The sequence below is a fragment of the Tenebrio molitor genome, chromosome 7 (genome assembly GCF_963966145.1).
Source record: "Tenebrio molitor chromosome 7, icTenMoli1.1, whole genome shotgun sequence".
In the NCBI taxonomy this organism is placed as follows: Eukaryota; Metazoa; Arthropoda; class Insecta; order Coleoptera; family Tenebrionidae; genus Tenebrio; species Tenebrio molitor.
The window spans coordinates 837,737-902,696 of NC_091052.1; the positions used below are offsets into that span (position 1 = coordinate 837,737).

At 34.7% G+C, this 64,960-nt stretch overlaps 5 protein-coding genes across 5 annotated transcripts; 1 reads left to right on the forward strand and 4 right to left on the reverse strand.

Annotated features, from left to right (window-relative positions):
• Positions 1 to 22,325: 22,325 nt before the first annotated feature.
• LOC138134750 (nuclear receptor-binding factor 2) lies at positions 22,326 to 24,842 on the forward strand. Its single transcript, XM_069053224.1, has 3 exons — positions 22,326 to 22,485; positions 22,561 to 23,167; positions 23,219 to 24,842. The coding sequence occupies exons 1-3, from the start codon at positions 22,462 to 22,464 to the stop codon at positions 23,428 to 23,430; spliced, it is 843 nt and encodes a 280-aa protein (XP_068909325.1). The 5' UTR covers positions 22,326 to 22,461; the 3' UTR covers positions 23,431 to 24,842.
• A 263-nt stretch (positions 24,843 to 25,105) lies between these two features.
• On the reverse strand, positions 25,106 to 26,811 carry LOC138134751 (transmembrane protein 127-like). The gene is made up of 4 exons (XM_069053225.1): positions 26,651 to 26,811; positions 26,363 to 26,600; positions 26,148 to 26,315; positions 25,106 to 25,884 (listed from the first exon to the last, which is right to left on the reverse strand). The coding sequence occupies exons 2-4, from the start codon at positions 26,583 to 26,585 to the stop codon at positions 25,577 to 25,579; spliced, it is 699 nt and encodes a 232-aa protein (XP_068909326.1). The 5' UTR covers positions 26,586 to 26,600; positions 26,651 to 26,811; the 3' UTR covers positions 25,106 to 25,576.
• Positions 26,812 to 29,861: 3,050 nt separating this feature from the next.
• On the reverse strand, positions 29,862 to 31,278 carry LOC138135060 (endocuticle structural glycoprotein SgAbd-8-like). The gene is made up of 3 exons (XM_069053696.1): positions 31,174 to 31,278; positions 30,829 to 31,118; positions 29,862 to 30,245 (listed from the first exon to the last, which is right to left on the reverse strand). The coding sequence occupies exons 1-3, from the start codon at positions 31,180 to 31,182 to the stop codon at positions 29,909 to 29,911; spliced, it is 636 nt and encodes a 211-aa protein (XP_068909797.1). The 5' UTR covers positions 31,183 to 31,278; the 3' UTR covers positions 29,862 to 29,908.
• Positions 31,279 to 37,333: 6,055 nt separating this feature from the next.
• On the reverse strand, positions 37,334 to 38,126 carry LOC138135311 (endocuticle structural glycoprotein SgAbd-2-like). The gene is made up of 3 exons (XM_069054006.1): positions 38,018 to 38,126; positions 37,760 to 37,965; positions 37,334 to 37,708 (listed from the first exon to the last, which is right to left on the reverse strand). Exons 1-3 carry the CDS (start codon positions 38,024 to 38,026, stop codon positions 37,405 to 37,407), a joined length of 519 nt encoding a protein of 172 aa, XP_068910107.1. The 5' UTR covers positions 38,027 to 38,126; the 3' UTR covers positions 37,334 to 37,404.
• Positions 38,127 to 41,112: 2,986 nt separating this feature from the next.
• LOC138134989 (pupal cuticle protein 36a-like) lies at positions 41,113 to 46,240 on the reverse strand. The gene is made up of 5 exons (XM_069053616.1): positions 46,082 to 46,240; positions 45,781 to 46,031; positions 45,324 to 45,729; positions 41,639 to 41,799; positions 41,113 to 41,528 (listed from the first exon to the last, which is right to left on the reverse strand). Exons 1-5 carry the CDS (start codon positions 46,088 to 46,090, stop codon positions 41,198 to 41,200), a joined length of 1,158 nt encoding a protein of 385 aa, XP_068909717.1. The 5' UTR covers positions 46,091 to 46,240; the 3' UTR covers positions 41,113 to 41,197.
• Between the last annotated feature and the right edge of the window lie 18,720 nt (positions 46,241 to 64,960).

The window sequence follows — 64,960 nt, forward strand, 5'->3', positions numbered from 1 at the left end:
TAGCATTTTTATATTCGCATTAGTTGCTGGAAGGCAATTTAAATTCGAACAATTTTTTTAGAAGAAACCCTGGCGCTAAAGCGTGCTTTTAATTGTCAAGCGACCAATGTTCATATTAAAATTAAAATCTTTCCTACAAGAGTTGAGCTCTCGTGATCTTGCTGTTAATACATAATAACTAAATAACCCAAAAAATAATTTCCAAAAATCAACAACCCAGATTGATAGAACTAACAAGGAAAAGTATGTCAATACCATCTGTGCATATTTACTTGCGCCTTCTAGACATATTCAGTTCTAAATATATCCATTTGTTTTTCCATAGTTCAACTAAAGCTGGTCAGAGCTTGCACAAACTAGTTCGGTAAAATTTAAATCCGGATGCAGAGTTGCTTCTACAATATTTAAACAGTAATAAAGCTCAAGCTGGTGGTTAGTAGTACTGTAAACATAAACGGAGATGACACGATGACATTTCTAACTTACAAAACGGCTGCTTGTAGAGAATTCTTTAACACTGGAAGCCCTGCAAAAACGGCTTATCTTTTCCTCCCACTCATCTTTCTTTTCGTAATATTTGCCATGACAAACACAATTTCTTTTTACAAATGATTATTTAATATTGAAACTGAGTAGTAAAGAACATTAGGACCAAAAAAGGAGAAGTAGTTCATCTGTAATACTCAGAATCAGAGACAGCAAAAAGGTATATCACAGAAATTTTGCAATTGGTTAGGCCGTATCTCCCACTCTACCTGATATGATTTGTTAGCAGGATAACGCCCAACCTCATACCGCTCCCCGAAGTACATCTACAAACGTCTAGCATAGATATTCTTGACTGGCCGGTGAAGTCTCCAGATTTATCACCAACAGAGCATGTATGGGACACCCTTCAGCATTTACCCCAGCCGCCAACAACGCTAGGCCTGAGACAGCAAGAAGACATAGACCATCTAATATGATCAATTCCTGGAAATGTGTTTTAGTAAACGCGGTAGACCGACTTCTGCTAAAATCTTCTGATGTAATGTTTTTGAAATTTCATGATTCTCATTCAAAAATATGCTTCAGTTGTTCAATCAATGGGAAAATATTGTACAGAATATAACATGTAAAGAGTTATTTTTGTTACTTAATTACACCCATAAATACAAAAAAAAAAAAAATATATAGTGCCGTATAATTATCTGATTTTTTTTTGCCAGTTGACCTAATTTGATGAAAATTCCATAAAATTAGTAGTAATTGAGTAATTGGTATTGTACAAAAAATAATTATATAAAATTAATCAGTAAAATATCAGAATACATATTATCAAAAAGAGACAACTTATTTGTTGTGTTTTTATATAAAATTCAGAAAAGTATAATGATAATGGTAACATTACAAAAACTGATGGGAGTTGAAAATTATATGTGTAAATGTTTACATTATCGAATAAAGCGATCAATTTTTATACATTGTTTAAATTAATTTTCGTTTAGAGCTAATACATTGGTTTAGCCAAAACCAAAGGACCAAGCATTGATGACTACGCTGACAAAGTGATTATTTTCCTAGAATTTTGAAGTGGAAACATGAACGGGTGCGAACACGTCCCTGTGACGTAAACGTTCTCTCGTCTGAATTATTGTAGTTGTAGCTACAAGGTATCTGGTAGTTTACGGTAAATGGTCAGAATGTTATTAGAAATAACTACAAGTTAATTATAAGGCGAAACGTCCCATCCATATAAATTACAACATTAGGGTGTATTTCTAGATCATATCTTCTCACCTCCAGTCAAACATGCGTAAAACTATTAAGGTGGATCGGTAATAAGATTAACATAACCGGGCAATAAGTTATCATCGGCATTCTCGCGATGATTCGTAAATCTTGACGAAATCGACAACTAACCAATTTAATTTTTTAAAGTGAATTATTGCAGGAAAATAATAGTGGGTAAAGTGATTGATAGGGGACTGTTTTCGGGCTTTAATCTGATGACGGACCACTTTGACTGAAGAGGAATGCCGTTTACACGATGATTACACGGACTACTGACTATGTTTATATAATAGAAGAGGCGAGATTGATAAAAAAAAAGAACTAACGGCGGCAACGTGATGAAAAGCAGGAATCCAAAACAGAATGATGATAATGATGATATCCCTATCAAAATATTTGGATTATTATAATTGGTAATGTTAAATCGATGTAGCTATTAGTTTCTTGTTAAAATTCTTGAAGCGCCGTCCACACAACCGGGAACCGAAGAGATTTTCAACAATTCAAGAATTTTAATTGGTCGCATTTTGTGAATTTTTTGTAACATCGCCCGGCAAAGGATCCCGGCTATATGGTCCAGGCTTGTTTCGAACCGTGAAATTGTCATTTAGGTCCTTAAAATTTAATTGGTCGACATATCTAACTCATCAGTAGTTCGGGTTTACTTTAATTTCAAAAGACCAGTTTTTGCAACCAACTCCCTCCATGAAGACGATGTTATCCTTCAGCAAAAGACACTGTCCCTTCACGAGTTTAACGACACCATCCACGGTTGTTTGTTCTTGGTATTAAAAACATTTATACCTTAATAAAGATCTTATCAATTACGATCTTTGTGCAGTTAGTGTAATTATTTTTAGATGTTGCGAATCTTGTGGCACGTGGTCGGCAAAAAACGTTTTTAATTGGCTTAACAGCGACTAAAATAAAAAAGATGCGAAGAAGCAGATGTTTCCGTGTCGACAGAGTGAAGAATACAATTTTTTCATTCATCATTTTCGATCCTTTGAATTATTTATTTGTTTTGACAGAAGCAGCAAACATCCTAATTAGCTTACCGAATATTATTGATCGTAAACACGTCAGATTTTGAGCAAGGGTTCATGTCCTTGTTTTAAAAATACACACTTCTATTCAACAATGTTTGCTCGAAGGCCATCTAGGACTTACGTAACTTCATTCATGTTTTGCTTTTAGTCGATTTTTTTGGGATTTCCTGTATTTTTTCCGATGCCAATTTATTAATGAACCCGATTAGGATAAAGATCTAACAAATTATGGCATCTATAGGTTTTAAGAGCACAACAGGTGGTCAATAATTAGAATTGCGCGATATCTCAAACACTTTTCAAGGATTATTATGTTAATGCGAGTGTTATTAATACAACGTTACTAATCGTATTTGTAAATTATACATTTAGCTGTCATTATATTCAAATCTGAGGAAGAGAAAGGTGGGTTAGGACGTGAAACAGAATTTTTGTCTATTGTCGACTGTCCTTTTTCGACAGCCATTTGCACCAGGATTCGAAAGCGTTCTCAGAGATGTCACTTACGGTTGAATTTGAATTAATGGTTCCTGCGATGGAGGTGTGCATGTTTGTCTTTTGTATACAAAGGGAAATACAAAAGCAAAACTTTCACTAGCAACTATAACATCTTCTTGGTGATTAATAGTCAGAAATTCACAATTAATTATCTAAAAATTAAAGAATCAGCGAAACGCATTTACAACAATCAGCGAGCTGATAAAAGAACTCTTCTTCGTAGAGGCGGTGAACACGGTAAGCAAATTATTTTTTCCTCCATATCCAATTTATCAAACCCACAACTACGAATAATAGATATGAAGACATTAGCAGGAAACTCATTAGTATTTAACCATCCATTATTCATTCTCGTTAGTGGTTGTTGTCAAAGCTCCGGTCCGCCCCTTGTATATTCCACAAATCTGATGACTCCTTTTTTATAATTCCACCAATACGGGGATTATTGTCCGGTACGAAGACATTGACAACTGTAAATGCGACAGTTGTTGGGAGTGTCCAAAGACACGGCTGGCTTTACAATACGGCTCAATAAATTACGGCCCTCGGTGCAAATCATGATCAGATCTATAATTGCCTGCTCTATAAATTACAGACGAATTTATTGTTGCCGCCAAGGCCGCGGTTTAATTAAAAACAGAACTCTCGGCGGGCTTCTTTAAACTTTTTTTATCCTTTTTAGCTAATGGATTTGACTGTGCACAGGCGACTCACTTTCATCCGTTCCGATCAATCGAACATCTTTATTATCGCCATCGTAGATAAGATTTTATCTGGCTGGATAAAGAATAATTCAAAAATAATTGACTAAATTCGTAATAATTCATTCATTACGAGGCAGATCGCTTCCAAACAATGCAGCCAGGAAGTCTTGTGGTGAACAATAAAATGAAAAAACACAAGTTGGATGGCTGTAGGTTGATTTAAATTTATTTCTAAAGCTAGGGGCTATGCGATCCAAAAACGGACCAGGTTGTCGACAGGTGTCTACTGATGGAAAAACAAAAAATGGGTTTTTGTAAAAATTTGTTTTTGTTTTTCGTAGGCGGCCCGAAATAAATTGAGATCAATAGCAGCATGTTTTCAAAATTTGGCAACAATTAATGACCTTTAATTAATAAATTATTGGTTTTATTGGGGTTAATTAACTTCCAGAGTGTCAATCAAGAATCACCGTAGAACTTGGTATGTTAACGCTCGACAAAAGTACAAAATAATAAAATTCTGTATCAGGTTCGGCACTTCTCCGTACTCCTAATCGTCCCTTACAATTATTCGATGGTTTTTCAATTTTTAACAACGAATATTGAACATCATGCCGCAATAAAATAATTCATTAAGAAATTCTTCATTGAGTTAATCTGCTTCTTCGTGCAAAAGTGGACAGCTTTCCTCAAATATGGTCGTGACAGCATTAAGAGTAATCCTACCAATGGCTGACCGTCGTCGGCTTTGACTAAAGACATCATCACTGAACCACATTATTATGTGTATGTTACTGTGTATTAAAAAACAAAAAATAAAATATTGGTATCTCACCCAAATAAACTGGACATGACTCAGATTCCAAGATGGCGCAATCTTTCTTGGCTTTTGAACAATGTGGATTAATGCAGAATTCGACGTACTTCTTTCTAGTGAAAAATGTTTGCTTATTTTCCAAACTAAAAAATCCTAATTGAAAAGGAGGCGTCTTTTAGAGATGAGAAAGTAACTGTGGCATGGAAAATTTTCTACGGGCTTCAAAAAACGTCCTATAAAGATAAAATCGGCCCACTACAAGACTTTTGAATCAAATGCATGCGTTTTAAGAGATACTGAAAAATAATCTAAATTAATGTTGACTTTTCGGTGCTTTTGGATAAGAAGAAGAAGAAGAAGTGTACCAGACCATTAGGTTTTCACAAGTTTTAGAATATACTAAATCTTTATCTCTACGCCAATGTACTATCAAATTTGTAACTGAATAACCCATTCTATACTCCGTTTCTGAGTTCGATGCCGGTAAGTCGTAAAACCGGGTTGTCAATAATAATCACAGATTAATACACGCACATGCAAATTTCTTTTATTCCGAAGATACTTGCGCTCGGCTCACGTTAACAAATTGGCCATCCTCGTTCTGAAAGCTGTGTGCGGGCGTAAGAGTGAGAAAACATGATGTTTGGAAGATGCCAGGTAAAGGATGATATGTACTTTTGAGCAGGAAATCCAAAAAGTTGAGTTGTAACATTTTAATACCAGTAGAATGGCCTGCTTATAATTAATTATTCATGAAAGGTTTTGGACGCACTGGAATCTGTTAGCGCTTCGGTCGTTTTATGGCTTAGCGGCATCGTGCTCAGAAACAGAGTAGGTATATCAACTTATTCATATTTAATCAATCGAATAAAAAAATAAAGGACGTGCAATGGTAAATATTTAAGTTTATGATACAGTATTTGTACCATTGATTTACCATTTAAGAAATATTACCTGAAATAAATTACCTACTGGATAACTAGGAGGCCCTATTAATTCGTATAAAGCTGTGTTTCTGAAAAACTTTTAATCACTTGTCTCTAAGGGGTTATTTTACGTAACTTTTCTTGTAATCGATTGGAATTTTAATTAAAACTTATTTTTCTTTTCCCACCACGTAAGACGTTGGCCTTTTCGAATTTATTTTTTTATTAAATAATACCAATTATATTTTTTTCATCAAATTTTACGTTTAAATATCATTTTCCTCAGGATAAAAACACCAATTTTTACATGTTCTTTGAAAATAGCTGATGCGGCCAACACATCAATTTTTGTTTCCTCATTAAATTATTTTTTGTTATTAAATTCAATCCCTTGACCAAATATAAAAGTCGACGACAGCAACAAAAAAGTTGACTACACTGGACCACATTATTGTTGCCTAAAGAACTTTAACTTTAACACGAGTACATTTTTTGTTAAAAGAACAGCAAAACCTTGAATCGTGTTTTAGAAAGCGTTTTTCCAAAAAAATCAGTTGGTCTAAGCGTTTTAATTTCTTAATAAAATAAAGTAGAAACATTATTGTATCGACCATAGGTATAACAAAAACGATAATTTCCAATTTTTTTGGAATTTAACCACGTCGCTCGTAAAGTCGTAAAATTTCCCAAAAAAAGAGGAAAAGGAACAATGTAAGGTAAGATTTTAATTTGGCGGTGTTTGATTAGACAATCGGTAGCGTGGGTGCATCTCGGTGCATTATGCGCTTGTTGATTTAGGGGCAAAAATGGTCGTCTGCGAATGCGATGACGGTACCAAGGTGTGTCACTTTTTATGCAGACGCTCTGTATAAGCCCGTCTCCGGTAAAAACGTACTGACAACTTTGTAGCGTCCTCGCCGTTGATTTATTCCACTATTGAGTGAGCAATTTACGATGGAGCCAATGGCGAAATGATGCAATTATTTCCTGTGATTTTTGTTGGCGATATATAGAATATCGTCCGTTCGCTAATGCATCTTTGGCCCGAAGGCGCGCAGTATCGTCTTCGAGTTTTGCGGCCCACACTCGGTGAATCAGCGTTCAGGTGTGATCGGTTCATTAATAAAAACACAAGCCGTTGATTAAGGTTTACTATAATAGGAAGACGAAGGTGCGGTGCAACGGAAGAAACTAGCGACTGACCTAAAATATACACACGTATGTAAATGTAATAACAAAGGTTGCGCAAGGAAACCAAGGAGGGGACCATACTGCAACACGAACTGATGAATGAACACATGTTCATGAATGAATGATAAAGTAAGTGAACTCGTGCCGAGAGATAACGTATGATCGACCAGGGTCAGGCGGGCGTGGAGCTGTCAAGGGTCGGGGCAGCGTGGGCGCCACAAGAATGGACCCGAAGGAGTGTCAATATGCCGGAGCAGATTTCATCTGGTGCAGATGGCGGCGCTGCGACCGGATTTTTCGCCAATTTTCACACTTCACACTTTCACACTCCTCGAACGACGTGTAATTGCCGTCACTTGTTGCCTAGAACAAACACGTATTACATTCACTTTTCCTGTTTGATTTGTTGATTAAAATTATTGTGCATACACTTAGAAAACGAGCACACATTCATCACTTTCGGACGTGGGAATCTGTGAAGACTGGATAACTTACGCCGATAACATCGAGAAACACTCATTATTTCCTTACCAGATGTTTTCAATTGGTTCAAATCGGATCGACGGTTATCCAAATATCCAGAAAGATGCTCCGAAGACGACACTCGTGCCAAATGATACCGATTAGTGTCATTTCTGGGACTACGTGGAATAATATGAAAAAACGAGAAAAAATATGGCCAAGAGGTTAGTTACTCTTCAAAATCTTCAAAATGGATCACAGAAAATGGAGAAAGTCACGAATGACCCAAAAAGATACTAAATCCAATTCAATAATTCTGACTATCCCAGATAAGGAAAAAATCTGTAAAAATTTATTGGACCAAAGAAGTAAATGGAAAAAATCTGAGCTTTCAGTTCAATGATTTTAACAGTATTGAACAGAAAGGAAAAAAACTATACAACAGAAAGGAAAAACTATACAACAAAAAAACAGAACATTAGGCAATAGAAGTTGCAGAAATTTTCGAAAATAATCATGGATGATAACACTAAATGGACAAAGGTAGATAGATCACAAAATGACACAACAACAAAACGTGCTAAACTTAAAAAGAAAAATTTTCACTCTTTTATAATCTTTACATGCGGAGTAGGGTAGCTATTTTCTTTGCTTATAACAACCACATTTTACTTTTAGGATACCATGTAGGTATTTTGATTAAGTTAATAACCTTTTTTCAACAAATTTACACTTTGAAATATATTCTGTAAACATACCGATGTTTGTAAGATAAGGTTAACAAGCGTTGTGTGAAAATACTGACACAATTATTCATAATATATGTTATTCTTTTTTGTAAAAGACGGTTCGCTGAAACAAAAATAAATCTTAATTTTAAGTTTTGTAGCTACTCTCGTGCAGAGAGATGGCTTCATAATTGCATCATTTATTGTAATTTGAATTATATTAATGTTGTGACGTGACGTGACGTCTGACATTTGTAATTAATTAAAGGAAATACGGAAAAAGACAATTCCGTTATAACCTAAAATATTGATTGAATATGTAAGAGGAAAATTGGAAATAAAATGGGTTTTAATATTAAAGGGAATTGCGTGGGGTACCAATAAAATTTCCAATGGAATAAGGCAAAACAACAAATCGAGCTGAGTTCTGTTAGAACTACGAAAAAGGTTGATGAAAAATACGAATTGTAGGAAACGGGCTATTTGCAAAACAAACACAATTAGTATTAAGCATTTTTTCCGTTATTAAAGTCAATTATTAAAAAAATTAAAACAGATTAGCGGAACCCGTGATTTGGAGGTATGAAGCAACCGGGTTGCTGTTTTACAACATTTTAATTATTATCCACGTACGGGTGGGCGTCGATTTGCATAATTCCCAGTAAATTACAGCTTGCGTACTCAAATTCTTTTTAAACAGCATAATCGAGTTCTAAATATTTAATTAAATATCCAGAGATCTAATTATGGTTATTTTTGTTTGTATAGTTCCCTATCGCAATTAGTTCCAACCATCCATTAACGGATTTAAACACGGCTACCACGTTACAAAAATTAGACAGAAAATCTGAATAATTCCGGACCGTTTGAAAAATATGCTAATATATTCGACAGGTATAGCTATAATCTTATTATAAGTGCTGTCGCTGTATTTTAATGCGTTCAGACATGAATGGGCTTGAAGAGCGTTGAGCAAGCCGAGAGTAAAATTGTGCAAGAATTCGCCGTATATGGCAACAGATGAATGAACTAGAAGGGTGACAGAACGGGTGCGGAGATTTGTGAATGGCTTACGTAACGCAATGACATCGAAGTCCGGAGCGCCCGGAGCGCTAGAATCTCGATCCGCCATCGAGGACACGTGCTTGATGGAGCGCTTCCTGTACGATTCCTCAACACGAAAATTTTCATCGGCATAAATTTTCATTACTCATTCGAAATCTGGCTTCTAAACGAGCAATTAGCCGCTAATTACGTCACTTGAAGTGGCGCGGTTTCAGAAGTTTATACGATTAAATAAGGCAAATGTGAAGTAACGACCTTAATAAATATAAACCTACGCGTTGATTTTTCGCTCGTTTTTAACGTTGTTTTCGTTGAGGAATGAGTGTTAATTTATTGGATTATTATTGGTGGATTAGAATTGAGGAACATGGATGCAATTGCGACTGCCATGCCTGCTGTTTATTACCTTGGATTAACGTCAGCGGCTATTTTAATTATCCGTGGATTAGCTCTAAAGCAATAATGAAGAGATCTGTTCGAAAAAATGCATCCATAAAACCTGTTGATTGAATTATAAGGCGATTGCCAATGGTGCCTGCCGTCTTCAGGGTCGCAAAAATAACAGCCGACAGACGACAACCTCACCATTTCGAAAGACGATTCGCCAACATCACGTTTGCCACATTAGTAAACAAAAATTTCGTGTTTCGAGATCATTGCCGTGTCCGAAGCGCTGATCAGTGATTGTTAAGACAGACTTGAAGATACACAGAATTTGACAAAATATTTGCCAGATTGATGAATAATACTGGGAAATTCACGAAAAATAAAAGACTATTTACTCAAGAATAAAAAAAAATTCACTAACAAAGTAAATATGCGTATAATGTGCCATCAAAATGTTCCCTCGTCATCACAGGTTCTCACGTTTTAAAACTAATTTAAACGAGAATCTCATATAACAAATATTGAATTCAATAGAAAGGACATTTAAATCAATAATAAAAACACTCCATCACTAAAAATTAGGAAATTAAATAAGCTGGTACCTGGTAGATCAACCTGGTGAAATATTATAATTGCAACTCATCCTTAAGTAATTAATTGTAAATGAGAGCAAGATTTCTTTAAGATAACTGATGTTAGTGCATTATTAAAAAACTTGAATTAATCAATCTCGTGAGGATAATTTTGTGTCACGAGCTGAAGGCGAGTGACGTAATTCCGCGTGAGTAATAGCCAGCAAGAAGAATACTACGACTATAAAGAAAAATTGATAAATAAGTTTCATTATTACACGAACAATTTTACAATTATTACTTTGTATATTTGATACCATATAGTATTAAAATTTGCGATTGGACTTCATAAACTTGCTATGATATTTGTTGCGAGTTTTGAAATTATTATGCAACCGGCCGTGGGTAATGAACCCTGTAATCTAATAAAAAAACACTTTAATATGTAATTACATACAATATTATACAATAGGAGTACAAAAAGAATATTTCAATTCCGCATAGCACTTTAGAGAAAAATAATAATCTAACTAACATATGATTGTCAATACCAATATAATTTGAGATCTGTTACGTTGTTAAGCTCTCTCTCGGGCAGGTCCTGCAGGATTCGACAGAAAGAAATATATTCTGACAAAAGTTAAAAAAAAAACAGATATGTATGAAAACATCGTCTCATCATTTAAGTCTTTGGTTATAGAATTTTATTCTTTGTCCACCAGTTTAGTCATATACGTAGTAAATACCCATCATGCAGATTTATATGACATTTGCTTTTCGACTAAAAGGATTTTTCTTTGATGTAAAAACCAAGTTGAAAGTTTTAAGAAAGAATTTTGTCAGCAAACCACTTCTACTTTAAATTTGTGTCATTTGACATCTGCAGCTTCGTTAAACGATGTAAAAATACCTCGGTCTTATTTTTAACAGAAAAAAAATTAATCGTACGTTAGTGTAAATGTAACATATTTATCTTCTCTTAGTGAGCAGTTGACAGTAATTACCCTAGTCATAAATATGCAGAGTGATGATAAAGTAACGCACAAAATTCAACATTGCAAGTATTTTATTAGAAGCAGAAGATAATCCCCATCTCTACCTGACAAATTGCATTGAAGAACAATCCGGGTCACTTGACGTCACATTGTCAAAAAAAAACCCTTATAAATACAATCACTTGATTCATTGGCTAAATGAGAACGATCCAGATAAAAATTTGGAACTTTTGAGAAGGATTAGTGCAGCGATGTAATGAAAATCCAAGTATTTGTCAAATTCTATTTTCTAACGAAGAAACTTTTTAGGTAAATGGTACCGTGAATCGTCATAATTCATAATCGTCTCTATTGATTACTAGAACATCCATATTTTTTACAAATAATTTTTCCAAATCCAAAGCGGGGGCACATTGACTGGCTTCCTCGATCACCAGATTTGACACCAGTGATTTTTCTCCTGTGTCTTTATTTGCGTCTTGGACAGGGTCAGTTAGAATTTGAACATTTACTGTAAGCAGTTTATTAACAATTTCAAATAAAAGGAATATCTTTTACATATTGGACCAAACTTAGGCAAATTGAAAGAAAAATTAATTAGGTTCTTATTTTAAGACTTTTCATAATATCAAACTGCTTCTTCGTGATATTTTAAAATACTTATCAAAAAAAATTCTTTTACATTATGCAATTTAAAGTTTTGTACATTACTTTATTACCACTCATATTAAAAAAAAATAGAATTTACAGGAAAAATCTTAACAATTCAGTCTTTTGTAATTATGCATTGAGATGTAAAAGAAAAATGTTAAAGAATGCGTCGAAGATGATTTACCGGAAGTCCATGGTTATCTTAGTTTCTTAACTGATCAACCAAAAATTTCTAAGAATTTATTGGCGGTATTAATTATGATGTTGTTCAGTTAATATAATAACATATTAAAAACGTTGCAAACATTCTATTTCAGCAAAAGAATGTTCGGTTTAAATTCATTTTCTTGGCAACCACAATAAAAAAAATCTTCCAGTGTACAAAACATTACACATGTTACTTTGTGGTATTTTATATCATTCCGGTGTAAGAACGCAGTTCAAGATTTTTGATGAGATAGGAATTTTTCTAATTTGAACCAATTTGTCTCATGTGCTTATTGGTAGTTTAAATTGAATTTCATCTTAGAAATGCCATGCATTCAACCCTTGTAATTTTTATTAATACAGAGGATTCGCAATCTCTCAGAAAATTCTACTAAATATTTATTTTATTTTATCTCTTTCTGCAACGGAAGAGACTGGTCTAATAACTATGATTGTACATCAGGAAAATAAACATAAAAAAATAAGTAAATAAAATATAGAAAATACTATAAAAAAAATAGAAATCGAACAACTTAGTTAATTATAATGGTCGGATCGTATAGATCAAAAAGACATTATTTTTGGAAACGTTTCAACAGAACTCTTAAGAATCTCTTTTTTTAATAGGATATTAGAAACATTATTTTTCACGATATTTTTAGAGTCACTTTAGAATAACACTGATACTGTAATAGTCAACTTTTTGTACTGTGAAGCAGGATAAAAAACGCAAATAGTATGTACAGATGAATTTTCTGGTGCTGAGCCCTGATTTTATGGTTGTTGCGTTTAGTCGGTTTGCTTCACATATTTTCAACGATTCGATCATGTTTCATAACGTAGTGTGTTCCATTTTTTGTGTAATAAAATAAAATTTATGACCTGGAAGCGCATTCGTAGATAAATGTTGAGCTATGATTCAACGATCTCAAGATGCTCAGCCGTTGCAATAATTAATCACTGATATCGGCAGGAGGGAGGCAAAAAATCATAATTATACCGCAATGATTAATACTTGAAAACATTTAAAGAAAAAACCTCTTGAACAACACAAGAAAAAGCAAAACCGGCAAGTCCCGCATTATCTAACGATCTCCACCATTTTGATCAAACAATTAACGGTCAAAAAACTAGTCTTGAAAATTCAGGTGTGTACGAATCACAAGCCATCAATGAATGTAAGCGAACGAAAAAAATCCTCATGAATACGTTTGCTCGCGTGCTGTACCCATAAAAAATGCAAAATTCTGGTTTGGGTTTGGCTCGAGATAGCGATTAAGTTGGCAAAATCGCCACAGCGAAGGCCATCTATTTTATTATTTAAATAAAGGAGAAAAAAATTCGACGATGAATGTTTCCGGTCGGTTATGGCAGATACTGAAGTAACAAAAAATTAGAGAGGTATGAATGACATCATTGGAAGAGACCAGACTGACTAGTTCTAAACCGCAGCGTTAAGACACCTATTTTAGACTTGGATTAATTCTGTTGCTAATTTATTGACATGTCTTCGAGTAATTCTGCGAAGAAAAAAAACACAATTGCTTAAAATGGTCATCGTTTGCAGCAATTTGATGACTTATGGTTAAGGTTTCGTAATTGATGCGAAAGGTGAAGGTTTTTCCCCCATTACAATAATTTTATTCGCAAATTAATTACAGAGGAGCAAATATTTGCATAAAAAGTCGACAAGCGTCAACCTACATGCCAGCTTTTGCCAACTTCGATAAAGCTCCAACTTCTTCGTCTCTTTATCAAATGTCAATTAAATTCCGACTCCTTTTTAACATGTAAATCACTTGACATTTAAACATTCAAATAAAGCATAACACAGGGTTGGTTTGGCATCCCACTTTGCACGAGGACGCTAAATCCCGTACACCAATGTTGTTTATCCCTTCATACAAAATTTTAGCGCAGATGTTAAACTCTCGAATAAACACTACATAACGGTGATGTCGATGTAGATAAAAGAATCGGTAATGTCATCGTGGTTCAGATGGTTTTAAATGCACGACTAGGAGAATATGAATAATCAGTTTTTAAAATATTTCAAACGCGTCGTAGGTCTTAGAAATAAAAGTCATGTCTTAAGTTAAATGACAACGCCTCTGACGAAATCGGGTTACGCCATAAATTCGATTTTTCAATCTTACCGAAATAAGATAATAAATAAGCAACTCCCACTTCGAATCTCCAATTAGTGAATTAACCTGAACGGACTAAAATCAAATTAAAAGTTGCATCGCCAAATATGGCGAATCGGAATTAATTCCTTAATTATGTGGTTCCAGAAGTGAAGGAACAGACCCAAAACAACTCTGACTTGATGCCCGTCGGACGTCCAGCGTTTAGTGAATTCTGCTCGTGCCCACATGAACCCATCCTGTAATTTGTGCGATCCATTATCATATTTTTAGGCTTCCGAACTGGCTTAGGATGTATAATTTCAACAGGTGTTCACTGGAGCTGAAAGTATCGTTTAGGGGTATCAGGGGTGAGATTTATTTTTATTTCGACCCACGCACTAACTGACCTTATCTAAAACAGGCTCTCCCCTCAAGCTAGCACTTGTGCCATACTCACTATTTTATTTTTATTCGCCACACCTACAACGAACCCCTCCATGTGTCTTTCCATTCATAAAACCCACTCAACGACCTTATTTCCTAAAACTTTTACTAGATGCCGGAGATTATACATGTTCCTCAATAACGAATTGTTGGTCTTTTGGTTAATTTATTCACTGGTCTCGGTGACGAACAGGTTTCGTTATTCGTGAACTTGGTAATTAGAAATGATCAATGACGGAACCACACACTGCAACTTTTTCAATGGGAACGAGTGCAGATGGAAAGTTGGAAAATTATCGCTTGGCTTGAAGCAACGCAATCAAACGAAATTATCAATTTTAGTTACACTTTCTACGACATAAACATAGTCTGGAAACAACAAAGACCGCTCATTTATCGACCTGTAATTGCGATTTATTACCCGAGAGCTGTTCGTACTGGAGCTTGCAAAAATTCCTGAAAGCTTGCAACTAAGCTCAGCCCTAAATGCTTCTATTTTGGGAGATCGATCGATTTCTTTAAAACCGAAATGTGAACGTGGAAAAGCGCCTGAACCTTGAAGGTTCCCCCTTCCAGAATGAAGAGATATAAATAAAGCACCTGCCTGTACAAACAAAAATGGGAATTTAATCGAATTCCACTTTCGAAAGCAATTTGTGTCGAGATTAAGAACCAACAATCACTTAATTCCTCCATGTAAATCGGCAAGCAGGATTCGGCAGTTTATTGCTCAAGTCGGCCCCTCCAGTGGCGGCTCGTGACGGTAATATTCGAAAATTTGTTGGCTCATGTGTTACGTATCCATTTTGAATCCATCTGCACCGACTCGACGACTTAACGGTTTCTAAAAAAACAAGAAAGCGTCTAGTAAAAGCTGTCGGTAGACTTGACAATAATAGAACGAGGTAAAGTGGTCGTAAAGCTAAATTACTTATTTATCGAGGCGAGATAGGTATTCTGCTGCAATCTGTTCAAGTAGCGATAGTCGCTTTTATTTATTTAAGCGCGAACAGTTACATAACAGTTGTTTTAATGTTTAATTGCGGCAGCGTTCACCGTAATTCACAATTAATTTAATCGACGATAATTTCTGGTTAGCAAAGATCAGGATTGAAAGTATCAGATGGAGCCAGAGAAAAATTTACGGCGCATCAGCGTTATCATCCAATTAGAAGCAAGACATCCGGTCTCGACAAAGCTAATTACAAATTAGGAGCTTTCTCGTGAGGCTTTTGTCTCCGGAGATGAGGGGAAAAATTCTTCGATTAATCGAGCACGTTAAAGCGTGCAGGTTTTACATTCATAATAATAATATCCGTTTTAATATTCGTGTTTTTGTCTGTTTTGGACGTGGGCGAGATCAGGCGCCAGTTACACTGACGTAACTTTCATCAAGTCGGCACGCGCTGACTCTCCTGCGGTCAACAGGTTCAACAATTTCAGGTATTGGAAGGACAGAGGCGGATCCTTTGAGGGAAATTCGGGGCCCGAATCTAGATCCGTAAATCTGTACTCAAATCGGGACCATCAAAAGCTTTTTACATATTTTTCAAAACAGAATTTTAAAAGCCAATTACACATGTTTTTTGTTCACCAAATGCTACATCGGATCCTAATCTGTTTTTCTTGCTTTTTTCTTTTCGTAATGTGTTGCATTTGTTACCAGATGCCTGACATTTCTCAGATGACCTTTATTACAAAGCCCACACAAAATATTTCCTTTGCCCCTAACCTTCTTATTTTCAGTGATACTTTTGTACATGATATTTTCAAAAATAAACTTGTAATGTACAACTTTACCGAGAAGATATAATGTCAAAAGTCGGTTTTCTTTAGAAATCCCCATTCTGTTTCATATCCTAATACGTATCTCTCAAGATTTTTTTGGGGTCTTTTTTTAACTTTAAAATAAAAAAAAGTCAAGTCAACTAGGAACCAAATTATGCGTCTTTTCTTAAATTTAATTTTGTCTCTGTTACGAAGAACTTCAAGAACATTTTCCCGCCGAAGCAGCCGACCATTCTTATGACGGCGTTTATCAAGTTGTATGGAAAACTGTTGAATTATTCAGAGAAAATGGAAGTGTTGAAAGAAAAACCGGTAAGGGAGAATTGAAGGGGAAACAATTGAACACATAATTTCTTCTTGCACCGTTTTGGCTCAAAGCGAATATAAGAAACGTCATAATATATTCGCCAAAATTATACACATGAATTTAGCTGTTAAATTCAATTTATTAAAGAATACACAACCACATTATAGTTATACACCAGAAAGTTGTTTGGAAAATGACAATTACAAATTATATTTTGATCGAACAGTTTTAACTGACATTCATATTAAGTATAACAGACCAGACATTATTGTTTTAAATAAACAACAAAAGCAAGCATATCTTTTAGATATAGCTGTTCCAAATTCACATAATATAACACAGACATATAACACAAAAATTAATAAAGATTTAGAGCTCTCCGTTGCTATGAGAAATCTTTGGTGTTTAGAAAAAAATCAGAGAAAACGGAAATGTTGAAAGAAAAACCGGTAACGGAGAATCAAACAAAAGAACAACCGAGGCAATAGAGGGAAATTCCAAGGATTAATATCATTAGACATGAAAGCATTAAGTTAAGACATACGCTTGTTTAACTGTTTTTGTGGCACTGTGTTTACTCTCGATGGGCTTATAATGCAAGCAAAATTGCTACTAATAAATAGTACATATTTCAAAAAATGACGTAGCATTTACCTATGAAAGTCTCTTAGAGCGTTTAGTAAAATAATGAACGGTTTAACAGGATCTCGTTATAAAGAAAAACGAGGAGATACGTCTTCTTCATTTTAAAATGAACATTTCATCGAAATTATTTCTGTTATAAAAGAACCTTTAACAATATTGAAAGAAAGAAGATTAGCCGTGAAATTCATTTAGCACGTCTGATATTCCTGAGTTGAAGTTTCTGTACAAGAAAGAAACCTTGAGAAATTGTAAACTTTTGTCCAATAGTTTTTTTTTTTTTTAATTTGTTGTGGCCAATGAAACTTGTATTAATCACCTTTTTTCAGAGTCAAAACATCAAATTTCGTTGCACTAAATATGCAATGAAAACATATGATACTAGGTACTTCGAAATCGCAACCACCACAACTGAAAAAGTAGGGCGATAGTTTTTTTTTTGGGGGGGGATTTTCATAATATGTAGTTATTTGTATATCAAGGTCAAAAAGTGCATCTTTTTCGTCCGAGTCCGAGTTTTCTGGCCGAGACGCAGCTGAGGCTTAACAGCCGAGGATAAAAGGCATTTTTTAGGCGACCGCACTAACTACAAAGCAAAAGACATTACTGGGAAAATTGCAAATTTATTTTGTATCTACTTTTTCAAATAGATAAATTTATTAATACATATTAACATTTTTTTTATAGTACATATTTGTTATCAGCTATCCAACAAAACTAGAAACTTACAAAGTTTTTGCAAACAATTACATATTTATATTTACATAATTTACGGTGACAGGACAACAGGTATCCGGGAAAAAATTATTCTAGATCATTTAGGAAAATAAAAATTTTTGTTAGGTAAATAAAAATAGTGTTAGTTTGTACCGAAATTGGTTAAAATTAATAAATACGAGTATTAATGTAATGTATCTACTATATTTTCTTGACGTCATTAGGTTTGCTTAGGAATTTAATAGTTTATGAATTAAAAAAAAATGTAGATATCTAATTAGTAGTGTCGTGAAAAACTTTGCATGGAGCTTGAGAAAAATATTGTAAACATTAAAAGACACTGCTTTATATATTGTTAAATGAATAATTTTCTGCAAAAAATCGGGTGATTTCTAAGGATCAAAGGAATTACAGATCATTAAAGAAAATTTTTAAGTGTTACTGGATTTTGATTAAAATCTCGCAGTTTGCCCTTTAAGATCATTTTACGAGCGGCTGACTTTAAAATTAACTTTCATCAGTTTGAAAAGATTCTCTTCTACGTCAAGTGGGAAAGTATTTACGTAAAGAGGAGTCAGATAAATTTACCAGAGTATTTAATGAAGTTTCGAAATTTTGTCTTCGTTTCTCTCTTCTCTGGAAATGTTAATTACAGTAAAACAAAATGAGAGAACTCTAGTTCTCTCCTGTTCAACGGAAAATCTGAAAGGAAAAATGGCACTAATTATATCCGTGTTTTCAGTTTGAGTGAATCTGTCGGATGTGCGTCCAGCTAAATGATTTTAATTGTTAATCAGAGTTGTTTACAAAATCGCGCTTGTTACAAATATAGTAAACAGTGACGTAACAATTCCTGTTGTTATTATTGGTGTTCACGAAGATACTGCGGTAACAGAAGGGGATAAACCGTGGGCGCTGCCCAACCTCTCACAGCCTTATTCTGCAAATCCTTACGTTTTAATTGATGCTTTTTTCTTCGGATTTCTTTGTTTATTGAGCATTTCCGTAAATGGCGATGCTCAATTTCCGTCGTCGGCTTCCATAATCAGGATAATATCGCGTGTAGCGTTTTCGAATGAGCGATTCACGTGGCGCCGTTTTGCAATCGTGCAATTTACAATGATTTGCACAAATTGCCTTTGTTTGAAAAAAAAAAGAAAAAGTCGCTTTAAAAAAAATCGACGCTTAATGGCGGAGAAAAACGATCACGTATATAGTGTGAGCAATAATTTGTGGATCCTTATATGGCGTTGTGAATCATAATAAATATATCTAGCACACCTTATACACCACAAAGTGCACTATAAAAACTCGCAGGTTCTGATTTTAAATTATAGAGTGGCTGTACATGAAAAGGGTCGGTCTTACCACAACTCATTCATATTATTGAGCTCTCAGCACGTGCTACATAACACTTCAATACTGGAAACAACTGCATATTTTCTGGGGAATGGGCTTGGTTTGATTTAGTAAAACGCCAGTCGGCCAGCTACAAATCTCTGTGGGAACTCGAGGGTTAACTCTTGGTGCCCTTCTTTCATCGGGAGAAAAATCTATTCTGCCGAGATATTTCACTAAACATCTCTATAAATTCTTGTAGCTCGAAGGCGTGACCGGGAAGAACTGGACAGGAAACAGAAAAATTATACACATGAATGTACGTGTGGCCATTAAATTAAACGGTTTGTTGGAAAAACAAACGGTCGTGTGACATCTAGTAATTATTTACTTACCTAGTACTTCATCAAAAATTTAAAGTGCATGAACTCGCAACTTGAATAAATAAAAAGAAAAAGGCTAAAAAAAGTCTATATTCTGTGACTAATTTATAACGCATTAACAGTTAAACCACGTTTTGGAGAAAACCTAAATCCAAAATGCCAGAAGAAATATTACTAATTCATAATTACAATATTTTCCAACATTTTACATTAGATATAATAAACTAAGTACAATAAATCGCTGTAGAGTGATAACGATTAAACAGTCAAGAACAAAAGCAATGCCAACCCACCTATCCTAGGTCATTCTACTTTTTAACATCTGTTGCAGATGTAGTTGCATCCGTTACCTTGAATTACCAATTAATATAAAATTCCCTAGAATTTGAAAATTTAATTTTTTTATTTAAAAATTAAAACAAGGGTGCAAATTCTAAAAAATAACATAAAAAACTCGTTTTATTAAGGCATTGGCGCACTCGTCCCGTAGAAAACTCCCCTACGGGTCGTTTTCTACACCTGGGGCTCGAGTGCCAAATCAACCCTTATAAAACTCGTTCTTTAATATACTATTTTCTCCAACCAAGTAATGGACCCATATCATGAAAGGCATGAAACTCATAGATATAATCTGTTTCAAAATCAAAAATCCACCAACAGTGCATTCTACCTCGAAAATACATCCGACAACGTCGCCGACTTTTGTTTTTAGTGTGTCTGTAACGTCTGTAAGTGTCAGAAAAAACGTGGGGTTATGTGAGAAAACTGTTGGACAGTCGTTTTGGTCGTAGTTCATAGTGTTTTTTTTATTCCCATTTTATTATTTCACTCAAAAAGTATGATATGGTAGCTAAAACCTTTTTGTACATACATAATATGTAATTATTTTGTGTTTCGTAAATAAACTCAACAGTTCAATATCAATTTTTGGCGGGAGGTTGAGCCAACCCAAAAAAATTAAACATTTTCTAGGGATTTCTTTTTTTCTGCCAACATAATTCAACAGGTGGTGGATTTTTGACTTTGAAATAGATTATAGGTAAACTCGGTGCAGGTTGCAAAGACACACTTGTCATTTCCAACAGCATATTTTTCATACTTCTGAACCAAATAAAGGCACAAAGGGACCAGAAAATCATAGTTTGGGTTGAATATTTTCCATATAAGTACAGTTTTAAAGTAATTTCAAATGACTAATGCCATAAAAGCGCTGTTGCAAATGACAAGTGTGTCTTTGCAACCTGTACCGAGTTTACATTTAAAATTTTAAAGCGAACGTTTTAATGAAATATGTGTGTAACCAAACAGACAGTTTTGGCTTTTGTTTTGTTTACATATTTAAATGTTTTCTTCAAATGAACGAAGGGTTGAACTGTTAGTCGCAAATAAACTTTTTTAGGCCAGGATTTAAAGTACTTTTAATCCTAGGAGGTAAAAGTGTTGCCTCAGTAACCCGTAACTTTTTTGTACAATTACAAAAACATCAACTTTAGTGACAAAAAACTGCATAAAAAGTAACCTCTTTTAAGACGGTTGGAGAAAAACATATTTTAGTTCATTTCTCGCTGCTTTTCTGAAGGTATTTATTTACCCGTGGATTTCCAAAAAAAAGTTAGGGTTTGTTAATGGTTGCTAGGTATTTTCTGCATCTCATTTACTTCATTTGTGATAAATACTTTTTTTATTTTAATTTTATGTTATATACATTTGATGCAAACAAGAAAATTTACGCTTCCTAATAAAATTCGACAGTCAGTTGTTTAGCATCACTACCGTCATCTGTTAAGAAGTTGAAGAATCGAATAGTAGAGGTTCTGTTGTAGCTAAACCAATGGAATCAATAGATGTCGCACAAACATCTCTCGTTAGATAATATTGACTTGAATCGTCTTGAATGTTTTTTACGTTCTCTACTTATGGATTTTTTTAATATTTTGTAGTCAATATCAAAGTTTTTGTAGCAAAATAAAAATTTGCTGTTGAGATGCATATTTAAGGGAAATCACTTTCTGAAAGTTAGGTTTTTTTTCGCATTTCGTTTATCTTGCAAGCTAAAAATGATCAAGACCGTTCGAGACAAAGTTTCAGTTTCAATAGAAACAATTTTCGTTTTTGAAATTCTGTAATATTGTGATAAAAAGAAGAGAATAAATTTCATATTTATTTTTTCAAAAAAGCATGAAATTAAAAACTTAAGTAACACGTATTATTTGTTTGAAAAATCAATTAAAAAAAAGTATACAAACAAGATGCTCTAAAAAGGAGTTTTTATAACAAAATTAAAAATTATATTTTACTGTCATCATGATTGACATTCAAAAATTAAACTTTAAGAATTAAAAATTTACTGTAGATACCTAAAAAAAAACGCGTCGTGTCCGAAAGATCGCAATTATATTGTTTTCAAGGTCTGTTATATTTCGGAATGTTTTATTGATAAAATAAAAAAAATTATCAGAATTTATGTTGTTTTCGTAACTTTACAAATGTTTTGTCTTGCAGGAAAAACAATAAGATAAAAATTGAGAAAAAATTGGCTTAGGTTACGGGCTACGGCGAACCGGTCACGTGATTTGACATTTTGACAGTTGACAGGGAGTTAATTTTATCAAAAACGCTTAGTTAAATGTTGTGCTTTTAGTACATTTTTGTGATAAATTTAGTTAGTAATTAACTTTAACAAATACAATGGAAAACTCTCCGTTGAATAAGGTAAAATCCACAGTTTATAGTGATCGATGTAGAACAATGTGGGTCATCGTACTTTATTTATGTTTACATCTTCAGGCTCACCAGCTGGATAGACGAGCGGAGGCTCTTTTAAAACAAAAGAAATTTGACGAAACGATGGAGTGCCATAATAACGCAATGAGATATTTATATGAGGCTTTACAGTTGACAGAAAATCCACGCTCGAAGGAGTCAATTCAGCTCCAAATTGACCACCATCACAAACAGGTTGAGGCTTTGAAAGTTAAAAAAACTCAATATGAAAATCTTCGTCGTTATCATGAATCTCTAAAAAATAGAGTAGTTAATTTTGATTGTATTTGTGAGAATGGTGAGAGCCTTCAACATGAAATTTATCGGACAATGGAAACACATGACTCTCTTATTGATATTTTAATGAAGCGAAATTATGATGAGGATTACCTCAAAAGTTTCACCTGTGATGATGAAAAATCCAGTAGTAGTACTGAAGTAGTTGACACAACAAAAGTTTCTGGGAAGAAGAGACAAGTAGATGATGCAACTTTATTAGAGGAGTTTAGAGGTTTGAGTGAGAGACTACGTGAATTTGTACAATTACTAGTTTTACAACTGGAAGACAAGGATCGCGAAATTAACAGACTAAAGGCAGAAATTTATAAATTAGAATGTGAAAAAAATAAAGGTGGTAATTCAAACTTTGTAGACAATTTTTTAACAAAACAAAATGTTTCAGATGGAGCCAAAAGTGGTAACACTTTAAAAGTGATAACAGACTCTTCAGGTGGAACTTCACCATATGTATTTTCTCCCTGTAGTGAACTAAGTCCTGAAGTGCAGGACATACGAGGTCTTCCAGCATTAGCTCCCTTAGAAATGCCTAACTTTGACTTTTCAAGCTTAATTAAAAACACAAAAAATTTAAATCTCAATGGTACAAACAATTGACGTCATAAAAGGTTTAAAGTCAGGTAAACCTTTAAGCACTCCAACAGCCTTCAAATCAGCAATCACATGGAGAAATCATCAGAACCAACAGTATTCTGTTGACTTCTCTTTTGAGAGCACAATATTAAATTATTACATAGATTTTTTTTATTGTAACGTTACTGTGTTCAAAAGGGAAGTCCATAATAATTATGAAACTGAAAACGTGGAAGCCATTTTTTACATCAAGCAGTTAGATTCGGAATTTCCTTTTTGATACCGAAAATTAGTAAATCGTAATTTTTTTACAGCGCTTTTAACGAAATTTTATTTTAGCTAGATTAGGTGATCTTAAAAGTTACACAACACATTTACCCTTAATGTAAAAAAACTTTTTTTTTTGTAACAGTTACATACAGTACTTCATAAAAAAGATTGATCCAATACCATGGTTGAAAGTGTTCTCTATAAATATGTCTTTATTTTGCACTGATTAGATATTTATCACTTTATTAAAGTACTTTAAGATTTTAAATATTTTCCTTAATTGACCGATGTACACCACTGCTCATAAAAGTATGAACACTTTATATTTTTTTGATTCGTTTCAATTTATGTATTTAATAATGACAGTTTCAGTAATTCTAAGTATTTTATTTATAATTTATGTTTCAATTGTATGTGTAGAAATTTTATTTCATTCTTACAGAGACCTTTAAATGTTAAAATTTGGCTAATTACTAATACATGACGTTGCTGCGCCAAATAGTCCTTGCATAATTTTGAAATATACTTTGCATTACTATCCTTCATGAACTTGAAACTTTTCATTGTTTTTTCTACCCTCACTGCAAGCCTGGAAAAGCAGTAACACTAGGTACATACTTTATTTTAATGTAATGGGAGAGAATTCTTTTGTTCTTCAAACGTCTTACACTAACTTCGACGTTGCTTTCATTGGTGATCAGGATTTTTTATGGTTGTATAATCTAGTTCTTGTGAAATATAACCCACTGCAGTCTCATATTTTTTTGCACGTTGGTGTTGTTTCCGAAAAAAGTGATCGTGTATTTGCTTACTAGCTGATTACATTTCATAATGCGCAACTTTAAAAAAATAACGAGATTGCATGGTTTATTGTTTAATAATTCGCAGTAACAGTTTATCAGGAAAAAGCGAATACTACGTTTCTTTGCAATTTTTAGTTTGGGATTAAGATACTAATGCAGGTATTAGACAGTTTCAGTCAATAAGAATCACATAAGATTTAATCGATTTACATAGTTGTTATAAACTTAGAAAATTGACTATTATGTACTACAATATTATTGTCAAGTATTTTAAAAATCTATATACAAAAGTTATTCAATTGTTCATGCTTTTTTGAGCGAGTGTATTTTTCCTTCCAATTTACCATAAAACTTAAAACAAGACATTTTATGAATTTTTTTTTTGTTTCGCTTCTTTTATTGATGAATAAAAAGATCGCATATTCCTTTTAAAATGCGTCTCTGATGTTATAAGTTTCGATTTACAGTGTTTTCATTATTCTTCATCTTGAGGGGAAAGTGAGAATGGTATTACAAGGAATTTAAAAGTACACAAACGAAAATGGAATTCGTCAGCAATACCAGTTATGCAGACGTTGAAGCAAAATGAATGGGAACTGTGTGATGGTGATTGATTTAGATACAGAAATATTTAAAAAATATATTGATGGATACATCAATTATTAAGCAAACAATAATTCAAATCAACATATTGAAATAAAAATTAAACAATTATTCATTAACTTTGAATAATAATAGTTACATAATACAAGTATTTTAAAATGTGATGGATTCACTACATGTTTACTGACGGTACTTTCACATAACACATACGCTAACGTCGTTTGTTGAGAAGTCAATACGCGAGTAAATCCTTTGGAGAAACAAAATACTAATATACATATATTAAAAAAAAAGCCAATATTTATTCGATAAACGTTTGAAAACATTTTGAGTATGCAATGTGTCAATTGAGGATAAAGCTTGATCTTTGGTGATTATGTACCATCTTAATTAAGCAGACTAGAAATACGGTCTATCACATATAAGTTTAGCAAAATATAGATTCTAATGATGTATAATTACTGTACTTTACTGTAGACTTGTACAATCAAATATCAAGGAGTATACGGAGGAGGAGGGACGTTGTAAGGCGGAGGTGGTGTAGGACTGTTAAACGTATCTAAACCATCATCAAAACCAATCAGACATCGATCGTCCTCCCTGTAATAGCCAACAGGATGATGTGCTACTATCAAATTATAAAATATTCCGACTAAAGCGACGCCGCCAGATGCGGCAAAGAGATAAAATCCATAACCATAGGAAACAGTTGTGTCTACTTTTAGAGACAACTTGGCCAGGGAGTCCTCCAGTAACAATACTATATAATATGATATACTTACAATGGCCATAATCCACAATACTGCAAAATATAAAATGATAAAAATACGACTGTAGAGTGGTGCCGGCCTGAGATATGACATTTGGCGGGGGGTGTGCGTAGACGGAAAACAGTCGGATGAGTCCATAAAATAGGGGTGTTCAACAGGTTAAAAATCAGCTGATTGTTACTGTGACCGCTATTCTCTGCTGTGAGCGGTTTTGCCACGCCATAGATATTCTGTCCGCGCAGATTTCCCCCACCAAATGTCACATCTCAAGCCGGCCTTACTCTAACTTAAAAACCTGTGCATGTTCCAGGTACAGCATATCTTCTTATCATCCTATATAAAATATTTTTTGGACCGATAATGTCAAGAAAAAACCCAGCTAGACTAAATATGATTGCCATGAAGCACAGTAATATTGTTGTTCTCATCATATTTACAATGGTCGAGTTAATAAAATTATAGTCTGGAACAATCTACCTGATTTTATATTGTGACTGGTTTGATTGTTACCTGAGTAATCAACATCTGCCCCTGAATATCCAAACCAAAAAAACTGGCCTAGAGTTAAATTAGGTATGGCGAGATCGCCCGAAATCGTAAACCAAGTCAAGTCCACAAGACTCATACTAATTAGTGTTATTGTTATCATATGGAATGTTGCCGAGACCAAATTGCGGTCATCATCTTTCGGGTGAAGTCTTTGCAATGCTGATGTTAGAAATGACCTTGGCATGGTGTCGAGTTTTAGCTGAAATAATACCGTCAAACGATGATGTCGATATTTTACTCTACGCTAACCTTGCAGTGACGAATAACCTCAAAACATCATTAAAATGCGATTGTTAATCCATTGCGTCAAAAAAATTAACGAAAAACGTAACACTTGTTCGAAAAACTGATGTTGATATTTATTTTGCAAATAAACGTCAAAACTTTAAGGTGACAAACAGGCATGTCGTGAGGATACAAAAATAACTAGAGGAAAATGCGGGAGATTTAAATTACTAAATTCAATAATAATAATTATCGAATTTAGTAATTTAACTTGAGGAATTATTCCTGGAGTTTTATACTCGTAATATGTACACCAATTTCGCTTAACACTTCAATTTTTTACATGTATAAGAAAGTTATTTGTTTTTTATTTTTTTATTAATGTTGTAAGATTTGTTACGTTTAACAAGTTTTTCAAGAAAAATCATTAGCAATAAAGTTGGGAAAATATAGAGACAGACAAAGTGAAAGTTTGGGTGGTCATAAACTTTTGTCGAGGACAGGAAAAATGTAAAAATTGCCCGAAAAAGTGATGAGCAATAACTATATACGATCAATAAAATATAATGGGTGTTTCACACTTCCTTTCCTTAATGAATAGGACATTTCCGTATGGAGTGAAAAAAGATTATTGACCCATAAGATTTGATCGTTTTTACATCATTTGAATTTGGGTCAGAGGTGATTTCTTCTCGTCGATAAAATGAAACCGGATTCGATATCTGCGAAAGATATTCTGCCAAATAAAGTATTTTCTACATGATTTGAAGTTTTTAGATGAGTTCTATTAGCACTTAAACTTTTCATCAAGTTGGGGTATAAAAAGCTTTATTATTTAAATTCGTTAGGACAGAACTTTGCTTTTTCCATTAGCATCGTTGCAACTATATTTTAAGACTGCTACTGTTTTATCGTCTATTAAATGGAAAACTTTTCATTCAGAAGGTGATTTTTAGCACCGCCAGATTTCTCGTCATAATTAACCGTAATGAAATATCGTCACACTTTGCACACTTCATTGGGGAGCTTGACCCTAGAAAATATTATCTCTTTTATTGAAAATTTAAGATAATTTTACAAATCCCAGGCTTAAAAGACTTTTTTTTTTATAAATGTCAGACAAATTAGAAAATCTTTTTCGCACAATTATAAATGCAAAAACTGAACTCAAGCGGAATTCTTCATAGTGATGCATTGTTGATGAATACCTAAACATGAAAAATTATTATAAAAAAAATACATACGTAGGTATTTTTCAGTGAAAATTTGAAAGTAAACATCTAACAAACCACATTCGAAAATTTTTTATTCAGCATTATAGTTCAGATGCTCGTTCAGATATTATAGTTAAAAAAATAAATTTTCTGTGACCTGGTTATAGAACTCGTCATCAGTAACAACATGTTTTTTTTTGTAAGCTCTAGGTATCCAGTTAACAAAACACGAAAACAAAATGAAAATGAAAAATTTTACTTCAAAAATTTTATTTAAGTTTTAATGTAAAAATTTTAATTGAACTGAAATAAAAACAAACAAACATCTAAAGTTAACAATAAAATTTAATGCAAATATTGAAATTGTCCCCCGTCAACCATTTGGCACTCACCGACACTTTGTACACTGCGCTCAATAATGTCAGGGCTTATTTGTTTAATTTCAGCGCGAATTCTCTGCCGTAAATCTTCTAAATTGGTTGGTTTATTAAAATAAATCTTTTATTTTAAATAAACCCATACCAAAAAAAAAAATTACATCAAAAATTAAATTAAATTTTTAAGTAAAATTTGTCGTTTTCTCAAAATTGTATCAATTAGGATCGAAAATACTAAGTCCTTCATCTACCCCCACAAGAAAAAGTAGCACGGAAATTCTCTAGACTCGAGGAACACTCCCCACGTTTCCCCATATGCCAACACAATATCTAAGTATTCACTATTCGAAAATAAACGCGTAATTTTCACAATATTTTAGCTTAAATCACAGAATAAACACGTAAACACCTTCCTTGTGGAGCCGGACAAAACTAACTAAACATTTAATCCTCTTATCTACACCTCGGCCACAGAGCGAAAAAACTTTATTCTAAAAAGTAAAAACACAATGTTTTGCATTGATTTTACAAAAAGTATTATGTCACGATCACAGTCATTAGGTCAGATAATTAGAAAATGCGAGTAAATAGACAGCTCGTTAATTTATTGGGAGGAAAAATACTGAAATGAAAATTATATTTCGAAAAAATGGTACATAACAATTTCGTTGTTCTTGACGAGAACTGTCAGTAGTTAAAATTAATGTACTTATTTCTGAGACACGCTGCATACTAAAATTCAGCTAGGTCGGAAAAAATTCATAAAGAGTTGGACTAATTAATAAGAAATTAGCAAATACCGCTACGACACTCTTAATTATAATTAATTTTGAAACATTTACAAAGTTTTATACATGGGTATTTTAGAAAATCAACATTTTAAGACTTAAGGGATTAATCTTAAATTTGTTAAACTTTGTGCTTCCAGTTAATGAAAAACACAGGAATAAGTTGGGCTTTTATTAGTTTTTCATTCCAGTCTCTTGATATTTTAATAAAAGTTATTATTTATATTATGAAGCAAATAGAGTTATGGATTTGTTAGTTTAATTTTACTTTATCTTCTAAAAGAGTTTATTGTAAATATGTACACATTTCCGAAAAGTATGTAGTAGACTTTGAAAGTATAAAACAGTAGAATATGCGGTTTATTTCATTTTTCAGAATTAGTTAATTAAGTTGTTTAACTTTGATTTAGTAGTTTTGATTGCCTGAATCGGACACTTTATTTAAAGGATGATAAAGAAAAACCTACCCACGCAATCGTGTGGGTATCTAGGCAGAGGCACACTCTATCTTCCTGTAACGTTGGATGTTTTTGCATAATTTTTATTAAAATTTTCGTCGGTGGATAAATGCAAACATGATACATATATCTTTTCTATTCAGATAAAGCCAATAACGAAAATGTCTACTTTACTAAATTTCCAGGGAAATCTGATGATTTATTCTTAACATAAAATTGAAAATCGATTCGCTTTAAACTTTATATCGTCCTGTACAGAGAAAATCATTAAATCACAAAATCACTTTGATGTCAGTTTCTAGTTCATGCCCGAATGAAATATGTCAATATGTGATAAGAATATATTACTGCGTCGGTTACTAGGATCGGGATTGTACAGAGGGTTGTAAACAGTGGAATTTCGCTAAAAAAGATTTATTTCAGACAGCTAACAGGCTGATTTTTTTCAGTAATGGTATCCGCCGGTACGTTGGAAGGAATGCGGCGTCAGGTACTGCCTGCTGGGATCGGAAGTCGTAAACGAGTCGGTGGCAGAATAACCGGAACGGCCAGCGTTAATCTCCAGAGACCTTTGAATGGCGGCAGGTACCGGGGGCGGTGTGGGCAGATGATCGCCGCTAGCTCTAAACCCATTCTCGTCCGCAATGTAGTTAACAGTGTAAGTAACCCCATCGGGGGCGGTGTAAGAATAAGTGCCCTGCACCACATTAGCCTCTTGATCAGTTCCTGCATTCTTCAATTGTCCGGCTTCCTGCTGACTGATGCGATTTTCGGTTTCGTATCTAAAGACGACGCACGAATAATTACAAACATATTTCAGAGGTTTTGTTGAGGTGATTTCACTCGAGCGTTGGCTGTGATAAATTGTACGTTTGATGACCAGGAGCAGACACAACTTTTTTAGAGCCTAATGTTTCTGTCAGACCCAGACAAATTTATTTCAGTAAAAAAAAAATTCCCTGACCAATTGCTTAACTTCATTAAGCACAATAAAATATTGTTGTGGTAGATACTAAACGTCTGAACGAAGCAATTTCTTGGGCACTTAGTTTTCTGAGCTTGAAATTTTGAAAATTTTTGATTAAAATGTTTATAAAAATAAATAAACACATATGATACTCTCTCGAGAACCGTGTCTTCTTTAAGGTGATTTCTAATATACTGGGTGTTGAAATGAAGTGGTTTAACGTTATTAACCCTCTTAATAAAAAAAATCGTGGCAATTTTTGAAGCTTTGAGCTTACGTGAAATCGATACCGCATTGAGACGGATATCCGTGCAATTTTATGTAGGTTGGTTGTTTCCGTTCGCCGGTAACAGGTGGCGCGTAATCTCTGGATTAAATTGTAAAATAAACCGACTCACTCGAATCTGTAAGTTCCGTCTCCGGCGTTGTCATTGTTGAAACGAAGGATAGCAACAGGTGCACCCCCAGCGTGTCCTGAATAAGTCCTGACAGATGGTCCGTTATAAGCTTGAGATGGAACGGGTCCAGAAGCGGGAGGGACGTAAGATGAACCGGCCCCGGCGCTAAAAGTTCGCTGAGGAGCCGCCAAGAAGCCGCCACCACCGGCGGTTTTGGCACTCACCGGGGGCAGATATGTGTTCTCCAGGCGGTCAGCGGCAACCGCACAAACCGCAAACATCAAAGCTATCTGGAAATTATTTATCTCTTAGTTGATGGCCGAATGGGTCTTTGAAGGGACTTACCAGTTTCATTGCGGGTGTTTGATTTAACAACGGCGAGAAATGTAATGATGCTTGGAGGAATAAGTCGCGCTCTTTTATAGATAACAATCGAATCGAAGATGAGAAGGATTCGTTTTCGGGAGCATCGGGGCAAGGACTCACATTTCAAGGTAATCATAACAGTGTGCTCATCTTTGTTATGGGAGTGTGGAATAAGGAAAGGTTTTATTTATCATAAGTGACCTAGAAATGCTATTGTGGATGATGGCTCGACCCTCCCATAATTTGGATCAATCAGTGCAAATGTCATTCGGTTTTTAATCTTAAGGCGGTTTCCATTTAAGGAAAAACGGCTTTTAATTAACCGGGTAAAAATTAAGACGACTGCGTGCCTAAAGAGAAAGATGGACATGTTCGATTTGAAATATGATTCTTAAAGGGTACGCGGATTAAATGAATTGCGATCAAAATCTATAATTTCAAAGATGTCAGTTTTGAAAAGGACAAGAACAATTTACAAGTAGACCATATAAAATATAAATTTCATAACAAAAAAAAAAGGAAAGTGTCAGAGGTACCTACCAAAAATTCCGCACATGTGGGAGGTACTTGAAATACATGGAAATATAAAGTAATGCACACCTTGACATTAACAATTATTGTTAAATTTGAAATAAAATAGCAATCGTTATAATAAAAAAATCTTGATTGTTGTTTGTGGTAAGTACTATGTACTCATTAAGCTGATTCCCGACGCTCGAGTAACAAACTTTAATGATTTTATATTATCAACAGTGTATGTATTAATTTGCAGTTACTTCACTCTTTAAATACTCAATTAAAATACATATAACTTGTTTCAAAATCAAAAATCCACCAACACTGCCATTCTACCTCGAAAATACAACCGACAACGTCGCCAACTTTTGTTTTTAGTTGTTGTTTGAAAGTGTCAGAAAAACGTGGGGTTATGAAATAAAACTATTGACAGTCGTTTTGGTCGTAGTTCATTGTGTTTTTTAAATTCTTCGAAGCACTTAATTTAGCTTTAATTTAGCTGTTAAAAGATTCCTTGTTTGATATTTATGACACACTGAAGGTCAAATTTTGGCGGAAGGTTGGGCCAACCCAGAAAAATGAAACTTATTCCAGGGATTTCTTTTTTTCTGCCAACATAATTCAACAGGTGGTGGATTTTGTATTTTGAAACAGATTATACACTGTTTTTCTTTTGGTTTTCCTCTTTTGTCAATTGTATTTCACTATTTGTCAAAACTATTTCATATTTACGTAACTTTGACATTTAATAGAGATTTTAGGAAATAGTTTTGAGAAATAGTGAAATATAATTGACAAAAAAGGAAAACCAAAAGAAAAACACTGTGTTATCAGATTATGAAAAGCACTTTGATGGAGAAACATAATTTTTTGCAAAGGAACCCGAATGTAAATGGTACGGTTGGCTTCAAAAAAAACGGGAACTGTCAGAAAAAGTTCTGTCAGATTTTATTAAATTTTTATAGTTTGAAACGGCTTTTTAGAATTTAGGTTAAAAAACTGCACTTATGTGTCAGAAATACTACTGTCAAACAGACACAAATTGACATAAATTGACAAATTAAATTTTCAATTCACATTAGGTCAAATTTCATTTCCCGTTTTTTTTTGAAGCCAACTGTAATGCTTTTCGGACAATAACCACACTTTTTCCGTTATATTTGAGCAAAATGTTACAGTATAACGTAAGAGGCCGAAATAACTCTGAAAAAGCTTCTTTTAAAAAAATTAATTTAAGCTGTGTGAGTTCTTTTCGAAAAGTTCAACGGAAAGGAAAATATTTCCGTTATTCCAAACTTTTGGTAGTCACTGTGGGTATCTCATCGATCGTTATCGAATTATAAATTTATGTATTTATTATTTACGAACGTAATTTCAACTATTGTCATATTTATTTAAAAAGAATAATTTATTTAGTTACTGTTGTATTTTAAATGGTGGGTAGTTATCTATATTGTATGAAATTTTACACCACAAATTTTAATTCTTCTGGTTTGATGGTAAAATATTAATTAAATGCGGATAATGTGCATAATTTATAATGTATCGTGTTTCATTGTATTTGTGTTTGCGTTTTCACTATGGAATTATTGTGCATGACGATAATTAATCAAACGAAATTAATTGTGTTAATGAAATAAGTGTGCATGGACTGAATGAAGGGTAAAAAATACTTTGTTGAAGATGTTACAGTGTCGGTTTAAAATATGCACTGCAGCGCTTAACGTTTTATGTGATGCAATTTCAGAAAAACGAAAAATGTGGAAATTGTGCTACTTTCAGTTCTAGTATTACACCAGGGGCATGGGCGACAATTTCCTAGTTGTAAAAAAGTTGAATTAAACGTTCCATCTGGAGGAAGTTGGAAAGAGGTGATGTTTTAGCTGTTCGCCGTGTACTTCCAAACTGCGTCAGCTAACACCTTTGGGGTCTTGTTTTAACTGAAAAATGTTTTCAACGGAATGTCGCCGAACTTCGAGCCTTCCGTTTTCGTCAAGTCGATTTATTAACAGTAACCATAAATTCAAGGAATGTTATCTTCTTGTCTTCCATAAATCGAGATTATTTCTTCCGGCAAATATTTGACAGACTGGCATACTTCATATCGGCAAATCATCGACAATGGCATTTAATAAAATATTCTCTACCAGATGATGTAAAAGTTGCACATGACAGGTTGAGTGGGTTTCAGATTACTTAAACCACAACTGGGGTTAATAAACAGTTTCTCAACAAGTCAATCGCAATACTGCAAAATCAATTAAGCTATAAATGTATAATGCAGGATTTGCGTCTGATTTAAATCGTGACGGTTTTCCTGCGGTAAAAACACATTTTCCTGCTGCAGTCGTATTTTATTAGTGTCTTTTAGACAGGACTAAACATATTTTAAGACTAATAAGTAAATTGAAACTGATACTTGTATTCACTTGTCAAAGTTATACTAATCCACAGTGAAACTAAGTGTTTTGTGGAAAACCGTTTCATTGCATAAAAGCGCAAAAGAAAGACAGAAATCAGCGCTGAATCCATTAAAGTTTCATCATTTCACTTTTGTGCCCATTTTTTAGCAATTTTCAGTAAAACGTGTTGCTAGTGGGGTTCGAAAAGCGACAGTTCCTGAAAATTGCACGAGATGTTGAGGTATAAAACTTTAAATCAGTCACACACCATATAAAAGTTAAATCGTCTTCAAAGAGATCCTGTACGACGAAAAGAAATGCTGTTTCATTCATCGTTGAAATTCGCAGATCTCCCGAATATTAAATAATAGAAGATTTGTTGTCTGGGTGAGGGGTCTAGAGAATTTCCTTCTTGAAATTACAATCGAAGATTTATCGTTCTACTTAAGGCAGATATCCGCAAATTGGATGTCACGTTTGCGTTGATCGATATATTTATCACAATAACATTTAGGGATGAATTTCAAATCTAAACTACTCTGTGATATCGTCAGCTAATAAATAATATCGTTACTTGTGTAATTCGGAGAAGGCATTTCCCATAAAATAAGATTGGTGTCTCGGTTATACTCTCCCCATTACGTTAATATTTGAAAAGAAATCGCGAAATCGAGCACAATTTTCTTCGGAACATCTACTTATGCTTACCATTCTCATAAATTATTTAAATTTCCCTTGGAGATTACGGTGGGTGGTTGTGAAAAAATCTTAAGAAATTCAAGTTTCAAAGGAGATGAAATTGTTTTTATGTCAGATGACACGTAATTCATGGGTAGGAACAGGTGAATTAGAGTTTTCATAATAGAATCAAGTTACAACTGCTCATTCTGGACAAGTTCTGCATAGAGATTGATTTACCTCCGGGGTTATAATTTTCCACTTGTGGTAGGTATATCAATTAAAGTGAACTTGATGTTTTTTACCGAAAATAAGTCATTAATCAATGAACTGTTGCGAAACGATTTCACACCTTCTTGTCTTAACCAAAACATCACTCATGGATCGTTAAAAATATGTCTGTGTTGATTTAGGATTTAGTATTTATTTATATCAAATACTTGTTTCAAATACTGAAAGTACTCGTATCTTGTCAACTCTGTTTTCATTTGTTGAAGCAAATGGTTTTTTACATTTTCAGTCGGTAAAACTTTCCCAATTACGACGAACTGTTATCAAGGGTAATATCCGAATCTAATCGATACATTTTTATTTTACATAAAAAGTTTGTTACTTAGCAACAACACGAGAACTAACTGCACGGTAAGATTTTATCTAATGTCACTTAGTTAGAGTCTTGTTGCTTAAAGTAACAATGTTTGCGTGTGTTAAAAAAAATAACTTGAGGAAATTAGAAGGTCGCAGGATAATTCAATAGATTATGTCCTGAACCGAATTTAAAAAGAATGCAAAACAAGGAAATTGAAAAAAATATATGAATGCAGTTAGTTTTGCGTTGTTACAATGTGACAAAACAGGAAGAGAAAAGTTATCGATATAATAATGTGTTGATCGGTTATTCAGTTGTCTTTTAAATACCACCACAAATAAAATTATTGCAAGCAAAGCTACCATGGATTCATAATGTCATTTTAAAACAATACGATATTTAAAATAGCCACGTTAACTTTGGAAATGTATTGTGGGTTGCATTTTCAATTCCGCCGGGGTCATTATTACTCGTGAAATATCCTGTATAACTCGATTGAACCTACTGTTCGGTAAAAAGATCGTCAACAGAAATCTTATTGCGTAAGAAATAAGGAAATAATATAAAATGAACTGAAAATGTTGTAATTTATCACAACAAATGGATACAAAATGAGATTATGTATCTGAGGGATTTGTCAACTAAAAGGACGACCTCCGTTGGAAAAAAGAAAACCACAGCCTGCTCGGCCACAAATTTATTTGAACACAGGCTACCTTCAGTAAAACGCTGAGCCGTGATACCCGTTATCTTTTTTCCAATACTTTATTAGTTTGTTTTTATTTTTGTCCCCTTCAAAAAAATGCATGGAAGTTTCATTGCATATGCATGAATGGCGGAACAATGAAACAGAAGAGTTTTTTCAAGATGTGTTATCATCACCACATGGCAGTAAATACTTACATCACTGTGCTTACTGCAAGTGATTTAATAATTACCAATTTTTTTTTTAATGTAAAATAAATCACTGATTGAAATTTGATTTTTTTTTTATTAAATTAGTTCTATAAATAAAGTCCTTAATTTGAGATTACGTTGCAATGAGTTGAAATGGCAACAAAATATCTTTCAACTTAATCGTTATACATACTTCGTCGAGAACAAATTGTTTATTAATGGAGGGATTTTAAATTGCGTGAATTATGGATGTAGAAATTTTGTAGAAAATTTTCTTCGACAAGAGGTTAAAACATAAAGGATGATGGATGAGTGCGCTGCACGGAACAGAATATGATCAATTTTTCGTATAAGGTCACAGTTTTCCGTGTACAACTTCTAGACCACAGCCATTTAAATATTACGAAATTAGAATTTAAAGTGATGTTGATGGGAACGTCATAAAAAATACAGCAAGGTTGAGAATGTAGCCAATGTGATATTGTCGTTGACTTGTGCACTCTCATAATGAAATTTATGCCACTTGGCATATCTTGAAATATAAAAAGAATATCTGCCAGCATACGGAACTTGAAATATCATTAATTCAGAGCAACAAACATTTCAGGTGGAAATGTGCATACGTGTTCACCCTTGTGCATTTATTATTTAATGATTTTACAAGTGCGGTCTTTTTATGTTACCCATCTGAAAAGCATTTACAGACTGAATTAATTTGACTAGCATATACTAGCATATAAATTTAAAAGGCAAAAAATAAAATTTTATGCCAATGTGGATAACCGACAGCGTCATGTATTTTTGATTAATTTTGAAATCCACTTTTCCGGCTTCCTAATATCGGGTGTTCATTTAAATTACTCTGCAAAGTAGGCGTTGAAGAGTCGATTAAGAACGCATCACGGGTTACAGATCAGATTACGAATCAGCTGCTTAAATCTAACCTCACTTTTTGCGTTGTTTGTTGTTTGTGTTTTTACTCTGCGACTGACGAGTGCACCGTTCACAATCGACTCTTCAACGCCAACTTTAAGGACAAATTAATAAAATTTAGTGTAAAATATTTTATTTAATTTTTATTTATAATTCTTACACCAGAAGTTTATTTGCAATGAAGATTTCATGATTTTAAAATCTGTAACCACCCAGTTTGGGTGGCAAATATTGGTTGGTTAGGACATCCCCACTTCGTCCCCTCGCCGCCTCTTCGACCGCGTTCTGTTGTAAACTTTTCAGGATAACCTCGGAAATTGGGGGTGGCGTAGGTAAATGAGCCCCATCAGCACGATAACCGTTTTCGTCAGCTACATAGTTGACGGTGTAAGTTTGTCCGTCAGGTGCGGTGTAAGAGTAAGACCCTTGCACCGTACTGGAGTCAGCGCTTTTCAAGTGACCCGTTTCCTGCTGGACGATATGATTTGCAGTTTCGAAGCTGAAATTAATTTTGTGTAAGTTTGATGGGGGCAGCACTCTTCAAACAGACCTAAATCTATAGGTACCGTCACCGTTGTTGTCGTTTTGTAGTTTCAAAATTGGAATCTGAGCTGATGACACAAAACTGGAGGGTTGCCTCGACTGGACGGAGGCAAAAATGGGAGCTCGTGAAACCGCACCGAAACTTTTCGGGGGTAAATAAGTGTTTTCTAAGCGACCCGCCGACGCCAAAGCCACCACGACAGACAGGATTGACTAGAATTTAATTGGTTTCTTAACGCCACTCGGTTCGATTTAATTTGCTTACCAGTTTCATTTTGTCTGGAGGAAACTGCGAAGGAGTGATGGGTGAGGATGGCGTTGGCGCCTTTATATGTCCAGTGGTCAAGATGGGTGTGCTATTACTTTTGTAGGATGATACAATTAATTCGAATGTGTAACATTTCATAACGACTGGTTTCAAGGCGGTTCCCATAATGTGCCAAAGTGATTGTACCAAGAATGTCAATTTGTCTCTTAAATGTAAATAATAAGGACAAAAAAGTGGATTCTTTTTCGACCTTGCGACCGGAGCCAAATTCCAATTAATACATTTTCGACACTGCGGTTTTGACATGGTGTCGAATTGAACGACGAAATTTCCAGTGCTACTAACGAATCCGTATCAGGAGCTAATCCATTATTATCCTGGCTGAGCCCCGCAATCGGGACAGGTGGCGCGACGGCGGGGTGGATCGAGTTCGAACGGGGGTGGCTTCGTAATCGTGACGGTAGCGTTTTCACAGTTACCCTCTGTTGCAGAAGTCACAGCTATAAAAGCAGAAAATTTGAATATTAACAAACTTTGGGAGAATTAATTTGTTAATTCATATACTTACCAACTTTATTCAGCTATTCAGTTTTAGAATTATCAAACTAAACGGCGATGATGAATATAATCCTTTCGCTTTTACGCGCCATAATAACAGATTTCAGCAGATAATAATACGGAGGTGGTGCTTGCGGAATATTGCGTATTCCATAATCATACGATATTTAAAAAAGGAGGGAAGCTTGAGGACACGTTTTGCACGTTTTTTTCCAAAAGCATAGCTCTATGTAGTGCAGTTTCAAAAGATCGAGTTTGAAAGAGAACATGTCAAAGATCAACTTTGAATGTATTAACGTGTTTGATTTCATCTTTCTTTTATATATTCGTCGCAACTCAGTACGTCTTTAAGTTCCAGCTGGAGTACATGGATAATAAAATGCTTTGTGCTATTCAGGACGAAGACAAGTAATGAAAGGCGTTTCATTTTTAATTTTTTACTAAAAGAAAGTGCAGACAATAGCTGCAGAAAATCTGAAAGACTTGAATTAATTTCAACATTTGACGTTCCCGTGATTTTTGTTTACATTCCCGGAAATCATTTATAGGGACTTGGAACACCATCCTGGGCGATATCGGATACTGCTTAATCTGCCTAATGTGACTATATTTTCTAATATTGAAAGGCTCAGCCGAAGCAATCACTTCGGGAAAGAGATTGTGGAGATAAAAAGGGACGGTAAAGGTAGCCTGTCCGCTTTGAAGAAGGTGCCGATGAAAATTTAAAACGTTACGAGACAAAATACTATGTTTTCTCTTTCAATACGTTTGTATTAGAGCACCGCGTTCAAAGCAATTTCTAAACTGAAAATTCTCAATTTTGTGAAAGATTGTACAATTTGACAAATGAAAGATGAAATTAATTAAATAAAATATGCACCTTGATGTCAGTCGTGGTTGTCAAGGTAAACAATGATTGCTGTGTAATGTAATTGATTCTCTAATTACATTAATTTACGCATGATTTTTCTATATTTTGATGTGCAGTAGATTAGATTCCTGTTATTTAGGACACATTGGAGTCGAACTAAGAAACTTTTTCAACTACAAACCATTTTTTTAAGTCTTAAAAACTAAATTACAATGAAATAGGAGAAAGTAATATCAATGTGAAAGAACATGAACAGTATACAGTACCATGAGATCATCTAAATTTATAATCAAAGTATGCTATGACTTTAAATTAGATTGGCAACACTGTTGACGACTTGATTTGCATTATCAAACTGACGCTTCAAAATTCAATACAAAATATGAAACGGGAGTGTCCAAGCCGGGGGAGAACACTCTGAACATTTTCTATGATCGTGATCATTGATCAACAATGGCTGATTCTGTTGGCAATGAAATAATTGAATGGTGTTTTTTTTTGTGTCTCGTAATTGGCACTGACCGGATGTTTTAACTTGACACGACATTAAAAAAAAATTAGGTCATGTCGGTTAGGTTTTTGCTATTGCAAAAATGAACCTTTGATGGTAAATTTCAAATTTGCCTGTCTATATTGTCAAAGCTGACAACCGGAAATGCGTTTAGATTATAGTGGTACCAAAACCATTCAAATTATTCATTATTAATTATTATTATTACCAACAGATTCAGTCATTCTTGATCACGCGGTATTTTGAACATGAGAATCCTAAACGTCAACAGTGTTGCCAATCTAATTTAAAAGTCATTGCCTACTTTAATTATAAATTTAAATGATCTACGGTATCGCGCGTGCAAATGAAATCCTGGGCTTGGAAAAAGTAAACTATTTAGAACAGCGTAAAGTTTGAATTTCCCGCCGTTTGACACGGTGACATTTGTTTATGTTTAGTCAGGACATAATTGAACATGTTTGTTTTCCGCAAAGGGTGCTCTTAGATATTTGCTTGAAGGATAGGAATTGTTAAGTAATTCTATTTTTAATGTAAAACATTGCAAAGAAAAGAAAAAGAAAGATTTTTTTGGCTCTAAATTTTAGGTTAGCTGTCAACATGCTCCAATTAATCTACGCTTTAAAAAAGCACAACAATTGACGATATTATTTATTAAGCAAAATAAAACCAAAATTACGTGGAATGCATTTTATTTTATTAAATTTGTAGTGATAAATTCGAGATATGTACAATACAAATTGTACGTGACTCGATCCCGTGGATATTTTTAAGTAGATTTCATCAATAACCATGCCCTTTAGCTAAACCCGACTCTTGTATTAAACTGTTCTAACACGATCCTTAAGAAACGCTTTTACATAGCCCCAATTTCATCAAGTTTGTTTACATCTTGTAATTATGAAATTAGTAGCGGTGCGAGAGATTCATTTCCCTTTCGCTTTCGTGCTGATATAATTTCACGAATTTGCTTTTGGTGATGGATGACTGATGATACAGATTGGAGTTGAAATAACTAATTTCAAGGTGGTCCCCTTACCAATATGTGTAGCAAATATCACACTAATGCATTTGACATTTCAATATGTGCAATCGACACTCTGCAGGAAATACTTAATTACCTCAAGGGATTGCAGAATAAAAGACGAGATGTAGTGTACATCTTTGGAGACTTTAATGTGTTAATAAATAGTTTTTAGTACCTTATTTACATAATCACTTAAACAGTACAAGTCTTTTAGTAATTGTTGTATCCTTTTTGTGGTCTGCCTCTGGGTGCTTCTTGTCCGTCGGATCTGTACTGTCCGTCGTCCACATAGCCTTGAGCCTCTTCGGCGGCGTTCTGCTGTACAGCCTCGGCGATTTCGGCAGGGACGGGGGCGGCGGTCGGAATATGGTCGCCCGAAGCCCTGAATCCGTTCTCATCGGCGATGTAATTTACGGTGTAAGTGACGCCATCAGGGCCGGTGTACGAGTACGACCCTTGTATCACGTTGAACTCCTGGTCTGTCCCCGCGTTTCTTACTTCCCCAATTTCTTGTTGGGTGATGCGGTTTTCCGTCTCGAAACTGATACAAGGGGTTAACGTTTTTATCGCCGTCCAAGATGCAAGAAACGGCAACAGCGTCATCATTTAATGGAATTAAGATAAAGCAACGGAGAGAAAAAAATTTCTTACTCGAATTTGTAGCTGCCGTCACCTCGGTTGTCGTTGGTCAGGCGGACGATGGCCGGTGGCGGCGGGGTGGGTCCCGTGCGAACATTCTGCCCCTGGGGTTGCACGTAATTGTTATCCAAACGGCCGGCTGAGGCGGCGCACGCTAAAACGGCCAGCACAAGCTGAAACACAACAAAGAAAGGATGCACATTCACGTAATTGTTGCGCAAGGATTCGGCTTACCAGTTTCATTTTGTCGGTTTGTGTTGAGGCGTTATCAAGCAAATGATGCCGATTTGGTGAATCCTTTCGCTTTTATAGTGCCTCGAACGAGAGGTGTTGTGTGTTTTGGGATGATACACTTATAATTTCTTTTTCAGAGCATTTCACAAGAACCCGTTTTTGTAAAGGAGGTCTTCTTGAAAATTCGTGTTGCTATTAATTCACGGCGTGCATTATTATTGACATTTATTTTTACCGGAGACCGATGTCATTACAATTTCAACATTGAAATGGGTGGGGCTGGGATTGATACACATTTTCGGATAAACTGGTCGAAATTTTCATCACACACCTACGATTTTGCAATAATTATAGTTACAAATTATTAAATAAACCCAATATTTTCTATCAATATTTTCATTGCACATTTTGTCAACATCGGAATCTGCAAACATTTTAAATGCGTTCGAATTACTCCATTTCATTTGTCACATCTACGGATTGTTGAAAATTTTACTGTTCCTATGGAAGGAAACGAAGAATAAGATAAATGGTACATGTCACCGACCCAGGGTAAATCGTACACATCAAAATCCATTTCGTAATAAAAGCTTTCGTATGATCCTAATTGCTGTGCTTATTTGGTTATATTTTTTGTTTATTGCGGAGACAATATTTTTTCTTTATTTCACGAGCGTCAACGCTAGCGAAGTGGGTTGGAAAAGCTGTCTGTCACAATGACCGAGACAAAAAATTTGAAAAATGCCTGAAACTAAATTCAGTTAGGAAAAATATTGCGAAAGAACACGAAAACATTTAGGCGTTCTCTTACTTAATTAAGATGTGCCGTAAATTATGAGAGAAATATTGACCATCAGCGTTTTTCTTATCCTTCTTCCGTACTCACGACCAGATCTTACAACTTCAAGAAGAAAGGTCGACTTTATGTGTAAAATAATCACGCAACGAAGATCTTCGAAATACATATACATATTTTGATTTTTACTCTGAGTCACTTCGAATGTGTTGCAGGTATTATCTGCTGAATATTTTATCTATTGATTTTCCATATGAGGAACATTATAACTGAAACATGCTTTTACAAATAAAGGAACGATCAATCTTTTTCAATTTTTTTTTTGTCTTTTGTTGTAGCTGCAATAAGTAGGTAAATATTTTACCAGTTATATTTCTCTCCCAAACAACGAGACTTTTGTTAGCTTTTCTCTGGATAAATTCTCTTTATTTGTACATGTTACCATTTTCTTTAGATTTTTCTTAACAAAAGCAGGGCGACAGCACCTGACTGACACTGTTTAAGGAGTCGTGTTGCAACCGTTATTTTTTAACACGCGCGTTTCCGCAACTTATCAAAAAGAGGGCGCCTTTATGAGCAACATCAGGAACACGAGATTTATCTCACCGTTTGCACAATAAAATGTAATGTATCAGTGTGTATTTTTACAAGTTCGTTGTCATTGTATTTGAATGTAATGGAATGTGAGAGTCGTAAAACAATACTCATTCATTTGCATATCGAGATGTGTTCGATTTTACGCTGGAGCGGATCCTGTCTTTTATAAAAGGCGCTCCGCTTTGGATTTCGGTGTTAGTTTCAAATGTACAAATGTGGTAACTGGTTTGATTTATTTTTCATTTTGGAAGTTGCAGTGAATTCTGACACGTAAAGTACATTCACAACATGCGTTAAAAGACCGTAGGATCGATTGAAGTCTGTCAATAATGTATGAGTAAAACCATGTCAAAGTGTTTTCCGCTCCGCGAAGCGTATTGCCAATATAATGTAAGACGAAATTGCAATGCTATCTGTGTCCTTATTTCCGACTGTGGATGCCTTTGTCGATGTTGAATTCCAGTCATTTAACGAGATAACAGTTCGGTCGGTTACCTCCTTATTATCGCCCTTTTAATTTAACCGCTTCACGTTTGGATTACGCTATATTCATAACTGATCGGGAAAGCGTGATGAAAGGATACATTTTTCATTCGGCTCAATCTGAAGAAGGAATAATCCATACATTTTTATCAGTTTTAGACTCCACTTTTATAAATATGACCCAACTATAGAGAGAATCACCCAAAGAACGAGCTTAAACAAATAGCACTACAAAATTACTCAGTCCCATTGATGAATAACAAGCGTGTGTGCAAGTTGACATGTTTAGTATACGATGTTGCGTGAGCTTGCGCACTATCTTGTTGTAAACGCGAATTTTTTTAAAATTAGCTTTTTATAAATGTCAACGCGGAAACTCATTTAGCTTTGTAAACACTAATCACTCTTTCACAATTCCGAAACTTTATGAAACAAATGTCAAATTAAAAAGCGCAAATAATTTTTTAAACGAAAATTATATTTCAGGCCGTGCACGTACAAAATATTTATAACCCCGAAGTTGCCACATTTGATTTTCTCAACTTGAAGGAAGTTTCAAGTGAAATTTATTGAACTTTTAAATTAAATTTCAACACTGAAAAGTTCTGGGTATCAATATTATTTAATATTGCAAACGTGCAAACTGCAAAGTTTAAGGAACTGAAGGCATTGAAATTAACTTTTTTAACAAAATACTGATCAGTTGGTCTTTATTGAGCGCCAGTGGTTTCGAAACTTCTATCTCTTAATTAACATAACGTCATACAAAATGAGCGGACGTTGCCAAAAATAAAGTGCACTTAAGAGTCGCCTTAAATTTTATGTCATGGAAATGAGGCACTTTTGTGTCACGAGCCACAGGCGAGTGACGTAATCCATCCGAGCGAGTAATAGGCATTATCTGCCAGTATACTATATTTTTTCTACGACTAATAAGAGAAATTGATAGATAAGTTTCATTATTTATCGAATGTTCTACGAAAGAAAACTGAGTTAGATTTTATTATTATCACCATATTCGAGTAAATACAGATTTCTGCCAATAGTTCCTGCATTGATATTGAAGAATAAATAAGATCTTAATGTTTATGCAATTGTAATTCGCATTTTCTGCGACTGTAAGATCTTAAGATAGTTTTGATAATTCAGAGTGGTTATCAAATATTTCTTTAAGATTTCTTAATGAATTTTTGTACGTTCCAGTCTAAATCTAAAACAAATTACGCAAATAAGAACATTTGAGCCTCTCACTTATAATTTCAGGCAAATCTATGTGTCGATAAAGGTTATCTGAAGGCAAAGACATCTATACTTTTTCTTTCTAGAACGAATTCATTTCTACTTTGCATTCTTCAGCTCTTTTATTCTTTTTAACAGCCATTTTAACTTACTGTTTTTTTTTATTTTGTTCGCTTACACTGCACACTTACAATATTATTCTTAGTTGTTGCAAAACAAAGTAATTCACTAATAAATATTTAGAGCAAAAGTTAATTTAAAAATATTGATATATTTGCTATTTTTGTAGTTTTTAACAATAAATATGTTACGTATTATATACAGCCTTAATGCAGTCCTTTAGTCCTAGTATCTGTATCCTCCGGCACCTCCGGCACCTCCTGCGCTGGGTTTAGGTCCGAGGTACTGGCTGGCAACATTGGCTCCAGAGAATCCTCCGGCACCACCACCGCCAGCACCACCATCACCTTGATGTTCGGCGCGGTAAGATCCATCGTCGACAATTCCGGCGGCTTCATCGGCGGCGTTCTGTTCCAGGGATTTCAAGATTTCTTCTGGAATTGGTGGAGCGACGGGAAGGTGAGCACCTTCGGGACGGAAGCCGTTTTCGTCAGCGGTGTAAGAGATGCTGTAGGTTGCGCCATCGTCACCGGTGTAAGAGAACTGTCCCTGAACTGAATTGATTTCATTATCGGATCCAGGATTCTTCAGCTGACCGGATTCTTCGTGGGTGATGCGGTTTTCGGTTTCGTAACTGCGACGAAATTTTATGAAATATTGCGATAGTCACGTGAGTTGTGCTTACCTGTATTTGTAGCTGCCGTCTCCGGGGTTGTCGCTGTCGAAGCGGATGATGCCGATCTTGGCGTTGGGGTTGACGCCACCGGCACCGCCACCGCCGCCGCCAGCGCCACCACCGCCACGACCACCGCCGCCGCCGGGTCTGGGAGCGTTGAGGAAGCCGGCGCCGCTCGCCGTCTGGGCGCTCTTCGGCGGGAGGTAGGTGTTTTCTAAACGGTCGGCGGCGGCCACGGCCACGAAGACTGCAACTAAGAACTAAAAGGAGCTAATTAATAGGCACTCTTAGAGGTACTCGATCCTCTTACCAATTTCATAATTATTCTTATTTTGTTTGTGGTGTACTAAGAGCGAATGATGCTGGTATGAAGATTCCTTTCGCTTTTATAGTAGAAGTACCGAGGATGAGTCTCACTGGGATGATATAGTTTGTATCAATTTAGGAATATTTCGCAATTCGGTATTCAAGGTGAGCTGGGCTTAAAATTGTAGTAAGTGATTTTAATAATTCTTAATAAAGGTTATCGATGATGTAAAGACATATTGACGATTATGATCTTGATAAAAAAATTTAAATATCCAAGTAATTGCCGTCTGGAGGCGATCCGAAATTCTATATATCACATTGGCCACACTTAATTAGGCGATTTAACGGCGAGACAACCTTTAACGATGAGTAAACTAGTTCTTGTAACTATTAATTTCAGCATTCATAAAAATATTTTATTCAGAAATTATTTGAAATATGTGAAATATTATTTTGCTATTAAACGGACATACCACTAATTATACCGTTTTTAATCGAAGTTTTCAATAAAAATTTCAAACATGGACCGAAACATTTAATTTTGTTAGTAAATACACTGCTTCCGCGTCCTTGTGCCTTTTTCATTGTCACAGCTAACAAGTTTGGTTCATTGCTGCAAATTAAATAAGTTTTGAAGCTTTTGTAGAGAGAAAAGGAATTAAAGCTCCCGGAATTACGTGCCTACATGTGCGAACTGTAGCTTAAAGCTTTCCAAGATCTAATTCAAAGTAACAAAGCGGAGCTTGGACACGCCACAGGACATGTTCAGTTTTATTCAAAAACATAATAACATATATTTTTTTATGTAGGAACTGTTCGTAACATTTATTCATAAATGTTGTTTTCAAGCTTTTTAAAAATGCGACAACATTTTAAGGAGTAAAAAAAACGTACAATTTATTTCTTGTAGATATACTTGAGAAAAAAATAAAAAATTTCTTCCGTGATGAAAGATTTGTTTCCAGGTATTTGAAGTAATCGCTTTTTTGCCTCAGACTTTAAGTTAAAATATTATTATAATCTGTTTCAAAATCAATCCACCACCCGTTGAATTATGTTGGCAGAAAAAAAGAAATCCCTAGAATAAGTTTCATTTTTTTGGGTTGGCCCAACCTCCCGCCAATTTGACATTGAACTGTTGAGTTTATTTACGTAACACAAAAGAATTATTATGTACAAAAAGGTGGTAGCTACCATAATATGATAAATTGATAAATTTTGAGTGATATAATAAAATAAAACAAAAAAACACGATGAATTGCGACCTAAATGACTGTCAATAGTTTTCTTTCATAACCCCACTTTTTTCTCACGCTGAGGAGGATTTTTGATTTTGAAACATGTTTCAGATTTACATAAATACATATACTTTTAACACAAAGACAACTTATCTATTATTTGAGAAGATAATTATGTAAATTAAAATAATTAAATTATTACAGATGCATTTGGATAAAATGTTAAGTACATTTTTATGGGGACCAGATAGAGGGAAGTTATAGTGGTAGTAAATGTAATGTCAGAATTTATCACATGTACGTGATGTAAAATCATAATTTGTCGTAAAGAGAAAGACTGTCTATCAGCAACCACATAACGATCTTATGAAGTCATACACTAGTGTCCTAAAAATGATATGTCATAAATGTTAATAAATACATTCTCATTTTACATCGAAGAAATATTTTTTAATTACATCGTCAGTATGACTTGGCGATTTATAAGCAAATATGTTTGAAAAAATATTTTCTATAATGTGATCTCTATTCTAGAACAACATTTGATTCTGTTTTAAGAATATTGACCTACAGGTTATTTTTGTTAATAACAAGGAAGTTTACGTATGGGATTAAGTCTACTTGTTGACATTTTTGTTGATTATACATTTGTTGATATAAAAAATAATTCAATCGAAATAGAAGAGGTTTTTGTTTTCTAGGAAGCGTCAGTACAATTAACCGGCGTTAGGCTGCAATGTTTGGTTTTGAAATTAAAAGTTATCATTGAAAAAGCTCTTCTGCGTTCAATACCGTTGCGTATCCGAATTACTTTCCGTTTTCTTCGTCGAAAACACATTTGATTGCCAAGTTTACGTTAATTGAACTGGTTTTGGCATATTGATACAGTTTCGTAACGCGAGAAATCCAATTTGGTTCATCTTTTAGAGACTCTTTGTGTCGACGGTCATGTTGTTTGACTTTTTCCGCGCTTTGAAAGCATCGCCCTTCACCTTTGCACATATTTAGGGTGGTGCTGTATCAAAAATCCCTTACTCATGCACACACACAATTAGGATTATGCTGATTTTACGTACGGAGGGAAAGGGCATCCTTGTCATTTGCATTTTGCCGTTCGTCTATTACGTCGGGTTCGGCCCGGAGCGAGTGGGAACGATCCGGCGCAACGCAAAAACTAAACGGAATTAAGGCGCATAATTCAATGGTATTTCATTCGGCGGTAATCTAGAACATCCTTGAGACGCCTTTTCACATACCAAAGATGCGTGCAATTAGCGATGAAGAAGCTCGAGGCGCCTCGTCGAGTCCATCAAAACTCAATTAACAACTTGTTCGTTGCCGAGCCGTTTTCAATGAGCTGTTTAAGAAAACGTGTACTATATGGCTCGCTCTGGCTGGATTATAAAGGTGTAATTTAATTAATGCATCCGAAAATGGCAAGTTAGGATCATAATGCGCTGTTAATGGACGGATACGGACCTTTCCCGAGCGGGTTGGTGGAGACATTTACCCAATAACATAAACGCTCGACAGAAACGAGGAAATTGATATTTTTAGGCATTATTTCTCAGACGTTATGCAACTCTCAAGACGCAACATTTAAATTAATCATCCCGCAAATTATATTTTAATTGGCAGTTTTGTTAGAAAGTCTATTAAGAAACAAATAATAAAAAAATTATATAAATTCTTATAATTAAAAGAGCACGTTTGGCAAGAGCGTAACGCTTCAAATCCAGCTCGCAAAGTCAGGTGAAGCATCGTCGCTTATTGTTCTCAAAATGTTAAGCATTATCTTCTGGCATCTGCCATAACTGACAGCTGACGCACGTTGTCCTGATTATATTTTTTCACGATTTTTTTCTGATCCTTATCTGTACCTGTCAGTTTAATTTTGTTCAATCTACTGATGTAGCCTTTGCAATCGAAAAATCTGCAACATCCTATTACAGATCAAAGGTAAGCGGCTTTTCCCCAAGAAAAATTCTTAGACAAGTATAATGAACGTACAGTACGTTCAGAAAATGTCAAAAAAATATTTGAGGGTGTGCTTGTATGATGTTGAAAAAATATCTTTTTACCTGTCATAGTTGAATCAGCTTATATCAATTGCCTCTACTCTCTAGAACAACATAAAATATGACGTAACAACAGCAAAATGTGAAACAAAATTTTTGATGATATGGACAAAGTAGTAAATCTATATACATAAAACCGAATGTCTGTTTGTATATTTTGTATGCAAATCTACAGTTTTACTCCGATCTTGATGGAATTTTGTACACTTGATCTTCAAAACAAGAAGAAAATTACTGTCTAATTTAATTTTACAAAAACCAACCCCTACTACCATTTTCAACTCTGTTAAGAAAAAAAGACAGTTTTTTCGAGTTGGAAATACCCTCACCTTCGCCGCTTCGCCCCTATTTCATCCTCTGAGTATATCGTCACCTTCGCCGCTCCCACAAAAAGCAACCCCTATTATCATTTTTAAGCCTGTTTTAAGCACAAAAAAAAATTAGAGTTGGAAATCGCGTTTGCATGATATGTTCAGGTGATCATAGTGTTAGTTTCTTATCGTATTGATCTTTTTGTTTATATAGTCGAAGAAAAAAGTAGTCTACAGTAAAGTTTTAATTATTCTTCGTAAAAAGACAAACTTCATATTGAAATTACTGCGTTTATCGCAATACATGAAAGTAGAAACATAATTTTAAAACATTCTGAAATTTGCGGGCGAAACCGCGGGTAAAAGCTAGTGATACATAATTATACCGAACAAGGTATGATGATGATGAGTGTTTTGGGATTAAGAAACACAAATATGTCGGTAGCTGAAGCATTAACTGTTACAACATTTGTCCAATAAAGCACCAAGGATCATTCCGGGAAGTGTCGCAACAAGTCACTGGAGATATAGTTAAAAGTGAAATGTATAGTAATTAGTTGTAAGTTATATGTGTTTCCTTGCCCTTGGTGCTACTGTAACATCTGTCAGACCACACCGATGATTGCAATAACAATAAATCTTCGTCTGTTAGATCCTAGACGTCTACAATTTTAATAAGATGTTCCCATTTTACTAATTATGAATAAATTTGGTTCAAAAAATTGTTTTAGTATAAAAATAAAGTGATCTTATCTTGTAACTGATTTGTTTATGAAACGGTTTGAAAGTAAAAAACGACGGCGAAGAACGACCGTGAGGATTCAGTAGCCACACTTATTTACAAATCGCGACTTAAAATTACACAGGTTTTATTTTTATTTTAACATTTTGTAAATATTCTGCCTCAAAAAGATAAATTATGGATCGAATAAAAAAATGATTTGGTAATAGCGCGTAGATATAATCTAAGATCGCCACGAAGCGTTCTTCGAGATTAGTCTTCTGCGTGATGCACCGCGTTTAACACTAATCAGGTTGAAAGTAACGGTCTTTCTCTTATGCTAAATACACAATAACCCAAATAATTTCTCTATATGGTCAAGTAAGGCACCGTCTAACAATTTCATTATATAACAAAAAATCGCTGTTTACATAACATCAATTGAGATTTGCGATGGGATCTTTCACCATAGACGAGTAATAAAATATGTTGGTTTAAAAATATAAATCACAGATCACCTGTTTTCTGTAATTAACTCATTTGAGCGCATTTATCGATTGCACAAGTTCACTTATAAAGTGTACGGACAAGTTTTACGACACGTCGTCGTGGGAGTCAGAAAGCGAGGTTGAAAACGTACAGAGATCTCATTTTTTTCCTAACCACAGACAACTTTTGACGTGAGTTTGCATCACCTAATCGGTTATTGGGCCCCGGAGCTGATCGTGAGTCTCTTATAGGTTCTTATTGTAGTTTCGGGAAATATCCGAGCAACAATAAGAAAACGTGCCGAATATCTATACGGCCGAAACAGTTAATGACCAAAATCATAGCTCGAAACCGTTCAGATTCGTCCCACTTCATCGAGCCTTGTTAATTGCGGAATGTAGCTGTGCGAATTGAAATGGACCTTCCCTCAGATATAAAGCTTTATTTCAACTGTCTGGACCAATATAGTCCCGGGGACCTAAGCGTTATTAAAGAGCCACAGGGATTCGCCAAAGCCGAAGAGATGGTGTTGGTGTTGCGTATTAAATTGACATTTTCGAGTTCTCAGTCTTTTGTATCCTCACGACCTTTGTGTTATCTTCAAATCTTAATAAAATTGTGATTCAGAAAGTGCCTTCGCAGTGCCACATTTGGTTTGTCGCGTAATAAAAAATACATTAAATTTCATCTCCGGGAATATTACCGAAAACGTCAATAAACTAAATGAAATATGTCCAGCGCCTTGACCCGAGGCCAACATTACGTTTTATTCGCCCAACGAATCGTACATACAAATTCGAATCAAGACATTTTTCGAGAAACTCAAATGTTTACTGCGATTTTGATATATTGCATATGGTACCAGTAAATTAGAAAATGCGAATCACTTAGTAGTAAGAGGCAAAAGGTCAATTTTGATGACAGCCTCCACATGAGAAATTGCGTTTCAGAAATATGTTTGAAAAAATTTTAGTTTTTGAGAGAATCAATTTGTGGAAAATGTCGCTGGATTATTTACATAATTGAAACGCATGTATCAACGTGAGTCAAAGGGAAAGCAAGTGTCAGGCATCAAGTCTGGAGAACTCCCGTCAACAAGTATCTCCAGATTACATTCCAACATTGTCTGTGAGCAACCACCGATGATAGATGATTGTGATGGATCGAGTTTGACCTCGCACGTATTTTACTTTGGTGCAGAATATTTATGGGAAGGAAGATTACTGTAAAAATAAATCGACTGATTGGAAGTAATAAAAAATGCAAGAACATTGTGTTGGATTTAAAATTGATTTCAACTGTAATGCGAACCCAAACACGATGCAGAAAAGACACGGAGATAATTAAGTCTGCCTATCCGAGATGTCCTCAAAGGATAAAATAGCCTAAAGAAAGGTCCGGATATACGAAATAGGATTAAAGCTGTGACAAGAAATATGTTGAACAGCTAAGAAGACCGACTCTGACAAGGGTCAAGGAACGTATCGCTCACTTGAGGTTTGAAAGAAAGATGAAATTTAGTGTTGACCAACATACAACATATACGATTGGACAGATAAAAATAACTTACACGACTTAGCAATGGTTATAAAAAGAATTGAAAACGTAAAATTGTCACCTCATTTTGCGCGGTCTTGAGACAAATGTGATGAAATGCGAAAGACGTAGCTGAAATTGTTTTTGCTACAAACATGGCACTTTATTTCTGTTTTGTCCTGTTTCTTGCTGATATCTTTACATTACGGGTATCCTTCGGGAGTTTACACTTTTACCCGAGATTGATGACTGAGAGAGTCAAACAAGGGTTTATGCCTTAAAGATAAAAAAACTACTTGAACACCACATTTAACGACACTTTTTAAAAGTTTGATACTCACCTATTTGTTTTTATTTTATCTGATAAATGGCAGAGATTTTTCGGCTCTTTTACGATTTGCTCCTTACCAAGTAATACCTTTCTATAAAATTGTGGAGATTTAATGATACTATCTTAACGTGATGGGATTGATATTTTTAAGCACAAAAATTATGTCTTTCAGTAGTGGTCACGGTCACGTAATAAATTAAACCACTAATTATTTATTCCGTTATTTAATTTATCACACTTTCAATACTTACTACACCACGTGGGAAAATTAGTATCGCGCGTTCAAATGAAATCCTGGTCTGGGAAGGCGTTGGAAACCGTCAATTGTTGTGCTTTTTTAAAGCGTAGATTAATTGGAACATGCTGACAGCTAACCTAAAATTTAGAGCCAAAAATGTTTTCTTTTTTTCTTTGCAATATTTTACATCAAAAATAGAATAACGTAACGATTCCTATTCTCGAAGCAATTATCTAAGGGCACACTTTGCTGAAAACAAACATGTTCAGTTATGTCCCGATTAAACATAAACAAATGTCATTCCTGTCAAACGGTGGGAAATTCAAACTTTACACTGTTCTAAACGGTTTAATTTTTCCAAAGCCTACTCAGCCGAGGATTTCATTTGAACGCCCGATATAATTGTAACTTACTTTTAAAGAGTGTATTTTTTATTTTAAAGGACATTTGTTTACTGCCAGTATCGGACTGATGATTTCAGCAAGTGCTCTCTCTTAATTAAATTAGACAATGCACAATTTAGGTTTGTTCGTCGAATTCGCGTGTTCTCCTATTCTAGTGCGACTTATTAAAGTACAGTCGTCTTTTTGCTTAATTAGTTTGATTGCTTTTCCATTCAAATTTCTAGAAACAGTCTTTGCTCTTGTTGTTAATCGAGTTAACACATCATTTCAAACTTTTTCAATTTCAGCTAAACAAATATGTCACTTCAGTCTGAACTGAAATTAATTTGAAAAGTCGTCTGCTCTACTCGACTAATTTACGATTACTTAGTTTATGACTTTGTAAGGATCGTTTACATGCGGGGATCTGCAGCTTTGAGGGTTGCAGTAGCTATAAAGGACTCCATAAAACCATAATACAATATTTAACAATGTCGGAGACCGTGCCGAACACTAACAGCGTTAAAGGAGTCTTTTGCAGGAACTGCATCGAGAATATCTCGCTTCGGTTCATATATGCACTTGGTACGTGATTTTAAATGGAATGACGAAAAATTCTTTGTCGATTATTTTCTTTTGAGTTGATCAAAAGTATTGTCGACGGATTTGCAATTGCGGTATTGGTGAAAACGCGCTGGACGATTAACTCAAAATATATGACAATATTTCATCAAGCATTTGTGACCGAGAACATCTCCCCTTGAAGGAATTTCTTCCGGGTTGTCATGGGACAAACTAAGCGGTCGTAAAAGGAAATTTCATTTGTGTGTGGAAATGGATGGGCATACAGGAGTTGGTCTACAAGGAAATTAGAGGGATTTGATACGAGAAAGAAATTTTATGGAATGGCGAAATAACTCTAAAGTAAAAGTTAAGAAGTTATTGGCGAAATTACGAAAACAAAACGTTTCATCATTTAAAAAGTCGAATAGGCTAGGATATTTCGCTCTGAAGATAATAAATGAAAGTTCGAAAGAGGTTTTTTTTACCAGAAAAAAAAACCTGGATGGTATTAAATTAAAAAAGCAATATAAAAACCACTGTTATTCGAGAAGCGTAATTGATTCGAGTGTTTCAGGTCGGTTCAGCACTTCAGGTCATGATTGTTGTTAAAAACATGATGATACTCATTAGTTTGTCGCTGATCACATTAACTTTGGATCCCTTTGTGTCTAGTATTTAAGCGTCAAATGAAGAGCGAAACACTTCCCTTTAGAGATCAAACACTTCCAGCACGATTCTTAAAAGCAAATGACGGAGATAAAACCACATCTTTATCAAGTCAAACAGAATTTCGGATGGAGAATTGAAACAGGATTCTGGAGGACGTGCTGAATATGTGTCTTTTCGTCCTTCTTTTAAGGGATACCTACTTGTTAAATGAAAGGACGAGCTGTATGTCGAAACTTGATGGCGGAATATGACACGCTGTAATTAGGACTCGTCATTCACTCATAATAATTGGTGCTAGTATTGAGCTGTCAAGTGTAAATTGTACACTAATTAATAATTACCGCTCAAGAGTACTTAGTTGAAAAATCTGGCGGCCACTGTCTCTATAATGGATTGTCGCTCTAAGATTTTTACAGCTTTGCCAGGAGCTTTTGTGAAAAACTAATTTAAATGTACACGTACAATTCGGGAAGTGTATTTTTAGAGGAGACTGCTTTTTGGCTAATACTCTTTAAAAGCAAGTAGGCGTTAGATGCTGATCGACGTTAGAAAAAAATAACGTAGGTATCTATGTTTTTTAATATCGTTAACAAACAATCATTTTATTGAAACTTTTTTGAAAAACATAAGAATACCTACGTGAACAAATGGCATGGCAATTTAGACAATAAATTGTCGACGGGCCACTGTCTTATTTTCCTAGTCGAAATCATAAAAGCAATAATAAATAAACAGCGAACTCTCGCTTTTTACACGCTTCATACACTTTTTGTATGGCAAAAAAGGATCTTCTTATCGGAGGTTGGGTTAGCCTAGGTCAGTTATTAGTTGCAGCTCGATAAACGGTGCAGTGTAGCAGAGTACTAATAATCGTGTATTTCTATGATTATTATTAATATTAGTAAAAACAGCGACTCCCTGAATCTTATTGCTGAATTACTGGATTACTGGCACACAAAAGCTTAGTATCTTAATGATGGGGGATGTTGACCAAAGAAATTGGAAAACTAGTTTTAATTCATTGCAGTTACTACAACCTTTTTATAAAAAAAAACAAAACAAAATAGAAACTCGGCTGTATTTTCCAGAATGACGAGCGTAACGGTATCGAAGAACATATTGTTTGGAGAAATACAAGATCACGACTTTTGGGGTGCATAAAAATGAGTGATTTTTAAACTACTTTTCGATTGTTTCATATCCTTTTTTTGATCGTTTTTCAATGATTTTTGCGTGGTCCAGAAGTAACATTTTATATGCTACTGCGCCACTATTTATTAAATTTCAAAGTACCTACTTTTTCTCGAAGCCATAAAATCTCATGAAACCCAATTTGTTTTTAATTGCCATCATCAAATATTAAATAACGTTTAGAGACCGCAACGAATTCAAGAAAGCTCCACAAAAAAAACTTCTTTCAGTTGCATAGAAAGGCGTTAACGACGCGCTTAAAGGAAGCTCCACATTGTGGGGATATCCTGATTGTTGTCATTAGGAACACAAACAGACATCAGCGTTGGCCGAGACATTATGTTATTAGTCAAGAACCTGAACTTCGTGCAAATTTCCGGTAGCTTTGTATTCTTTTGAAATAAAAAGGTTTGATACAGGGATATACCTATTGTTTGATCAGGCAGCAACACGGTAATTGTTTCTCCCACCACGATCCGAACCCATTATTACCCAACTGTTCTTTGACATACGAGTAGATGAGAAATGTCGATTTTAATCTAAGCTGAGTTAATTTTTTTCGTGGGAAACGGAACGGTGGTTTGCTACAGTAACGCAATTTTCTTAAAATTTTTGTCTACAAAGAAGAAACAAAAACATAAATTTCGGCGTCTACAATTTAATAACAATTATTTTTACATTAGACAAATTGTACATGTGTCCATATTACAATATGCCCCGAGGGAAATTTTTTGTTGAATTAAATTATAAAAAAAAACACGAAATGCAAATCAAATTTGATTGATATTACAGCGAACATTATAATCTTGATAAATTGCGTAAGCAGCTACGAGTAAAGGGTATGTTTTTACTCGGAAAAGCAGTAAATGCTTATTCACTATTTCCTTCAAAAAACATAATCCATTCAGCTTGTTGCCAAATCAACGACAAGCAAATGATAGAGACAATTAAGTGCAATTACGGAATATTGCGCTACTGCATGATTATTGGTTGTCAAGTGTCTCGTTATTATCTGAAATTCAAATTTGGCAGCTACATATGTATTTGATTGGACAAAATTTTTTGAAAGAAAAATATCATACATACAGATTACAGATAAATTTACTAATTTATGAGTTTTCGGGTTTATAAAATATTTTTTTGTGAGTTTTATTTTTTTTTCCTGCAATAGTTACCAAAATGTGTCTTTCGATAATTTTCCTTCACCTGAAATGCAATCGTTATACTGCGCATTAAAATGAAATCCTGGGCTGGGAAGGAGTTGGAAACCGTCAATTGTTGTGCTTTTTTAAAGCGTAGATTAATTGGAGCATGTTGACAGTTAACCTAAAATTTAAAGCCAAAAAAATCTTTCTTTTTTTTCTTTTTTGCAATGTTTTACATTAAAAATAGAATAACTTAACGATTCCTAGTCTCGAAGCAAATATCTAAGGGCACCCTTTGCTGAAATCAAACATGTTCAATTATGTCCCGATTAAACATAAACAAATGTCATTCGTGTGAAACGGCGGGAAATTCAAACTTTACACTGTTCTAAACGGTTTAATTTTTCCAACACCTTCTCAGCCCAAGATTTCATTTGAACGTGCGATATTACTACTGAATATGACGGGTCGCCCAACAAACAAAAGTCCATAATTCTTGCGGATCATTTTCAGCCAACAAGAATATGAAGGAATTCCTTCAGGTTAGCGTGTAATAATAAAAAAACCGGAATAAGCAAGCTTTTGACTCCAGAATTAAGAGTGTGTGGAGGAATTCAAGTAATACAATAAAAAGCATTCCGTTGAGAATAAAGTTGCGTGACTTTTACCCTCACCTTTCTTCGTTAATTCTAGATGGAGGCGTTGTTGCTATTGAACTGTACCGGAACACAAATTGTTATTAAGAGTGAACGAGAAAGAATTCTTGTCAGTAGTGTCTCCTGTGTAAATAATTTAATACAACACGTGACTAGAACTTAGGTGTATTTCCTGTTATGCGAAGAAGAGCCAAACTCGCTTGAAACTTGACTTAATTTCCAATTCACCTAACATATATGCTTTTGTGGCCAATGGAGTCATTACCGAATGCACAATAATCGTATTTACTGCACGACTCTCAACCCAACCGGATATTTCCTCAAACTGCAACACAGAAGAATAGTAAATGGGGCAGGCAACAGCTTTTTGAACAGAGTATTTCCAAGTTTAGTTTAATCTGTGAATTTATTTCTTTGCGAAATAGGATTGTGAAAAGGGCGAACAACATCATGATTTGCAAACATGCAAAGTGAATAAATCGTGACGAGGAGGCTGTTTTACTGGGCGATAAATCGAATAAAGTGTGCACGTGTGAGCGATTTTTAATACTGTCCATTTTCGAAAATTTACGAAAGGTCGCGGTAAGGAGAAAACTAATGATTGAAAGGGCGCTAAAAGAGGCAGTTACGGGGAAATCTATGGTTCCACTAGAAGAATTATTGCTCACTTAGTGAGTAATAAAAGCAGGAAAAAAGATGTTCCATTAAGATCGGGTTAGATATGTTTTTGGTAATATTGGATGTTTTAACCCTGGTACAACTGGCGTGTATGTGGAATGTAAGGATGTGTAACATTTGAGGCAGATGGTGTAATGGTAGGGGCGCATGACATTATCTCATAAGCCGTACAATTTGATTAAATTGCCCCTGTTAAGAGAAAACTACACAACAGTTCCAATTTATTTGTCGTTAGATGTCCCCATTTCCAGTGTTATTATGAGAGGTGAACAACGATAAACAATCAGCAAAAGATGTAATTGCATTAAGCGAAGTTTAAATCTATTAAGTGAATTAATTTTAATTGAGTTCTCTTGAGTTCTTTGTAACATGGTAGGGACGAGTGTTTATAAAGTAGTTCGACTGGATTTGAGCGTATGTGGCAGAATATACCTACGAGATAGGTATTATTGACACGAAGGCAACACAAAAAAGTAGATGGAAATAGCTGACAGAGTTGACAAACTTTAACGTAGAAATTTATGATAAATGACAATAAAAATTTTAATAGAAAAATATCTTGACGCGAAGATAGCGAAGTATCAAAGTACTTAACCAGAGGAAATGAAAACTTTTCTTGGGCCACGTTTTGTCGAGTGTAAGTGTATACCGTTGGCGTTTAACTTGATACGCTTTTAAAAAATGCGATTTATGTAATAACGAGATTTCGCCAGGAAAACGATGAAATTTCTTTTTCGAGAGCTGCAACCAGTTTAACACTCACGTCGATACGCTTTGATCCGAGTGCTCGACATTTTTCATAATTAATTGAATGTAATTGAAGCGCTGTTTGATAAAGATTATTCGAGTCAACTGCCTGTGTTGATCTAATTTGACATTCTAATAACATTGGCAGTGTTAAAGAAAATTTAAAAATGAAGAATTACCATAATTCGTTTGCAATTCATATTACTTTTTCAAAATCGGATTATAGGAAAAAATCCTTCAACGCTTAAGTCTTAATCTAAACGAGATTTATTTAAATGATAACGGTAAACAAGGAAAAGGCTCCGAGTAAGAAGGCGAGATAAATAGATCAAATAAAGTGGTCGTCATACGTTTAAACCCACGCATCGTCGCGCTTTTGGTGATAGATTTTTGTTACAAAGAAACACAAATTGCATTATTATTGCATCAAACGTCGAGATGGAAATTGTGTTCTTTAATCTTTAACGATCGTAAACTTCAATATTGTACGCGAATGACACACCCGAGACGCATTACAGATTTTTTTTAGCCCGAATTATAACGTTTGGGATCTTGCCAGGGTAATGAAAAATTGTGAAAAAAATAGACGGATGGATTGCGGTGAAGAACCAGATACGCAGTTTCATTCTCTACGGTTTACTTAAAGATTGGCATTGATGAAGTTGTTTGAGTAACCGGTGGATGAGGAAGGCCACCTATTAGGGGGTCATTACCGACAAAGTCTTCCTTGCAGACTTTAATTAGGATATATTTGTCGCCTCCAATTTAATTACACCGACAACTATGAGGAACATGGACAGGATCCCAATGGCATTATAGCAACTGGTGCGAAATTAACCAACACAAATAATATTTATTGTTATAGCCCCCATTTTTTCCGACAGCTAAACGAAAGTAGAATTCGGAGCTCAAGATTGCTCCCAGCAGGGTTCCGGTTTGTAATTTTTCGTCAAGTTGCAGTGCTGTTGGTAAATAAATATATATCGCGCCCCATTTCTGTGACTCGCGAAAAACGTAACACGGTCTGCACGACATTCTATAGGCATTAACGTCGGTTTAGCTCAATGGTAAATCGCGCTTAGTGGCTTCAGTCAAGCTTATCTAATTCGAATCCGGGACAGAGCAATTATTATGATTTGCAAATGACGGCCTAGTGCCTACTCGTTCCCTTAAGCCCTTTGAGTTCCGTCACATATAATTACGGTAGACACAACCTGCGCTCGCTTCGCCCAACTAATTCATTTTTCACGTTTCAACTGTAATATATTGCGCATCTTGGATGCTTCAAGGGTTCATTGAAATATTAAAAAATGTTTGGAATGACAGAGCTACCGGATGCATCCTCAAACAGGGAATAAATTTCGCATTTTGTTTGCTACCTAGTGGAGATAATGTGAATCGTAAGAGCGTTAGAGGTTTTTATTTTGAAATAAAGTACCTTAAATCATCCACACTAGCAGATTATTAGAATATGAATTTAACATAGAATACGACTGGGTTCTCGAGAGAAATTTATCCTCATATGTGGTACAGAAATTACATACATTTATCTTGGGGTGCGTCGGGGAATTAAAAAATTACGCACTTTTAATCTTTCATTTCGGAAGACGTTGCTTGTAAAGAATTGAATTCATGCGAGATAAATTATTAAGAAATTCTAATTAGCGTTTCTGTTATTTATGCTAATAAATGGTGAGGGTTCTGTAAAATGTCGACTCTATTTTGTCGAGAGCCCTTAAATAATCTCTAAGTAATCCCCGCCCCTAAAATAAACATATTGCTGAAAGTCCGCGCTCCGCGACTAAATTTTCTTATCGTTAGTCTACAAAGAAGCTCAATTAAATGAAATGCCTGCAGAATCGCATTGTTACTGAAATTATTTCGCCCACAATTCTCTACTTTCTGTCGATTCGTAGGTCTTTTGTCTACGAAGGTCGTGATTCTATGCACATCGAGGCCTTTTCCGGACATCACTCTTCTTCTATTGTTACGTAATTGCCATAACAGCTTATGCATATTCATCGGAGAGATTTATACCAATGGCGAAGCCACGTATCCCTTCCTTCGGCCAGGTTGCCACTAGAAACTGGAAACTTGAGCAGCTTTATTATACCCCGTTGATTTTATTTTTCTAGAGTAGAAAACGTTCGTTGACGCGAATAATTGTGGAGAAGAGGCGACATCTAAAGCCACGATCAGACAAAATATTTGTAATTAAATTGCAAGTACTACAGTATGCTTACTATGCGTCTTAATTAAAATATTCATAATAGCACTTCGGCGGTAATTAGGGACTGAAACAATTGTTTATCAAGCTCTCCTTGGATATGGAAGCGAGCAGCACGGGGCTATAGAATATCCCCCTAATGATAATGTCGAATGAAATTGTCTAAAGTCTAGAGCACACTATTGTCAAGGAAGAGCAAACGTTGGTCCCAGTTGTCTCAGCTGAATATTAACGTGCGAATCTTTCGGTGAATACAACGCAAACGAAAAGAAGATCTTTTAGAAGGACTCGCACACATTTTCAACAATGCTTTTATTTCAAATCTTCAACTAACTGTGAGATATCATAATTAAAAGTTCCATTGTGTTCCTCCAATTATATCTGGTGTTCATTTAACTTTACACAACACAGCACGGATTACAGATCACAGATCAGCTGTTTAAGTTTAATTCTAACCTCACTTTTTGCGTTGTTGTGTTTTTTACTTTGCAGACTGACAACGCCAACTTTGGAGGAGAAATTTAAATAAACGCCCTATACAAACTGTTGACTTTTTTGTTGGGTATTTTTTAAAATTAATTATACAGGATGTCCCCAAAAAAGAAGACGAGTCAATAATTCGCTTATTTATCGGAGGATTTTAATTATTTGTACACCAAATTAAATAGTTGTGAATGGGCTACAAAAGACTTAATAAATTCACGTATAGCCCTAAGCTCTTCAAGGCTAAATTGTCAAAATATTTTTTTTCAAATAGGAACACATACTCATTTTTAGTATTTCTGATAGGGATTTTTATTTTGAAAACAACAATGTATTACAAATACACACTTACATACCAAAAATACAAAAAAAAAGTAAAAAGAAAACGCTATTATTGTCTATTCTCAAAGTGTGCTCCATTTTGCGCTCAAGCGTTTTTTTTAAATGAGGTTATATTTGTGATACATTGTTATTTTCAGAATAAAAATCTCTACCAGAATTACCAAAAAAGTATATGTTCCCATTTGAAAAAAATTTTTTTTGACAGTTTAGCCTTGAAGCCCTTGGGACTTGAATTTAATAGGCCACCTTGTAGCCTATTCACCATTTAATTTGGGGTAAGTATAGATAATAATAATTAAAATCCTCCGATAAATAAGGGAGCTACGGACTCGTTTTCTTTTTTGGGGACACCTGTATATTTAGCTCTATTTTCTAGATGCGTCGTGAATGGTGTGATAAGTTGATAAAATGTGCTCCACTAAGTAAACCCTTTCAATAATACATTTCCCTTGAAAATGTAATAAAGCACTTTGTTCGGAAGTTATGACACTTGCAATAGTAGTTGATAAGATTGTCCCATTTTTCTTTCAGAGTTGAGGAGTTATTAGGAACATAATTTTCGACGATCCAGTTATTATTATCAGACGTATTGATTTGGGTAGAGATTAAAGGTGTGCTTAAAGTAGGTAGTCGTTAATAGTACTCAGACAACAGGTGTGCTTGACTGTAGTTTGTAGTATGGTTTATGCAGAAATTGTTTTTGTAAATTACGTTAAAAGCACTAAAGCTCAATTTTATTAGAGCAAGTAGCTTTATTAATTCGTCTATGAAGTTGTTTGTTATGACTAAGTTATTTAAAGTTACACTAAAACATCACAATTAATGTGGCAAAATTTCCGCCCGATTATTAAAAACTAGAGAACGAGGAAGGAGGGTTAAAGCGACATAATTGTTTAATTGTGAGGGTGTTGCTTTACATGGCTCACAAAACCGTAATTTCATTATTATTTTTTAATAAAAAATGTGTCAAAGTGTGTTGAGAGACTAATGAGGCTAACATGCGTGTAGGTAGTGTTACCAATTTTATTCTTATATCAGGGGATTTGTGATTTACATGCATGAAAATATGCCGGGGCGGCATTTTATGTATTTGTTATTGGAAATATAACCAGTTTGATGAACGTGTGGTGCCAGTAACCAAACACAATTATGAAGGGGGAGGTTTTGTTTATTAAACTTCAGCTAGCATCAAAATTAAAACTAGCTTTCACGTGACAGCGGAAAAGTTGAAAAATTTAATTAACCTGTTATTTGGTTTTTTCTTGATAATTTTAGGAGCCATGACTACATTTGATTAAATTTCCGCCGACTGAGGAAAAGTTATTCTGACAAGCTGTGCACGATGGCTAGAAATATATTATGCAATTAACTTTTAACGTAGTTTCTGTCAGAGTTACCATCAATAATGATGGAATTATGGATGGAAAGTGGTCCTGTCCTAATATGTGCTCAGCAAACTTGAAACTAGGGAAGACGAACTTACACACAACTTAGGAAGTGCCAATAATTTATATTGAGATTAAGTTTATCAATATTTTCCTGAACGAAAGTGAAATAATTCACTTCTGGTGAGAAATGCACTAGAGAGTAAACTACAGTGTTGCGCTAGGAAGAATAATACAAAGATACGATATGCACAGAATTTATTCAGGTCAGCTCTCATATTGAATGATATGTGGTCAGTGTTGTAGATTTTGAACTTTCTCAAAACCGATAATATAATTCACTTGCAAGAATAGTTCTTCGGGTTACGATGTACGTAAAAACTTTTTAGAAATGGCCGTAAAATTGTTTGAGAACTGCACGAATAAATTCAAAGAAACAGATGAATTACCTGTTATCAAGTAACAGAGCACTTCTAGATAACAAACCAATCAGTATTAAAATACAAATCTAATCTTTCAAATAAATCGTTAGACCCTTCCCATATGTAGAGCATATTTTTTTGAAAACATGAACGTCAAGTTTTTACCACTAAACGTCACAGTTATTTGACATTTTATTGCTTCTTTCGTGGAAAGATATGATGTCTTGTGGGATACCTAGCTTCGCGTTGCGATAATGCCTAATATATTTTTTATTGTCGAGATAACGGAACGAACTTTCCTGTCATCTGTTTGTCATAAAAAATGTATTAAAAAATATAAAGCTTTCCCGCTTTATCAAAAATCGCGCTTCAGTTCGTTCGTCATATTGTAAGAGCCTATGTCGACGCAACAGCAACTAGCAAAGTGAAATGTGTAAACACATCAATCATCCAGGAAATATTTGTTTGTGACAAGAAGAAGTTTTAAAATCATAGTCTTATTTATATGTTGAAAATTTTAGTTTAAAACAGAGTTCAGAAGTACGAGCTGAAATCGGCCAGGAATTGTTTTAATATACCTGTCAGTGCGGGGAAACCTGTCTTGAGTAATGAAGTGTTTTCAGAAAATATAATCATTTCTGACCAAAGCCATACTTTTTGAGTAATAAAAAAGTTTGCGCCTCGACCAATTGAGTCAAAAAATTTCTAGATGTAGAAACTTACAGTGAGGATTTTATTTCGCTGAACATCAACACTATCAACCCTAAGTTCAATTTAAAAAAAATCATGTCAATACATACAAACAATTACAACGTATCCAAGCAACCTCTGAGAAAACAATTGTCATTAATCGATATTGATTGATATTGAAGTAAAGGAACTGTGATTGCGAGAGCTTTTCAATGTAATAATATTTCAAGATCTCCTATAATAAAAGTTCTAAAGCTCAAGCAAACGAGATCGGTAAGGCTGTGACAATCAGACGCGACTCGACTAAAGTGCTCAGCAATTGAATTAATTGCAGAGATGACAATTGTATTTTATCA

What these genes read in the sequence shown, in the direction of transcription:
- LOC138135311 (XM_069054006.1), bottom strand. An exon ending in GACGGTACCTATAGATTTAG is followed by an intron (nt 37,709 to 37,759) that starts GTCTGTTTGAAG and finishes AATTAATTTCAG; the next exon opens with CTTCGAAACTGCAAATCATA.
- LOC138134751 (XM_069053225.1), bottom strand. Translation starts at nt 26,585, where the DNA reads ATGCCAAGGTCATTTCTAACATCAGCATTGCAAAGACTTCACCCGAAA. An exon ending in GGCAGATGTTGATTACTCAG is followed by an intron (nt 26,316 to 26,362) that starts GTAACAATCAAA and finishes AGATTGTTCCAG; the next exon opens with ACTATAATTTTATTAACTCG. An exon ending in TGTACCTGGAACATGCACAG is followed by an intron (nt 25,885 to 26,147) that starts GTTTTTAAGTTA and finishes TATATTTTGCAG; the next exon opens with TATTGTGGATTATGGCCATT.
- LOC138134989 (XM_069053616.1), bottom strand. An exon ending in GACGGCAGCTACAAATACAG is followed by an intron (nt 45,730 to 45,780) that starts GTAAGCACAACT and finishes ATTTCGTCGCAG; the next exon opens with TTACGAAACCGAAAACCGCA. An exon ending in GACGGCAGCTACAAATTCGA is followed by an intron (nt 41,529 to 41,638) that starts GTAAGAAATTTT and finishes CCCTTGTATCAG; the next exon opens with TTTCGAGACGGAAAACCGCA.
- LOC138135060 (XM_069053696.1), bottom strand. An exon ending in GACGGAACTTACAGATTCGA is followed by an intron (nt 30,246 to 30,828) that starts GTGAGTCGGTTT and finishes CGTCGTCTTTAG; the next exon opens with ATACGAAACCGAAAATCGCA.
- LOC138134750 (XM_069053224.1), top strand. Translation starts at nt 22,462, where the DNA reads ATGGAAAACTCTCCGTTGAATAAG. An exon ending in AAAACTCTCCGTTGAATAAG is followed by an intron (nt 22,486 to 22,560) that starts GTAAAATCCACA and finishes TTACATCTTCAG; the next exon opens with GCTCACCAGCTGGATAGACG. An exon ending in AGAATGTGAAAAAAATAAAG is followed by an intron (nt 23,168 to 23,218) that starts GTGGTAATTCAA and finishes AAAATGTTTCAG; the next exon opens with ATGGAGCCAAAAGTGGTAAC.